Source organism: Symphalangus syndactylus, chromosome 18 (assembly GCF_028878055.3).
Source record: "Symphalangus syndactylus isolate Jambi chromosome 18, NHGRI_mSymSyn1-v2.1_pri, whole genome shotgun sequence".
Taxonomy (NCBI): Eukaryota; Metazoa; Chordata; class Mammalia; order Primates; family Hylobatidae; genus Symphalangus; species Symphalangus syndactylus.
In genome coordinates, this window is record NC_072440.2 from 76,123,981 (window position 1) to 76,196,069 (window position 72,089).

Consider the following 72,089-nt stretch of genomic DNA (forward strand, 5'->3'; position numbering starts at 1 on the left):
CCACCAGCTCTCTGGCTCTCTGCTGTTGATGGCAGTATAAACTGTTACATTAGGCATTGCTTCCTCCAGGGAGCCTCCCCTGACTCCCAAGACTTAGATAATCCCCTCTCTGTTCTCAGTGAACTCTGATCATGGTATGTCCATGTTGCTTTGAAAGCATCAGTATGTTCCCCATAGTACTGAGGGCGGGACCATTAACTGTTTCATCTTGGGTAGCCCTGGCACCTAGCATAAGATTCTGGTGCAGAGGAGGTGATCAGTGAGGTTGTGCCAGATGCCACCGGATCACAGAGCTTATCCACTCTTGCATACTCAGACAGAGAACGTCAGCTCTTTTCCCTCATGTTCCTGTAGCTTTGGTGTGGGGTCTGGGCTGCCGGCTTTGGCAGACATACCCAGACAGTGACTTAACCAGTTGTGTGAGGCGTCTGTTCCCTGTGCCTCCGCCACCCGCAACTTGGTTTCTCAAAATGGAAGGGTGGACTGGTTGTAGGCTGCTGTATTATTCAGCATCACTTTCAGGAAGGCAAACAAGAATAAAAGGGGCCTGAGGAAAATGGCTTTTGCAGTTTTTCTTTCTCTTTTTCATCATCCTATTTTCTTCACTTAAAACAATCTGTACAAACAATCCTGTTTGTCTCCTTGTTCTCTCCCCTGATGAGAAAGTAACTCTAGGAAAGCAGAGATCTTGTCTGACTTAGTCTGTACCATATTGTTAGGGTCTAATACAATACCTAGCACAAAGTTGGTTCTTGGTTAATATTTGTTGAATGAATAGGCTTTAGGTTCCTCAACGTTATCTCTAAAGCTTCTTCTAGCTCTAACGTTGTGTAACCCTGGGACTATTCTGGTAACCTAACCCAAAGCATCTTATCAAGCTGCCCTACATATTAGGGAGAAAATGATGAGGAGCAAATAAAAGTTGATTTAGTATCATTTGCTTGACATTACTACTATGATTGTAACTGCTTATATTTTTAAATTATGTATAATTTATACATATTTTCAGAATATTTTCTAATTTATTTAAATTTAAATAAATAAGCTCCAATTAAAAATTATCTTTAAATGAGCAAAATGTAGGAAGAAATAAAAGAAACACGAGGTTATAAGTTATGAGGAATATGGAAAGCTAGGATTGGAATCCCAGATCAAAAAAGATTGGAAATATTCTTTTATAAATCAGAAAACAGACAAGGGTGTTTACTGTCATCCCATCTACCCAACATTGTATTGGAAGTTCTACAGTGTAATAAGACAAGAAAAAGAAATTAAAGGCATAGGAATGGGAAGGGAAGAAATAAAACGGTCATAACTTTCAGGTAACAGGATAATCATACAGAAAAACCAAAAGAAGCCACAGTTAAGGCATTATAAATGAGATTTAACTAGGCTCCTTGTGACATTAAAGTGAAAAATTCCATTGCATTTACTACACCAACAGCAGAGCAGAAGATATAATTAAAGAGAATAATTTTCAATGGTACTAGAGAATATAAAATATTTTAGAATAAATCTAATAAAAGATATCTGTAATCCCTACATGGAAAATTATAAAACTTTATCAAGAGATAGTAAAGAAGGTTAAATAAATGGAGAGAAATATGTTCATGGATAAATATTGGGAATAGGTCAATGCTCCCTAGATTGAGCTTTAAAGATAATTGCAGTTAAAATCCCAACAGAGATTTTATGGAGCTTGATAAGATAATTCTAAAATTTATTTGGAACAGTAAAGGGCCAAGAATTAGTAGGACGCTTCTGAAGAGAAAGAGTAGAGACAGGTCTGGCTCTACCATATATCAGAATTATTATTATTATTATTATTATTTTGAGACGGAGTCTCACTCTTTTGCCCAGGCCGGACTGCAGTGGCACTATCTCAGCTCACTGCAAACCCCACCTCCCGGGTTCACGCCATTCTCCTGCCTCAGCCTCCTGAGTAGCTGGGACTACAGGCGCCCGCCACCATGCCCGGCTAATTTTTTGTGTGTGTTTTTTTTTAAATAGAGATGGGGTTTCACCGTGTTAGCCACGAAGGTCTCGATCTCCTGACCTCATGATCCTCCAGTCTCGGCCTCCCAAAGTTCTGGGATTACAGGCGTGAGCCACTGCGCCTGGCCATCAGAATTATTAATAAAGCTGTAGTAAGTGTATTGGTGCAGAGAGAAATACATTCATCAATAGAAGAGATATAAGCCCATGACCAGACTGTATATAAAGTGGAAATTTGGTATACGATAGACATGGAAAAAGATAAAATTTTAGATATTCCATTACATCATAAATAAATAAAATCAACTTTAAAAACACTTAGTATAAGATACAGTTAAATATTTTAGATATTATAGTAGAAAGGACTTATTAAACAATTTATCAAACAATATCTTAAACAAAAAAGATTAATTATAAAAGAGTGATACATTTTGCTATATTAAGAACTTTTGTTCATCAAAAGATACCTTAAAGAAAGTGAAAAGAAATAAACAAAGGATTAGCATTGAGAACATATTCAGTACTCCTTTTAATAAGAAAAGCACATCAGTTCTAGGAGCTGAGAAATAAAAGAAAAAAAAGAAAAGCACAAATAGCTGTAGAAAAATGGGCAAAAACCATAAACAGATACATCTCAGAAAAAGAAAGGAGACATGTGGCCAATCCAGTAAAAGAGATGCTTGGCACTGAAGGTGAAAACGCAAATCAGGACCATAATGAGGTACTATATTATGCACAATTGATCAGCAAAAATTAAAAAGTCTGGTAATATCAAGTGTTGGAGACAATGTGGATCCATCAGTTCTCATAGACATTATTGACCTGAGCGTAAGGGCAAGCACTTCAGAAAACAGTTTGGCCCTCTACCCTGCAGTTGAACATACATAAACCATCCAACCCAGTAATTTCCTTTCTAGGTACATACTTAAAAGAAATGTTTGCACACACTTGTATAAGTCATAAGACTAGGCACAAGAATGTTGATAAAAATACTGTTTAGAGCAATACCAAAAACTTGTGGAGGAGAGGAGGCAGAGGAAGATGGCCAAACAGAAGCCTCCACCAATTGTCCTGACCATAGGAACACCAAATTGAACAACTATGCACACAAAACAGCATCTTCATAAGAACCAAAAATCAGCTGAGCAATCACAGTACTTGGTTTTAACATTGCATTAAGGAAAGAAGCACTGAAGAGGGTAGGAAAGACAGTCTTCAATTGCCAATGCCACCCTTCCTCCTTCCCCCAGCAGTGGCTGTGTGGCACAGAGAATCTGTGCACTTGGGGGTGGGCCAGCACAGTGATTGTAGGACCTCACATCAGAACCCAGTGCTGCCCTGTCACAGTGGAAAGCAACATGGGGGAGAAATCAGCCAGAGCCAATGGAGGGAGAATTTAGGCCAGCCCTAGCCAGAGGGGCGTCATCCATCCCAGCAGTCAGAACCTGAATTCCAGCCAGCCTTGTCACCATGGGCTAAAGTGCTCTGGGGTCCTAAATAAACTTAAAAGACAGTCTAGGCCACAAGGACTGCAATTTCTGCACAAGTCCTGGTGCTGTGCTGGGCTTGGAACCAGTGGACTTGAAGGGCACACAACTTAGTGAGACACCAGGTAGGGCAGCTAAGGGAGTGCTTGCACCAACCCTCCCCCAACCCCAGGCAGTGCAGCTTGCAGCTCTGGGAGAGACGCCTTCCTTTCACTTGAGGAGAGGAGAGAGAAGAATAAAGAATAGGCTTTGTCTTGCAACTTGGATATCAGCTTAGCTACAGTAGGCCCCCATTCCAGGTCCTAGTTCCTGAATAACATTTCTAAACACACCGTAGGCCAGAGGGGAACCCAGTGCTATGAAGGGAGGGACCCAGTCCTGGCAGGATTTATCACTTCTAGACTAAGGAGCCCTTGGGTTCTCAATAACCAGCAGTGGTAGCCAGGCAGTACTCACTGCAGGCCTTGGGTAAGACTCAGAGACAGGTTGGCTTCAGATGTGACCCAGCACATTCCCAGCTGTTGTGGCTATGCGGAGAGACTCCTCCTGCTACAGAAAAGGAAAGGGAAGCATAAAGGGGACTTTGTCTTGCAGCTTAGGTACCAGCTTGGCCACAGTGTGGTGGAGCAGCAGGTGGGCTCTTGGGGTCCCTGATTCCAGGCGTTGGCTCTTGGACGGCACTTCTGGACCTGCCCTGGGCCAGAGGGAAGCCCACTGCCCTGAAGGGTGAGTCCCAGGCCTGGCAATATTCACCACAAGCTGACTGGAGAGCCCTTGGACCTTGAGTGAACAGTGGTGGTAGCCAGGCAGGACCCATCATGGGCCTGGGGTGGTGGCAGCCATGGGGAGAGACTCCTCTGCTTGAGGAAAGTAAGGAAAGAGTGGGAGGGACTTTGTCTCGTGGCTTGGGTGCCAGCTCAGCCAAAGTAATAGAACACCAGGTAGATTCCTAAGGTTTCTGACTCTAGTCCTTGGCTCCTGTTATCTCTGGAGCTGTGTGGGGCTGCAGGGGAGCTCATTGCCCTGAAGGGAAGAACATCAGCCTGGCTGGCTTTGTCACCTGCTAATTGTAGAACCCTAGGGCCTTGAGTGAACATAGGTGGTAGCCAGGCAGTGGTTACCATGGGCCTTGGGTGAAACTGAGCAGTGAGCTGACTTCAGGTCTGATTCAGTACAGTCCCAGTGGCAGTGGACACAGAGGTGCTTGTGTCACTCCTCTCCCAGCTTCAGGTAGCTCAACAGAAAGAGAGAGAGAGAGAGAGATTCCATTTGTTTGGAGAAAGTAAGGGAAAAGAATAAGAATCCATGCGTGGTAATCCAGAGAATTCTGGATCTTATCCACGACCACCAAGGTGGTACCTCTATGAGTCCATATGAGCCACATTGTTAGTGGGCTTGGAGTGCCCCCTAATGAAAATATGTCTACAGCGAACAAAAACTTAGCTTACAACACCCAAGCCCCTTTGAATACCTGGAAAGCCTTCCTGAGAAGGATGGGTACAAACAAGCCCAGACTACAAAGGCTATAATAAATAACTAACTCTTTAATGTCCAGACACCAACAGACGTCTACAAGCATGAAGACCATCCAGGAAAACATAATCTCACCAAACAAACTAAATAAGGCACCAGGGACCAATCCCGAAGAGATGGAGATACGTGACCTTTCAGACAGAGAATTCAAAATAGCTATTTTGAGGAAACTCAGTGAAATTCAAGACAACACAGAGAAGTAATTCAGAATTCTATCAGATAAATTTAACAGAGATTTAAATAGTTTAAAAGAATCCAGCAGAAATTCTGGAATTGAAGAATGCAATTAACATATTGAAGAATGCATTGGAGTGTCTTAACATCAGAATTGATTGAGCAGAAGAAAGAATTAGTGAGCTTGAAGATAGGCTATTTGAAAATACACGGTCAGAGGAGAAAAAATAAATAAGAATAAAAAACAATGAAGTACACCTACAGGATCTAGAAAACAGCTTCAAAAGGGCAAATCTGTTATTGGCCTTAAAGAAGAAGTAGAGAAAGATAATGGTAGAAAGTTTATCCAAAGGGATAATAACGAAGAGCTTCCCAAACCTGAAAGACCTGAATATTCAATTACAAGAAGATTATAGGACAGCAAGATTTAACCCTAATAAGACTACCTCAAGACATTTAATAATCAAACCTCCAAAGGTCAAGGATAAAGACAGGATCCTAGAAGCAGCAAGAGAAAAATGTCTGGCAGCAGACTTTTCAATGGAAATCTTACAGGCCAGGAGAGAATGGCATGACATATTTAAAGTGCTGGAGGAAAATAACTTTTATCCCAGGATAGAAAAATATCCTTCAAACGTGAAAAAGAAATGCAGACTTTCCCAGTCAAACAAAATCTGAGGGATTTCATCAACACCAGACCTGTCCTACAAGAAATGCTAAAGGGAGTTCTTCAATCTGAAAGAAAAGAACGTTAATGAGTAATAAGAAATCATCTGAAGATACAAAACTCACTGCTAAGTACAAAGAAAACACAGGATATTATAACACTGTAATCATGGTGTATAAACTATTCATATCTTGAGTAGAAAGGCTAAAAGAGGAGCCAATAAAAAATAATAACTTTTCCAGACATAGACCGTATAATAAGATATAAATAGAAACAACAAAAAGTTTAAAAATGGGGGAATGAAGTTAAAGTGTAGACTTTTTTATTAGTTTTCTCTTTGCTTCTTAGTTTGTTCATGCAATCAGTGTTGTCATCAGTTTAAAATAATGAGTTATAAGACAAAGAATATACAACTAATACACAAAAAATAAAAATGAAGAAATTTAAACATACCACCAGAGAAAAACATTTTCACTAAAAGGAAGACAGGAAGGAAGGAAAGAAGGAAGGAAGAGAAGACCACCAGACAATCAGAAAACAAATAACAAAATGGCAGGATAAATCCTTAATAATAATATTTAATGTAAATGAACTAAAGTCTCCAACGAAAAGACATAGAATGGCTGAATGAATTTTTTAAAAAGACTCAAAGATCTGTTGCCTCCAAGAAACCCACTTCATCTATAAAGACACACATAGACTGAAAATAAAAAGATGGGACAAGATGTTCCTTGACAATGGAAACCCAAAAAGAGCAGGAGTAACTATACCTATATCAGACAAAATTGGTTTCAAGAGAAAAAAAATAAAAAGAGACAAAGACGGTCACTATATAATGATAAAAGGGTCAATTCAGCCAGAGGATATAACAATTTTAAATATATATGCACTCAGCAGTGGAGCACCCAGATATATAAAACAAATATTATTAGAGCTAAAGAGAGAGATAAGCCCCAGTACAATAATAACTGGAGACTTCAACAACCCACTTTCAGCATTGGACAGATCATCCCAGCAGAAAATTGACAAAGAAACATCAGACTTATCTGTACAATTGGCCAAATGGACCTGACAGATATATACAGAACATTTCATCCAAGAGCTGCAGAATATACATTCTTCTCGTCAGCACATGGATCATTCTCAAGGACAGGCCATACGTTAGGCCATAAAACAAGTCTTAAAAAATTGTAAAAAGTTGAAATTATATCAGGTGTCTGTGACCACGATGGAATAAAACTAGAAATCAATAACAAGAATTTTGGAAACTATACCAATTCATGGAAATTAAAACAATATGCTCCTGAATGACCAGTGGGTCAATGAAGAAATTAAGAAGGAAATTAAAAATTTTCTTGAGACAAATGATAATGGAAACATACCGAAACCTATGGGCTACTGTGAAAGCAGTACTAAGGGGAAAGTTTATAGCTCTAAGCACCTGCATCCAAAAAGGAGAAAAACTTCAAATAACGTAACAATGCGTCTTAAAGAACTATAAAAGTAAGAGCAAACCAAACTAAAAATTGGTGGATGAGAAGAAATAATAAAGATCAGAGCAGAAACAAATAAAATTGAAATGAAGAAAACATTGCAGAAGCTCAATGAAATGAATAGTTCGTTTTTTGAGAAGATAAACAAAATCAACACACTCTTAGCCAGACTAAGAAAAAAAGAAGAAAAAAAAGAGAGAAAAAAAGAGAGAAGACCCAAATAAATAAAATTAGAAATGAAAAAGGAGATATTATAACCAAGACTGCAGAAAATCAAAGAATCATTAGAGGCTACTATGAGCAACTCTATGCCAATAAATTGGAAAACCTAGAAGAAATGGATACATTTCTAGATACATACAACCCACCAAGATTGAACCATGAATAAATCCAAAACCTGAACAGACCAATAACAACTAACGCAATCAAAGCCATAATAAAAAGCCTCTCAGTGAAGAAAAGCCCAGGACGCAGTGGCTTCCCTGCTGAATTTTACGAAATATTTAAAGAACTATAACAATCCTACTAATCCTACTCAAACTCTTCTGAAAAATAGAGGAGGAGGGAGTACTTCCAAACTCATTCTATGAGGCCAGTATTACCCTGATACCAAAACCAGACAAAGATACATCAGAAAATGAAATCTATATGCCAAAACCCCTGATGAACATTGATGCAAAAATCCTCAACAAAATACTAACAAAATGAATTCAACAATACATTAAAAAGATCATTCATCGTGACCAAGTGGGATTTATCCCAGCCTGCAAGAATGGTTCAACATACGGAAATCAATCAATGTGATACATCTTATTAACAGGATGAAGGACAAAAACCATCCAATCATTTCAATTAATGCTGAAAAAGAATTTAATAAAATTCAACATCCCTTCATGATAAAAACCCTCAAAAAACTGGGTATAGGAGGAACATACTTCAACACAACAAAAGCCATATATGACAGACCCACAGCTAGTATCATACTGAATGGGGAAAAGCTGAAAGCCTTTCCTCTAAGATCTGGAACATGACAGGGATGCCTACTTTCACCACTGTTATTCAACATAGTACCTGGAAGTCCTAGCTAGAGCAATCAGACAAGAGAAAGAAATAAAGAGTATCCAGTCTATCATTGTTGGACATTTGGGTTGGTTTCAAGTCTTTGCTATTGTGAATAGTGCTGCTATAAACATACGTGTGCATGTGTCTTTATAGCAGCATGATTTATATTCCTTTGGGTATATACCCAGTAATGGGATGGCTGGGCCAAATGGTATTTCTAGTTCTAGATCCCTGAGGAATCGCCACACTGACTTCCATGAAACTGGAAACCATCATTCTCAGCAAACTATCGCAAGGACAAAAAACCAAACACTGCATGTTCTCACTCATAGGAGGGAATTGAACAATGAGAACACATGGACACAGGAAGGGGAACATCACACACTGGGGACTGTTGTGCTGTGGGGAGAGCGGGGAGGGACAGCATTAGGAGATATACCTAATGCTAAATGACGAGTTAATGGGTGCAGCACACCAACATGGCACATGTATACATATGTAACAAACCTGCACGTTGTGCACATGTACCATAAAACTTACAGTATAATAATAATAAAATTTAAAAAAAAAGAAATAAAGAGTATCCAAACTGGTTAGGAAGAAGTCAAATTATCCTTGTTTGCAGATGATATGACCTTATATTTGGAAAAACTTGAAGACTCTGCCCAAAAACTATTAGAACTGACGAACAAATTGAGTAAAGTTGCAGGATACAAAATCAACATACAGAAATCGGTAGCATTTCCATATGTCAGCAGTGAACAATCTGAAAAAGAAATCCAAGAAAGTAATCCCATTTATAATAGCTACAAATAAAATAAAATATCCAGGAGTTAACCAGAGAAGTGAAAGAGCTCTACAATAGAAATTGTAATATGCTTATGAAAGAAATTGAATAGCATGCCAAAAATGGAAAGATATTCCATGTTCATGAATTAGAAGAATCAATATTGTTAAAATGTCTATACTACCTAAAGCAATCTACAGATTTAATGTAATCTCTGTTGAAATACCAATGACATTCTTCACAAAAACAGAAAAAAAAACTCCTGAAATTTATATGGAACCACAAAAGACCCAGAATAGACAATGCTATCCTGAGCAAAAAGAACAAAACCGGAGGAATCACATTACTTGACTTCAAATTATACTACAGAGCTTTGGTAACCAAAACAGCATGTACTGGCATAAAAATATAGACACATAAACTAATGGAACAGAATAGAGAGCCCAGAAGGGAATTCATATATCTACAGTCAACTCATTTTCAACACAGGGGCCAAGAACATACACTGGGAAAGGACAACCTCTTCAATAAATGGTGCCGGGAAAACTGGATATCCCTGTGTAGAAGAATGAAACTAGACCCCTATCTCTCATTATATACAAAAATCAAATCAAAATGGATTAAAGATGTAAATCTAAGACCTCAAACTATGAAAATACTACAAGAAAACACTGAGGAAACTCTCCAGGACATCAGACTGGGCAAAGATTTCTTGAGTAATACCCCACAAGCACAGACAACCAAAGCAAAAATGTACAAATGGAATCACATCAAGTTAGAAAGCTTCTGCACAGCAAAGGATACAATCAACAAAATGAAGAAACAACTTACAGAATGGGAAAAAAATATTTGCAAACTACCCATCTGACAAGGGATTAATAACCAGAATATTTAAGGAGTTCAAACAACTTCACAGGAAAAAAAATCTAATAACCCAATAAAAAAATAGGCAAAATACCTGAATAGACATTTCTCAAAAGAAGACACACAAGTGGCAAACAGGCATATGAACAAGTGCTCAACAGCACTGATTATCAGAGAAATACAAATCAAAACTATGATGGAATATCACCTCACACTACTTAAAATGGCTTTTTTTTTTTCTTTTTTTTCCAGATAGAATTTCACTCTTGTTGCCCAGGCTGGAGTGCAATGGCATGATCTTGGCTCACTGCAACCTCCACCTCCTGGGTTCAAGCGATTCTCCTGCCTCAACCTCCCAAGTAGCCGGAAATACAGGTGCCTGCCACCCCTCCTGGCTAATTTTTTGTATTTTTAGTAGAGATGGGGTTTCACTATGTTGGCCAGGCTGGTCTCGAACTCCTGACCTCGTGATCCTCCTGTCTCGGCCTCCCAAAGTGCTGGGATTACAGGCATGAGCCACTGTGCCTGGCCTAAAATGGCTTTTATCCAAAAGACAGGTAACAAATGCTGGCGTGGATGTGGAGAAAAGAAAACCCTTGTACACTGATGGTGGGAATGTAGATTAGTACAACCACTGTGGAGAATACTTTGCAGGTTCCTCAAAAAACTAAAAATATAGCTACCATATAATCCAGCAATTGCCCTGCTAAGTGTATACCCAAAAGAAAGGAAATCAGTTTACCAAAGAGACATCTGCATTCCCATGTTTATTGCAGCACTATTCACAATAGCCAACGTTTGGAAGCAACCTAAGTGTCTAGCAACAGGCAAAAGGATAAAGAAAATGTGGTACTTATACACAATGGAGTACTATTCAGCCATAAAAAAGAATGAGATCCCATCATTTGCAACAACATGGATGAAACTGGAGGTCATAATGTGAAGTGAAATAAGCCAGGCACAGAAATACAAACTTCCCGTGTTCTCACTTATTTGCGGGAGTTAAACATTAAAACAATTGAACTCATGGAAATAGAGAGTAGAACGATGATTATGAGAGGATGAAGAGGGTAGTGGGGAATGGGAGTGGGACTGGGGAATTGGTACAAAAATATTGTTATATAGAATGAATGAGGGCTGGGCGCAGTGGCTCATGCCTGTAATCCCAGCACTTTGGGAGGCCGAGGCGGGCAGATCACGAGGTCAGGAGTTCGAGACCAACCTGGCCAACATAGTGAAACCCCGTCTCTATTAAAAACACAAATTTAGCCGAGTGTGGTGGTGGGAGCCTGTAATCCTGGCTACTCAGGAGGCTGAGGTAGAAGAATTGCTTGAACCCGGGAGGTGGAGGTTGCAGTGAGCTGAGATTGCACTATTGCACTCCAGCCTGGGCGACAGAGTGAGATTCTGTCTCAAAAAAATAAAATAAAATAAAATAAATAAAAATAAATAAAAAATAAATAAAAATGACAAACTAAATGAATGAGAGCAGGTCATGCATGGGTCCGTGATGTGTTTGATAAACTAATAATTATGATTATTCTGATTCTAGGCACTAGTGGCCCAATTAAAAACAAAAACACCTATCTTAAACAAACAGTAAAAGAAACAAGGTGATAAACTAGAGGAAATGCAGGAAGCTCAATCTGGACTACAGATGGAAGACTCAGTTTGAAGGGATACATCAAAGGTTTGGGGCCCCAGCAAAAAGCCACATCACAAAAGCTTCTCCAGGACAGCTCTAAGGAACACATTACAAAGATCTGCCTGGAACACGTCTTTCCTTTTATAAACCTTTTCTCCCATTTCAAAACTGCCCTCTGACACCACTCCTCGAAACCGGCGAACTGCCTGAAGATCCGAACAGCTGAGGACATGGGTTCTTTGCTTTTCAAGATGACTGAACTTTCTCATCTGTTCAACTTGGGCTATCTCTTTCCTACAAGGCATTAAATGTGAAATAAGCCCTTGCTTGGCAGTCTGCCATGGAGAAGTATACTTTTACAACTTCTGTAACCTATGCTCTTAGCACCCAGAACTCTGTAATACAGATCACAGTGCTGTGACGCTATGGTCATTTCCAGGCAATGAGTGTTATTTTCAAAAAAATATATCTAAGGAGTAATTTACTGTAATTCCATCGTTACAGATACAAAAGCTGGCTTTGCTTTTTGCACTCTTTAAGACTTGGAGAAAACTACAACTTGTAACTCCAAACTATGGGCTGGGCTTTGCTGTTCTGGCACACAGAAGATGCTTCATGAATGTTTGTGGAATAAACTGACATTGTTTTCCAAACAATAATTTTTAAGACCCCGAATGTCAAGAGAAAATACTTGTTGAATGAAACATTCTTCTGATAGATCATATTTACATAGCAGAAAATGACCCACAAAGTATGAATGTATATTTATGGAGGTATGTCAAAGGAATTGTTAAAATTTGGGACTGTCTTTGGAAGTTAAGGACACGGACAGACATATGTGAGATCAGCCACTGTGGCAAGGACACACCTTCAAAATAGGTAAAGAATCCAGAGGGTCAAAAATACACACACACACACACACACACACACTACACATACAGATTTAGTGACAGTGATTGAGAGGTTAGGAGATTCAGAAAAAGACTGCCTATATTAATGACCATCTTGTTTGTTTGGAGACTGAGTCTCGCTCTGTTGCCCAGGCTGGAGTGCAGTGGCGTGATCTCAGCTCACTGCAACCTCCGCCTCCCGGGTTCAAGCAATTCTTGTGCCTTAGCCTCCAGAGTAGCTGGGATTACAGGTGGCTGCCACCATGCCCAGCTAATTTTTGCATTTTTAGTAGAGACCAGGTTTCACCATGTTGGCCAGGCTGGTCTCAAACTCCTGACCTCAACTGATCCGCCTGCCTCAGCCTCCCAGAGTGCTGGGATTACAGGTGTGAGCCACGGGGCCCAGCTGACCCTCCTGTTAAGATGGCAAATTCTCCAAATCACTTGTGTATGTTGAATTTGTTTGCCAAAAGATGGCAGCAGGAAAATGCTGGCCTCACCAGAGACTGAAGGGAAAATGAAAGAAATAATTAATTCCTTTTGGATGAAGTCAGCAGTCAAAATGAAAGACCTTTCCCATAAGGTTAGCAGTCAGAAGTAGATATTCCAGAATATCTAGAGCAAGAGGAAGGAAAAGCCTCCTTTCCCATCATTAAGGACATTTATCTGAAATAGAGAGAGATCATGTACTTTTCAGAAGATCATAAGCAAGTCCATGCACGGATACCTGTTCATATTTTCCCAGTTGAAGTTATTTACATTAAAAAAAAATTCTAGGCCACTCCACCCTCATGGCTGCCTGGTCTTTGATGAACCTGGCTTGCTCAAAGACTTTGTTCTTCCTTTTGTGCCATCTAAGCACACACGTGTTCATTTCTCCCTAAATTAATTTGCTCCCTGGTGTGCTGGTTTCCAAGCGTTAAGTCATTTCGCGTGTGCGTGTTTTGTGGCCGCAGCCCAACGGCACAGCTCTTGCATGCTGTCATGCTGTTGGCTTGACTCAGCTTGCATTTGCTGAAACCTGAAGGCAAAAACAGCCTTCTCCTGTCCTGTGGCCGCCTGGGGTGGGGTACCTTGAAGGTGCTTCTTTTTCCTTTGCTACTAGGTTGGTGTAAAAGTAATTGCGGGCTGGGCACGGTGGCTCATGCCTGTAATCCCAGTGCTTTGAGAGGCTGAAGTGGGTGGATCACCTGAGGTCAGGAGTTCGAGACCAGACTGACCAACATGGCAAAACCCCGTCTCTACTAGAAATACAAAATTAGTCAGGTGTGGTGGTACATGCCTGTAATCCCAGCTACTCACGAGGCTGAGGCAGGGGAATCACTTGAACCTGGAAGACGGAGGTTGCAGTGAGCCAAGGTCATGCCATTGCACTCCAGTCTGGGCAGGCAACAAGAGGGAAACTCTATCTCAAAAAAAAAAAAAAAAAAAAAGAGTAACTGAGGTTTTTGCCATTGAAAATAATGGCAATAACGGCAATTACTTTTAAAAACATGTTTTATTTATTTTTTTATTTTCATTTTTTTTGAGACAAGTCTTGCTCTGTTACCCAGGCTGGAGTGCAGTGGTGTGATCTCGGATCACTGCAACCTCCTCCTCCCGGGTTCAAGTGATTTTCCTGCCTCAGCCTCCCAGGTAGCTGGGATTACAGGCACTGGCCACCATGACCGGCTACTTTTTGTATTTTCAGTAGAGATGGGTTTCACCGTGTTGGCCAGGCTGGTCTCAAACTCCTGACCTCAAGTGATCCACCCGCCTCGCCTCCCGAAGTGCTGGGATTACAGACATGAGCCACCGCTCCTGGTATAATAACCACAATTACTTTTGCACCAACCTAATACCCAACAGCTCCCCCGCCCTCCTCCAGATTTGTGACAACCTGGGTTTCACCTATCCCGACTGCCTTCATTCCCTTTTACCTAGTGAAATACGGAGTTGAGTAAAAATTAATTTTACCTACTAACACACACTCTGGGAGTTTGAGATCAGCATTGGATGCTGTGACCTCATGATCCCTTCAGGCAGGTACTCTGTGTGTGTTTGCACCCAAATACAAGCAATAGATTGGTATGGATGGGGAAGGGAGGAGGTAATGCTGAGCTTCATGATAAATCATCATAATAATTAACCACCACACAGGATGACCAGCGCTGTCTTCATTGTTGCCTTGAAGGCTACCTGCGCTGATACTGCTCAGCTCCTGATGTTGTAGGTCACTCCCTTGAAATTCCCTCCTGTTTTCATTCTGGCTGCTGGATGACTCAGTTTCTTCTTCTAATTTTCTGTGTCTATCTTCCCATCTCCTAAGTGTAGGCATTTTTAGTGTTCTGTTAGTCGTTTCAGGTTTCTTTACCTTAACCGCTTATTTATTCAATCAGTGTCTTCAGTTCTCATTTCAATGCAGGTGCTTACTACATCTTTTTTTTTTCCTGCTAAACTATGTTTCTTCTAAAAAATATTTGAAGTATAATTTATATACAGTACACTGCACATATTAAGAGTGTATGCTTTTATGATTTTGACATCTATGCATTGCAAAACCATCACCGCTAAAATTACAAACATTTCTATCAATTCCAAATGAGTTTTTTTGTGAGCACAGCCAGTTTTTATCCTTACTCTGGAAGCTCTATTGATTTTGAAGGGATGTGACCTCACGCAGAAGCCCAGGGCTTAACATGGGCTCACTGATAGTATTCAAGAAATCAGCAGAACTCTACTCAAAAATCCACCTCTTTCTCAGGGGGAAAATTTCCAGCAAGACTTGGGATTTCAAGTCTGACTCATGCTCTGTCCTGGGGCGCAGACTCTGATAAGAGGAAGTCAATCTGTCCTCTATTTGTTTATAATGAGTCATGCTCGAAGTCAGGCATCTACTTTTTGTCTCTTCTCTGTCATGGTTAGGCAAGAATCGGAGGCAGATACACCCCAATTCGGAGTGTAGTCGTCCTTAAAGTGTCTGGGGACTCCAGTGTAGTTCAGGACATGGGACTTAATGGGGACCCCAACCAATGGAGTCCGGGAGCACCAAGTCTTGGAGTTGAGGTCTACCTTCCTCCCACATCTCAAGGGCAGATCTTAGTGAGTTACAGATTTATTTGCAAGAGGAATGGGAAAAGTCAGCTGAGTTTTCAGTACGTCCTTGGGTCCTGTCCACTCTACCCACTACCCCCATCTACTAGTGACAGTGGGCGGCATGAGTCACAACTCTCAGCCCAAGCCCACACTGGAGCAATTAACCACATAATTGCTTCAGTGACGAACCTTCCCCCAGCTGCAAGCCACCCCCGGGGCAGCGCTCTAGGCTGTGAGCCAACAGCCTTCAGTTGAATGAATTGTGAAGGCCTGGGTTTAAAAAGCCGAAGTTGCAATTCTTTTAGCCAATGCCTTCTTGGCCCCAGTTTAAAATTCCTATACATGAGTTCTGATGGGAGCATGGAGGATGTTTCAACTAGAATTAATGTCACGATCAAGTCAACATAAAGTAGATTTATCTGCCGTTTCAATGCATTGAAGCAAAGTGCTCTGTTTTGAGAACAAATTACCGTAGCAACTCAGCCGCCCCAGTTACAGTAAGCTCAGTACGACCAAAATAAAAATCCTTACCAAGTTGTAGGATTGGCGAGTGAGAGTTGCTGAACATCGACTTTCAGTTTCCAGATGACATTAGCCAGCATATATTTTGGTTTAAAAAAATCGCTGAAAGGGAGGCTTTAAATAATAACAAAATTACAAAGCCAGGTTACAAACAGAGAGGGGTTCTAGGCTGTTCCACCGCGAGCTTAAACACAAGCAAACTTCAACGCCAAACAGCAGCGTTTTTTTGTTAAAACAGAAGGCTGCCGAAAAGGCTCATTACTACTTATTGTGGCGTGCCGGTTCCATTTCGCATGGGGGGAGCATGATCAGGTAAATGCTGGTCTTTAAGAAGAGGCAATTCAATACAAAAACAGGTTTTCTGTAGGTGTGAAAGGAAGAAAAGCAAAACCACGTTTGTTTTTTTCCCTCCACCCCCATCCCCCACAATACTAAATTTTGGTTCTACCCAATTCTCTGTTCTCTCTCTAGTATCCTCCTTCTCCCACTTTGCTCTGCTCCCTCATCCTGATCACCAACAAGCAAAATCGCCCCTCTGTTCAGCCTGCCCATCCTCGTTCTTCACCTTCACCATCCCCCATGGCTTCCTCAGATCCCCAGGCAGGTGTGTACCCCTAGGTCTCCTGGACGCACCACACAGGACGACCAGCGCTGTCTTCATTGTTGCCGTGAAGGCTACCAGTGCTCATACTGCCCAACTCCTGATGTTGTGGGTCACTCCCTTGAAATTCCCTCCTGTTTTCATTCTGGTTGCTGGATGACTCAGTTTCTTCTTCTAATATTCTGTCTCTAGCTTGCCACCTCCTAAGTGTAGGCATTTTTAGCGTTCTGTTAGTCGTTTCAGGTTTCATTACCTTAACCACTTATTTATTCAGCCAAAGTTTTCAGTTCTCACTTCAATGCAGATGCCTACTACATCTTCTTTTCCCCCCTTTTTTGAGACAGTCTCTCTCTCTCTCACTCAGGCTGGAGTGCAGTGGTGCAATCTCGGCTCACTGCAACCTCAGCCTCCCAGGCTCAAGAGATTCTCACACCTCATCCTCCCGAGTAGCTGGGACTACAGGTGTGGCTAATTTTTGTATTTTTGGTAGAGATGGGGGTTTCACTATGTTGACCAGACTGTTCTTGAACTCCTGGCCTCAAGTGATCTGCCCACCTCGGCCTCCCAAAGTGCTGGGATTACAGGCGTGAGCCACCATGCCCAACCCCTACTACATCTTGTATTGAGACTGTCCCCTGACTCTGCTATCTCAAAATCAACCTGATCAAAACTGTACTTCTCCTTTTCCATCAAAACTGTACTTCTTTTCTAAATCAAGTCCTTCTCCAGACTTTAACTTTTCTCTTCAATAGTGTCATCATCTCCTGAGCCCAGGCTTAAAAAGTAGGCATTATTTAGACTCTTCCCAGGCATACATTTCATTTGCCACCTTCCAAAGATTGTCCTTCCTTTCATTTCCAAAGCTGTCATCCTTCTGGCCTTCGTTACCTGTTGCTTAGATTGTTACAACAGCTTCTGAGGTGGTCTTTTCACCTCCAATCCTTCTAGACAGCAAGGTCTGGCAGAAAGATGACAAGTTTTGGAGTCTGAATCTACAATGTCCTTCCACTGTGGCTTTAATTGCTTAACGTCTCAGTGTGTCTGTCTGTAAAGGTAGCATACATAACCCACATGACACACGGTAAATTAATACTAGTTCCTTTCCATTTCAAAATCTCTACTGCCAGACCAAAATTTTAAAAGGCTTCTGGTTCATTTTTTCCTTAATCGAACATTCACTTTTCTACTGAAATATGAACAAACTCCTCATCCTAGCCCTTAAGAGACTCCTAGAATATGGCCCTCGTATTGCTCCTACTTAGCGTTCACAACTCCCTCTTTAAACATCATTATTCTATTTCCCATCTGTTTCTTCACTAACGTGGTAGACCGAGGCTGAGGTGCAGAGCCCTGCATCTGTCTGCTGAAATCCTAGCTGTTTTTTAAGACCTATCTCGAATTCTACCTCCTCTCTGAGGCTATTCCTGTTCCCTGCCGGGATATGACTGCTTCCTCTGACCTCAGGAACACTTATATATCTCTTGTGGAATTTTTATTCTTCCACCTGCTCATTTTCTGCCTCTGACTTCTCTTCACTGCAAGACTGAATGTCCCTTGATGGCGTGGACTGTTTGTTACAGCATCAAACCCAGAGAGAGCCCTCTGCCGTATGCAGTAATGCCTGACGCTGAAAATAAACCTGCCCGGTCACGCTTCTCTTGGTCTACTAAACATCTTCTCTCCTAAGCTTCTGTTGGGTGTCACCCTTCCCAGAAATAAAGTTGCACAGGCAGGCAAATCTTTTACTCAGTTAAGAGCACTCTTTAATTGACACCAAGTTCTGGAACTCATAATTATAGGAAAGGGTCCCTAAATATTTTTTTTTTTTTTTTTTTGAGACGGAGTCTTGCTCTGTCGCCCAGGCTGGAGTGCAGTGGTGCAATCTCGGCTCACTGCAAGCTCCGCCTCCCGGGTTCACGCCATTCTCCTGCCTCAGCCTCTCCGAGTAGCTGAGACTACAGGCGCCCGCCGCCACCAAGCCCGGCTAATTTTTTGTGTTTTTAGTAGAGACGGGGTTTCACAGTGGTCTCGATCTCCTGACCTCGTGATCTGCTCGCCTCGGCCTCCCAAAGTGCTGGGATTACAAGCGTGAGCCACCGCGCCCAGCCGGAAAGGGTCCTTAAATATTATCATCTCAAATATGCCATGCTACCATTTCATTAGACCTGGTTTATTTACTATTTTCATGAAACGAGGAAACTCTTTTATTTAAAATCTTGAGTTGCTTTTGTTTACCTTTCAGGCCTCAGAGAGCTGTGTTCTTCTCACGTAGAAATATCTTAGTCACACAAATAGATCCTTGGGAGTATAAAAAATTCCTTTTCTTTCTCATTCAGGAATCAGCCTCTTTAACACTGATAGTCAACGGCTACACAGAAAAGGAACTCAGGCTAAATATTCAGCTGAGCTTTTGTAAACGGAATGAGGATGAGTCCATTGAAAAATGTCAGCATCTTAAAATTTGTAGTTCTCTTTTTTTTTTTTGAGTCGGAGTTTTGCTCTCGTTGTCCAGGCTGGAGTGCAATGGTGCCATCTTGGCTCACCACAACCTCTGTCTCCCGGGTTCAAGCAATTCTCCTGCCTCAGCCTCCCAAGTAGCTGGTATTACAGGCATGCGCCACCACGCCCGGCTAATTTTTGTAATTTTTTTTTAGTAGAGACGGGGTTTCTCCATGTTGGTCAGGCTGGTCTCGAACTCCCGACCTCAGGTGATCTGCCCACCTCGGCCTCCCAAAGTGCTGGGATTACAGGTGTGAGCCACCACACCTGGCCAAAATCTGTAGTTCTTAAAATTAATATCTACTCAATTTATAGTTTTCAATGTTAATGTATTACTACGTTATACTCACATATTTAAGAAATATATATATTTCTTAATTTTTTATGTATACATGTGTGTATATATTACCCTCTTCTATTTTATAACTTTAGGATGCATGAGGCTGGAAACAGAGTTTTATCATTTTATGGGAGCTTCAGGAGCTCATGCTGGCAATACCATTACAAAGGACAATTTTCAAAAAGTTAAAACCACAGGCTGGGCGCAGTGGCTCACGCCTGTAATCCCAGCACTTTGGGAAGCCAAGGCGAGCAGATCACCTGAGGTCAGGAGTCCGAGAACAGCCTGGCCAACATGGTGAAACCCGGTCTCTACTAAAAATACAAAAATTAGCCAGGCGTGGTGGTGCACGCCTGTAATCCCCACTACTTGGGAGTCTCAGGTAGGAGAATCGCTTGAACCTGGGAGGCAGAGGTTGCGGTGAGCCGATATTGTGCCATTGCACTCCAGCCTGGGTGGCAGAACGAGACAACATCTCACAAAAAAAAAAAAAGTTAAAACCATGCCTCTCATACAAAGAGAACAAAACAGAAGTCAAAGATTTTATTTGACTCAATGAATGAGGAAATCATTAAGACTGGTTCAGAAGAAAGTCAAGGACCTGGAGATTTGGAGTTTGTTGGTCAAAGGAGTGCAGAAATACATTTGTGAAAAAGTGCAAAACTGGTTAATGCTACAATAGGCAATGACCTTTGCAATGTAACTGGACAAGAATCATTTGCATGGCCATTAGTTTTATTTAAATTAACCTCTATTCTTATGAAGTTGCAAAACAGCCTTCCTAATCAGTGACCAAGAGGCATATGGCCCTAGAAAATCAGAGGCAGCCTAGGCAACTGCTAAATATCTAGCTCTACACAGAGAGGAGACTCAGTATTATTGCAGCTAAGTTTTACATACTTGCTTTTGACACTTCAAGAGAGATACAAAAACATACCAATTTGCAGGCCGTGCATGGTGGCTGACGCCTGTAATCCCAGCAATTTGGGAGGCCGAGGCGGGCGGATCACGAGATCAGGAGATCAAGACCATCCTGGCCAATATGGTGAAACTCCATCTCTACTAAAAACACAAAAAATTAGCTGGGCGTGGTGGCATGCACCTGTAATCCCAGCTACTTGGGAGGCTGCGGCAGGAGAATCTCTTGAACCTGGGAGCCGGAGGTTGCAGTAAGCAGAGATCGCACCACTGTACTCCAGCCTGGGCGACAGAGTGAGACTCCATCTCAAAAAACAAAACAAAAGACCAATTTGCATTTTCTATGACATATTTGTAATCAGAGACATAAAAGTGTACAGAAATGTTTCCCACTCCCCCCCATAGCCCCCACTGTGTCATTATGGGCTGTACATTAACGTTTCAAATCATGGTTCCACCATTTACTACTGGGTGACCTTAAGCAAATTACTTAGCATCTCTGTGTCTCAGTTTCATCATTGTAAAACAAGATTAAATAATAGTACCTTCATGGCTTTGTTATGAGGATTAAATGAGATAATGCATAAGTGATTTTAAAAAAATGTGAGTTACAGTGCTGCTACTAAGAAGGGGTTAGTCTGCCAAAGTTTTATTCAGGCAGTAAAACACGTTGAGAAATAACCTGTCTCACACCTTGTTAAAAAGGGATACAGATCTACATTTTGAAGAAGCAAATGTACTTAAATCATTGAAATGAGCCAATCAGTAACCAATAATTAAACTTGTTTGAAACATTACAATAAATTCCAGAGGTGTTGAAAGGATAATTCATTTCTTCCAACCCTGACATTAAAGGAACAAAAATGTACGAGGCAGGAGTGGCAAGGAATTCACCTTTGTTGAGCTAGGATATCCCAGGCATTGTGTTTACCACACACTCATTACAAACTGACAAATGAATATTTTCAGAAGAATCGTTTTCTTGTTTTGTTTTGTTTTCCTCCTTAAGGAGACATGATACAGAATGAAAAGCAGAAAGGAAAAATAACTAATAGTTTCAAGTCTTAGAAAGTAGGTTATCAAATGAATGAAACAGCAAAAGCAGTGGTTCAAAGAGCATTTCTGCCTTAATCGTTTATTCTGCATAACAAAAACGACAAAAAATGAAACATTTTCAGGATTTTAAATTATTACTGCTGGTAATATATGCCCTTTCACTATGCATTGTTATTTTTACTTTGCCCATAAAATACTGAGGAAAATACTGAATAAATATATATTTTATTAAACACACACAAATACAACTCTGTGAAAATTCATATAAATCAGTTATGTCTCACTCCCATCCAAATTTTGGCTTATACATCTTTAAATTACAAAAACAACAGCATAGTGGTTTAGGCTACCAAAAGTCTGGTCGATAAGGATGATTAAGTGCTGAAGTTCAGAACTGAACCAGAAATAGCTATAAACCAAAATAGAAAACAAAATAATAAAGAAAAGTGATAATTCACATCAAAGCCTGGCTTAATTTTAATATACTCCATCCTGAAAAAAGAACTTTCCTAAAATGTTGGTTTTTAAGAGGACATTTCTAGGTTAAATTGAACACAAAAGAGAATTTCCCCAAATGAGTTTTCTGAGCCAAAGGAAAATCAAATTATGCTTGCAAAACAAAAGGAAAGACCCGTAATGCCTCTCTCCCCCTGCCCCACTTCTTCAGATTTGCTGTAGTGTAGGTTTTCCTACTGAAGGCCATTTATTAATTCTATATTGTGGAGTTTCAACGTGACCAAATCTAGACTTAACCCTTCACATCCGAGTGGGCTGATGAATGAGACTATTTTCAGTCCCTCATGAGCTGGGAAACTGTATCCAGGATGTACTCAAACACATGTAGACATATTGTCTACTGAGCTTCAGGCTGAATTAGTAATAACTTACTGCCAAAAGGATAATATTTATGACCACTACTAAAAATGATTTCTTCTTGCACAATTTTAAGAAAGTATCAAAAGAGGCACCATGATTTAAATGAAACTTAAAATGATTTCTCATAATATCTCTTATGTTCACATTTTTATACAAAAAACCTGTAAAATAGAATAATGCTGATCTAGCTTTTAGAAAAGGTTTTAAAAGAGCCAAACATGAGTTCATAAGTACACTGGATATTTACTATCTAGACAGAAAAAAAGTAAAGTTAATAAAATTATGCTGGAAAATAAATACATTAATTTTGCAACTGCATGCATCTCTAGTTCCTTTACCAAGGATTCTTAGATTGTAAAAAATTTGTACAAAAATCTAAGTAAACACTTGATGGATGTATTGAAAACTTTCCAAAACTGGAAATACATTGAAATATATTTATGTAGTTGGAAGACAAAGTGGTAGCGAGAGGCTTTCACTTACAATGACCATTTTCGAATTCATTAGAAATTACTGTTCATAATTCAAATACATACAAGACAGTGCACCTGTCTTCAAGCGTCCAGCAGATACAAGAGCAAAGAACAGATCTGGAGAGCCATGGGGCACTGGTATTAGTGCAATTAAGACTTTTATGTTGTAGTAGACAACAAGGACTGTTGAAAATGGTAGCTTTAAGAAGACCTTATTTTTGAAAACTCAACTTGGAATGAAACCCCTTTCATAGAATATGCTATGTGAAGATGTTCCTTTTATATAATGAGACAACAATAAAAGGCAAGTGGAATTATACAAGAAGAAAAAAATAGAAACCACATACGGCAAGCAGAAGTGCCAGAATAGGGTGAAGAGACATTATAATAATCATTATCATTTGAAGTGGTAGGTCTATTTTAATATACTCTGAACTATATTCAATAAAACAATAAATACAAAATTGAATGTTAACAATAATGTTGTAATCATTCAAATTTTTGTTTTCCATTCTAGGGGGTATATTTTGAATCCTGGGAAAAAATTAGCAGCCCAAATCTTTATTCCATCTTAAGCTAATTTTTATTTCTTCTCCTTTTCCTTACTCTCCACATCATCTTACAGGGTTCTACTGTAACCAATCTGGTTTTTGATACCCCTCAATTCATTCTGGTAATACCCTCGTGTAGAGTTCAAAATCCATATATACTGTTAAGTACCAACAAATCAAGATGCCAATGTGAGAGGTTCAGTTCAGAAAGGACAGTTAAAAATAATTCTGTTGGGTGGGTGTGGTGGCTCACGCCTGTTATCCAAGCACTTTGGGAGGCCGAGGTGGGTGGATCACCTGAGGTCAGTAGTTTGAGACCAGCCTGGCCAACATGGTGAAACCCCGTCTCTACTAAAAATACAAAAATTAGCCGGGCATGGTGGTGCACGCCTATAATCCCAGCTACTTGCGAGGCTGAGGTGGGAGAACTGCTTGAACCCAGGAGGTGGAGGTTGCAGTGAGCCGAGATCACGACCCTGTACTCCAGCCTGGGCAATAGAGGGAGACTCTGTCTCAAAAAAAAGTAATAATAATGATAATTTTGTTAAAGTTGAAGACAATTTTGTATTACATGATCCACTGTCTATTAGTTCAATAGTGCAGCAAACAAAAAAACAGCTGATGTTGATGAAACATTAAAATATGTGATATGGCTAGCAGAACTGATGTCTGTATCAGCTCCTGAGGTAGAAAATTTACTACTCATTACTCAACATGTGAATAAAAGCCAAGTTAATGTTTAAATATAAAAGTTTAAAAACTGCACAAAGATGCTCTCAATATCCTATTTGTACACTTACATAAAAAGCCAACTTAATCAGGAGGTTTAGAATGAGATTTTTTTCTTTATGGATTTTTAAATGTATATATTTCTTCTGAATTTTTATATATTCCATACATTGATCTTTCATTTACCTACAATCCTTTTTATCTCAAGGCAGGAAAACCAAATCTTAAAAGCTTAGCGGGCCACTTACTGGCTTGTATTGGAGTCCTCACACAAAGAAGAAAGTAGACCCTGGCACAGGATTGTGAGAAATGAGGAGTCACAGGAAGGTGAGCTTAGGCTGTATTTCTTTTTCTTTTTTTTTTTTTTCAATAGAGACGAAGTCTCGCTCTGTCGCCCAGGCAGGGGTGCAGTGGCGCGATCTCGGCTCACTGCCAATCAGGTTGTATTTCTAGAGGATATGATGCTGGTGCCTTAGGATATAAGAGCTGGGAAACGAGGAAGTCTGAAAAAACTCTAACTAGCCAGCTGGACTTAGGGATCTCTGATATTAGGAGACTGAGTATGTGCAAAAATTGAGAATTCTAAGAGCTCCTTCACCATTAACTTTTGCAAATAGGTAATTCATTTTGCTTTAAAAATACTAATTTGGAACAATGAAATTATAGTATATGCTACATATGTTCGGGTCATTAGAAGACTAGTCAACCAGTTTTAGAGGAGACTGTCTTGAATTAGTAGTCGGAAGGCCCCATGAAATTTCCTTAGAGCAGACAGGCAGAAGAAGAATGGAGCTGAAGAAAATGTGGTAGAAGGAACTGGTCAGGAATGGCAAAGAGATGTTTCTTCTCAGTGTTCCAGAAGGCTCCTTTGTAGACAAAGGGTCAGAACATGATTTCCTACACAAACATCAGTTCAAGTGTCCAGCAGACACAACGGCAAAGAACAGATTTGGAGAGCCACGGGGCATTGGTATTAAGTGCAATTAAGACTGTTATTTATGTTGCACTAGATAACAAGGACTGTTAAAAATGGCAGCTTTCTTGTGCCTGCTCTCTTCCCTCCCTGCACCGTCCATGCCAGGCTTAGCATGTTCCTTTCTAAATGACATATGTTAGGATCAGGTGAAGTTTCTACCTTCTGTAATCACTTGGAGGAACTTTACCTGATCCTGACAGATCTCATTTAAAAAGGAACACGCTAAGCCTGGCATAGACAGTGCAGGGAGGAAAAAGAGCAGGCATAGGCAAGTTCAGGTGATGCCTAACTGCAGAGTTCAGAGAGGAATCCTGGCTTCTGGTCCACCATACAATCATTAAGAGCATTGGAAAAGAATGAAATATCAAACCAATAATTAATAATGACCTATGATGTCTGGCAAGGAGCCACTGAAAAGTACAGGCATCGGGTAAGAAAACAGCCACCATTGCTCACTTTTTCCCTTTTCCTTTCGATATGACTTCTGCATAAGAGGTGTGAATGAAATCATATAGCTGCTTGGCATTTGCAGCATTCCCCAGAATACTCGCGAGCTTATCTTGTGACAGGCTTGTTAATTCTGCGATGTTCTTAACGTGGTGCATCAAGGAGCGGCAGTTTTTGGCATTCACCCCTGGCATTTTTAACAAGAAGTCTTGGGGACCAGGATTATACTTTTCTGACTCGGGAAGGGCTTCGGAATCTGCCGTAATGGCCAGTGCTGTCGCCGCATCAGGCTGTGGCTTATTTTGTTTCAGCTCCTCAAACAACTCCGCCGTTGCATGAGGAGAGGGGCACCAGAGAATCCGTAGTCTGGGGAAGTGAAGTGTAAGAAGAGTGAGTTTGGAACTAATGTCATTGCTGGAGATCTCCTGAAACAAGGCACCTCGGGAAGTGAGAGAGAAAGGCTTGCTAGGGTCAAATTCGATCAGAAGCACGGGACGCTTGTAGTAGCGGGACATGGAGATGCACTGGCTGTAGAGGCGGCCGTTATTTAAAGAGCCGATTAAATCACTGATACTCTTGCGCTCCACGCACATTTCTGGAGTGAGGATGTAATCTCCAACCTCTAAAGTCACGGGTTCAATGTCAATGCCCCGACGATGGATCAGAGATGGAAGCTCACTTCGAAATTCACGCATATCCACAACTATGCTTTGCTGTGTACCATTCTGTTCCTGGCCACCTATAGAGAAAAAGTAAGTAATGTCACTGGGGAAGAACTCTCAAAGAAGGAGTATAACAAAATCTAAAAATCGATGTTTCTGTTGTTAACTCTGATGGACGGTCACATAATTCTATATGGTAATATTCCATATAATTTCTATATTTTCAAAAAGATTTGTTTATAAAGTAGAGGCAATTTCCCTTGAACGAAACCGAGCTAATAGGAAAGTTAGACTCTCTCAGTAGTTCCTTACTTGCAATGATTCATAAATCCACACATATCTGCTAAGGTCTCCCCTCTGCAGTTTCCACAAAGCCCATTATTATTGCACTGATCACATTTTGTTGGTTAATGTATTCCCAACTCCTAGGACAAAGCCTGAGGGTAGATGCTTAAAACAGCAGACACAGTAGATGGTCAAAATGCTCACTGAGCAAATCTAGTAATTTAGGGACTATTGTATTTATATCAGTGAGTCCAGAGATGGGGAAAGGGAAGGAGGTGGGAAAAACATGAACATCTTAGACCACAGCTTCTCAGATTATAACATGCACACAAGCCACCTGGGATCACATTAAAAAGCAGATTCGGGCCGGGCACGGTGGCTCACGCCTGTAATCCCAGCACTTTGGGAGGCCGAGGTGGGCGGATCACCTGAGGAAAGGAGTTTGAGACCAGCCTGGCTAACATGGTGAAACCCCGTCTCTACTAAAAATACAAAAAATTAGCCAGGTGTGGTGGCGTGCACCTGTAATCCCAGCTACTCAGGAGGCTGTGGCAGGAGAATTGCTTGAACCCAGGAGGTGGAGGTTGCAGTGAGCCGAGACTGCACCAGTGCACTCCAGCCTGGGCAACAAGGGCGAAACTCCATCTCAAAAAAAAAAAAAAAAGATTCTGTATTTAGTAGGTCTGGGATCTAAGGGGTGTAAGAATCTGCATTCATAACAAAATCCCAGGTGATGCTAATGCTGCTGGTTTAAGGATCACATTTTTAAGTATCAAGGGCTGCTGTAGGCAGAATAATGGTACCCTGCAAAGATGTCCACATCCAAATCCCTGCAACCTATCAATACGGTCATGTGCTGTACAACAACGTTTTGGTCAATGACAAAGTGCGTATAAGACAGTGATCTCATAAGATCACAATACTGTATTTTTATCATACCGTTCTATGTTTAGATGTGTTTATATACACAAATACTTACCATTGTGTTCAGTTGCCTAGAGTATTCAGTACAGTAACATGCTGTGCAGTTTTGTGGACCAGGAGCCATAGGCCATACCACATAGCCTAGCTGTGCAGCAGGCTAGACCGTCTAGCTTTGTGTAAACATGTTTTGTGATGTTCATGTAATGAAGAAATTGCCTAATGACACATTTCTCAGAATGTATCTCTGTGAAGCATTTTGAGATCGGGAGATTATCTGTGTTATCTAGGTAGGCTGAAGGGTTCTCAGAAGTGAAAGATGGAGGCAGGATGATCAGAGAAGAGATGATGCTATGCTACTGGCTTTGAAGATGGAGGAAGGGGCTACAAGCTAAGGAAATCAGGTGGCCTTTAGAGGCTGGAAAAGGCCAGGAAAGGGTTCTCCCTTAGAGCCTCCAGGAGGAACGCAGCCATGCCAATATCTTGATTTTAGCCTTGTGAAACCCATTTGGACTTTGAACCTGCAGAACTGTAACATAATAAAATGTGTGCTGTTTTGAGCCACTAAGTCTGGGGTAATTCGTTATAGCAGCCACAGACAACTAATATGAAGGCGTGGAGAACTGACCTCTAAGGACAGACTTCTATGAACAGCTCTCTGTGTGGTACCCGTACTGCCTTACATTCTGTCGTTCTTCATGAAATGTCAACAACCTGGTTGATTTTTCAAAGAATCTTCTTTGAACAAGACACAGAGGCTCTGAGGTAGTGTTTCCCAAACCACTTCCATCAGAAGCCCCCAAGCTGCTGGCTCCATTTCACATCCACTGAGTCGGAATTTCTATGAATTGAGGGCTATGAAACTACAGTTTTAACGAGCATCTGAGGTTATTCTAAAGTCTACTAAATTCTGACACCCACTGCTCTAACTGTACTTGCCCTCATCGAAGGTTAAACCAACTCAATCGTATTGCTTTTCTCATGCCACCTGGCTGAAATCAGCTGCTGGCACAGGAAAATAGGAATTTGGGGAATGGGAAAATGGTGACTTCTGTATCACAGTGCACTTGGAATTCAGCAGGTCTTGGTGGCATGCCACAGTTCGGACACTGCACAGCAATGTGTACCAGACACCGGGATCTGGGGAGCTACCAAGAAGAAATGAATACAGAAGGAGAGGAGGAGTGTATGCACCCCACCTATGTATACAACTAAGGGGAGAGGCAGAGGAGGGAAGGAGAAACTTCCTTTAACTACTCTGAGTTAAACTGGCTTTTTAGGTTGAGATAAGAACCTAATCACCGTTTACCAAAGTTTATTTGCAAAAGTACATTCTGAGTCTCAACCAACCAAATATAAAGGAAACGCTGGAACATAACCCACTCTAAGCTGGGGTGCCTAAAACTCAACCTCACATGATTTGCAGATGACACAGTGCCTTCACTCTGGGGAGGACACATGGTTAGTGAATGGCAGAGCTGAGATTCGAGTAGGGAAGTACACATCCTCTCCTTGGCCCAACACCCATTTTTAAGAGTTTGTTAATATAGACCAAGCCTTGGCAGAGTAACTCTGGAACTTCACAGCCCCCTTTGCAGGCAATGGAGGGGCCTGACAAAGTGCAGGACTCACCGGCTTTCCGAGTGTCATTGGAAACATCTGTAGACGCTGTGCCTCTTACTAGGTCTAGGTTTGTTTCATCTCTGCCTTCTCTTTCTTCAGGGACAACCATGCTCGCTTTTTCCCTGCGGGAGAAAACACTGTCAACGCTTTTGAAACGAATTTCAAAATTCCAGATTTTATTGTCTGTAAATTGTAGTATTGAAAATGATCCACATGATGATAGCAGTAAGAGAAAAAAACAAAAACAAAAACAAGGAATATATTAGAAGTAAATATGCCAAGGCAAATGATGGGTAAAGGAAGTAGAAAAAGTTAGTAAAAAGTACCTTGGTCGGGTACTACGTCTTGATTTTCCAGAGTAAAAAAAGCAGTTGTTTATTTTGACTTTATATTCAAATATTTAAGAAACAACATAAGCATGTCAAAAAACACCACATGTAAAAAATGCCACCAAGAGATTCCTGAGACTGTTTGTAAGGTTAAAGTGTTATTGATGTTAAAATGTAAATCATTTATATTCGAACATTTTCAGGGTAATCATAAATAGGGGTGGTTAAAAATCATTAAGAAACTGAAAAACATATATGATAGAATTTTGATTTTAAAAACTCCAGGTGGGAGGCCCCATTAAACACCCTGAGTTTTAAAGGAAAATCAAGATCAAGATTTTAAAATAGATATAAGAAATCAAATTTCTATCAGAGATTAAAACAAAAAATCAACAGCTCAGGTTATGCCTTGGGAGCAGCATTCATTACTCACTCACTCATGCATTTATTGAAAAACATTTATGGAGTGTTCCTGCGTGGTGCTCTAGGTACTTTGGATATAATCATGATCACACAAGAATTCTTGTCTTCAAGGTGGCTCATATCTTATACAGTAGATCTAGAGGACAGTACAATCATAACTAAGATTCGCAATTTGGAGCTACATCATGACAAGATCCTCAATAATCACAGAAAGAGTAAGCCAGGTTTGCAGTAGCCTTATTTTTCAAAATTGATAAAGTATGTTATAATTAATTCTGCCAGGTATGACAGAAAAGATGTATAAGCTGAGTCTCTTCCCTCCTTGGGTTCACAACTGATGTCGAGGGAACAAAGCAAACATGAGAAGAAAAAAAAAACAACTGGAACTGAGGAACTGCGATAAAAGAGACTAAGGTGAGGGGAATAGAAGAGGAACCATCAATGTTAATTAATTTCAACAAGGGTTAAAACAACCAAGATTTTCCCATTGATATGGTCCGGCTGGGTCCCCACCCAAATCTCATCTTGAATTAATAGTTCCGATAATCCCCATGTGTCCTGGAAGGGACCTGGTGGGAAGTGATTGAATCATGGGGGTGGTTTCCCCCGTGTTATTCTCGTGATAGCGAGTGAGTTCTCACGAGATCTGATGGTTTTATAAGTGTCTGGCATTTCTCCTGCTGGCACTCATTCTCTCTCCTGCTGCCATGAGAAGGACAAGTTTGCTTCCTCTTCTGCCATGATTGTAAGTTTCCCAAGGCCTCCCCAGCCATGTGAAACTTGTGAATCAACTAAACCTCTTTTCTTTATAAATTACCAAGTCTGGGGTATTTCTTCATAGCAGTATGAAAATGGACTAATACACCCACTAGAGGAAATGAAATCAGAGGGTCCAATTCTTCAACCACTCTGGATAAATATTTTAGAGCAGGGTATCACTAGAAGACACTACTAAAGAACAGAAATTGTAATTTAAAATTTTATACTATTTGAAACAACCTATAAATGCAAATGTATTATTAGTACAAATCTTATAACTAGATCACAAAGGGGCAGACAATGGTTCCAGTTCCATGTTTTTTTCTCATTATTCTCAATACCAGACTCAAGCGCTACCTGCTGAAAAGCCCTTTGCAATGGCAATGGCTCTGGCTGCCACTCATTACCACTCCATTCTGTCTATTGCACTCTGGTTAGGACAAAGGGCAAACCATTCAAAAAATTATTGCTCTTCTATTTTTCCTTAACATTCATTTGGTATTATTATGTTGGGTCCCCCACTTTGTTTCTACTTGTTATACTGGCTAAGCTGTATATCACACACGGGATCATCCCAATTTCCTGATTAATTTGTAGTCTGTACAATCTTAGGGGGTTAGAGTACAGATTCTAGTTCCAAAGTGTGTGGATCTGAAACCATTTACTGGCCACATGACCTTAGGGAAGTCATTTCATGGCTCTGTACTTCAATTTCTTTATTGGTAAAATGAGGATAATAATTTAAAAACTTACCTCAAAAGACTGTTATGAGGATTACATAACGTATGCAAGGTGCTCAGAACAGTGCCTGGCACCTAGTAAGCACATATAAATGTTAGGTGTTATTATTACTGTACTTTTCTTATAACGTGGTAATCTCTTCGTCTAATTATCCATGATTATACTAAAAAACTGAAGATTTGCTTTCAAATAATTCCACAATTGTTTCCATTAATAGCTATAGAAAACAGCTAGTTTACCACTAAATGTTGTAACTTAACTACAAGTCGAATATGAGAAAAAATATATTCCAGAGATGAAACCTGGACTATGAAGAAAATAAGCCTTCCTAACCAGTAATTCAGTTTAACAGAAATGTATCATAATTATAAACAGCCAGTCTCTTGCTTTCAACATGTGGCATAATTATCCAAGTTCCCCTATGTGACAGACACAAAACAATAATTAAAAAATTCAGATTCCTATTTCTGCTTAAAGCACCAAGCTTTCCTATGTTTGCTTTAGTATCTTCAATGGTATTTTTATTAAAATTTATTTTAATTTTTAAACAAATTGAGATGAGTTCTCACATGTTGCCCAGGCTGGTCTTGAGCTCCTGGGCTCAAGTGATTCTCTCGCCTTGGCCTTCCAAGGTGCTGGGATTACAGGCGTGAGCCACCGCATCCAGTCTTCAATGTTATTTGAATAACGTGTACAACGTAATCCTATGCCAACATAGGAAAGTGGCACTGAACTAGAAGTCTCTTCCAATGGGCATTTACTTAAGCCCTCATGCTAGCCCATTTTGTGATCATATTTTCAAAAAGTAAAATTTCAAATAATCTTACCCTTTCCTTTGAAAAGCAGTGACCTCCTCAAAGCTATGTATACTGAGGATGTTATTACTAAGTTTTCTACCCAGGGTAGAAACTGAATTACTGGTTAGGAAGGCTTATTTTCTTCATAGTCCAGGTTTCATCTCTGGAATATATTTTTTCTCATATTCGACTTGTAGTTAAGTTACAACATGTAGTGGTAAACTAGCTGTTTTCTACAGCTAAAATGCTCCCTGGGTAGAAATAAAATTATTATATTTAGCAGTATAATCTTTTCCTCTTTACCTGTTATCTGTAATCTACAGATCTTTGATCCAGCTAAATAATCCTTTCACTGTCAGTTCACCTGATTTGTTCCTTTCTGGTTATTTTAAAGAGCCACAACTGCTTTTGTTCTTACATCACCCATGGAGGTCTTGGTAAAAGCACATTGTCTTATCTTCACATTAAATGTTTTTCTAAGTATAGGCACAGTGCAAATGTTTTTTGAACAATGCACCTCAAATATGTTTTTACTTTGCAAAAGCAGCACCTCTCAAATTTCCCAGGTTTCCTGGGAAAGTAAGTATCGTAAGATTCTAAATAGTGCAACCATCTGATTGACTGCTGGGTAAAATGGGAACATCTTATTTATGACAAGTAGACAATCATCATTGAAAGCATAAAAAAATTATGCCAGATAACAGATAAAATTACGTTAAAAGCTGAGCAGAAATTTTTCTATGGATTGAAATGTGGGAGAGAGTCCATGTTCCAGGTTCTGCTGAGTGAGGTTTTCCAGTACGCATAAGGCTAATCCACATCTTGTCACTGAGTCCTCTGATGTGTAGAAGCAGGTGCATAAATCAGGAATGGCATGGGATCTGATACCTTACTACTATCTACTGAAAGTGCCCTTTTCTATATTAGATTCCCTGATGCACTGGAGAAGAGGCAGCTGCATGAAGACAGGCGAAGTATGAAACTCACCTACTCAGGTGATGTCTTCCTCCCATTCTATCAGGCTCCTCTGGCTCTAACACTGTGCAGGAAAGGATTAACTCAGCAGGCCTGGGCTGCTCAAACTCCGCATGTTTCCAAGAAAGGCTTCTCTCCTCAACACTGGCTCTTGGTCAGCTCCTGGGAGATGAGCTCTGAGCCCATGGAGTATTCTCCCTGATAAGAAGGTTTTTATATGCCTGAGGCCTTGGGTCACAATGTGCCAGTTGGATCAGATAGTTTATGCTGACGATGTGATTTACGGTAAATGTCTGTTGTTGCTTTGGGGGCTAGAGTCTGAGGAGCTGCAGCCAGCCATGGAGGTACTCTGTGTCTATGTGACTCAGCTCAGTAAAAATGTGGGGCCTCAAGGCTCAGGTGAGTTTCCCCGTTGACAACAATTTGCATGTGTGGTCACACACTGTTGCTGGGAGGATTCAGCACATCCACGTGATTCCACTGCTAGAGGATACCTGGAAGCTTAGGCCTGGATTTTCCCTGGACTTTGCCCCATGTGCCTTTTCCCTTTGCTGATTTTAATCTGTATCCTTTTTTTTTTTTTGAGACGGGGGTCACTCTGTTGCCCAGGCTGGAGTGCAGTGGCACGATCTCAGCTCACTGCAACCTCTACCTCCTGGGGTTTGAGTGATTCTACCACCTTAGCCTCCTGGGTAGCTGGGATTACAGGCATGCGCCACGACTCCTGGCTAATTTTTGCATTTTTAGTAGAGACAGGGTTTCACCATGTTGGCCAGGCTGGTCGTGAACTCCTGACTTCAAGTGATCTGCCCACCTTGGCCTCCCGAAAGTGTGGGGATTACAGGCGTGAGCCACTGCATCCAGTCTTAATCTGTATCCTTTTGCTGAAAGAAACTGTACTGTGAGTATAACAGCTTTTCTGACTCATGTGGGTTCTTCTAGTGAATCATCGAGCCTGAGGATGATCTTGGGGAACCCTGACATGAACACTGAAAAGCCAATCTGAGTATTTTAGCTCTGTGCACTCATTTCTATCTAGGTGACAATTATTTTAATGAGCGAAAACTTGGGCAAAGGCTGTTTTAAAAAGAGTGAAGGAATGGTCAGGAGGTACTGGCCCACAACCAGTATCACCAATTCTTTGATTCTATCTCCCAAATCTCTCTCAAATCTGTCTTCTTTCCTCCATTAACCTAATCTTGGCTACCACTTTCTCTCATCAGACTGCAACAGCATTCTGACTGGTTTCCACACTCACTCACTCCTCAGCTTGATGCCACAGAGAGCCTTTACAAACATACTTAAGTCACTTTCCTACTTAGAATGCTTCAGTGCAGTCTTACTGCCCGTGAAGCCCTAAATCCTTCACAGGGCCTCTTGTACCTGGGAGCCTTCATACACGTCTTTGTTCAACATAACCCCCTTTCCACCCCATGTGCCTAGTATCAGCTTGAATATGACTTCCTCAGGGAAGCGGCTCCCCATCAGCTTGTGGTCTGGGTGGGGTCTTTGATGTACTCTCCTGTTACACCCTCTTCTTTCACCTTTGCAGCCAGCGGTGCTCTGGATACTTCCACTTATTACAATATTCACAATAATTTAATGTCTGTCTTTTCCACTGAAGGGTAAGTTCCAGGAGGGCAGAGGCTTTTGCTGCACCACTTGTAACCTCAGCACTTTAATATTAGCACAGGGCCTGGCACATACCAGATGCTTAATAAATATCTGTTTACTATTTGAGCCTTGTGGCGTGAAGGTCTAGAAGACAAAGAGTAAGACAGAGCAAAGAGCCTGGAACAAGAGGCGGCTGGTATAATGCCTGGTCTGTTATAACACGATTTCTGAACTATGTTTTTCAAAAATATATACACCCACATATACGACATAAACAATCCCATAGAGGACGTTGGTAGAAAACATATTTTCATAGGCTGAGAGGACTGAGCAATACTTGTATGACCAGTAGCTGGATGAATCCACGGCCAAGGCATGTCACCATTCGAGAGGATGTGAAGGGAAAAGAGGGGACTGCCCATGCACCATGCTGACCCCCATCATGGGACTCCATGCCACTGATTCAGCAAACACCCCCATTTCCAAGAATTCTTCTCCTGGGCTATCCAGGTTTTATGTATATTTTGCACATACCCTGAGAACCCGCAGCCACCACTGTAGAATGGTTATCCATTTTGAAATTCGGCCTAGGGTCCTGGCAGGTTGACTACTGCTAAAAATAATTTCTGCCCTCCATTGCCAATGTCTGAGGCTTGGAAGATTGGTCTGGCCCAGCCCACTCCATCCAGGCCATAGTCTCTGCTGATCTAACTTTCTCTGGCTCAGCTCTGTGATGCCCCATCCGGCCCTTGCCCTGGCTTCTGAGGCCCTTAGAGAACATCTGGCCCATCTTCCCACACCAGGCTGCAATCTCCTTGACAATATACCTGGTGGGTGGTTATCAGATTTCTCGAATGCCTTCAGGGCAAGAGGTAGCCAACCAGTTTGTGAATATCTCACCATTTGCCTTTCGTAAAATGGAAAGCCATTTTCTACTTGGATTTGGAATAGTACCAGATACTCATTCTTAAAAACATACACATGTGTATGTTCAGACAAACAACACACTTCCTAAGAAATATTTTCCCAGAGTGATTCTATTGATGGTGATCGTAACTGGCTGTGTTGTAAAAGCATTTCCCAATAAACGGTAAAGCAGCCACCCACCCACAGACAAGGGAAATTTTACAAGGAGAAAAAAAAATCATTCAAAGGAGGGGAGAAAATTGTGCATAAGGCAGGGAGGAGGGAGATTTACTAACATATTTCTTAGAAAAACAGTATTTTAGCTATATTTCTGGTGTTTTAACATACTGCTTCATAAACAGAAAAGCAGTTGTCTTTGTCACATTTCTAACATTCTTAATATTAAACAAACCACTGAAAAGCAACTGGAGATGAAGGAAAAGAGGGGGAAGTGAAAAAGGAAGCATGTGCTGAGGTCTACACTGGAGGACAATTCAGACCACAGGTTTATCTCAAGGTGATCCTCTCCAACTTCTTCCTTGCCCCATCCTTCCTGAGCAGGGCTATCCGATATTCCCCCATCCAGAGGTTTCCAATGTAGTTGGGGCTTTCATACTGATTTTCTATGTATTACCTTATGAGTTTTTCAAAAGCTTCCTTTTCTTTCCGCAAGGCAGTGAGATAGCGTTGTTCCTCAGTTGAACCTCCGTATATAAGAAAGTAAACCCTGCATGTTAAGACAGAACTTTTAGGTTGGAAAAACAGCATTTTTAATCCCTGAAAGGAACAGCAGAACATGTGAAATCAGCAACCTAGAGTGCTCAAATAATAAATATTTGACTAAGAATCAAAGGTTTCATTTATCACACTAGCTCAAATTAAGCTGCCTAAACCCCACCTGTTAAAGGTCTCATTACCACACAGGGCATTTTTTATTTTCTTTTGCCAAAACGAAGAAAAGAGTTTAGGTAAACACTGAAATATAACTAGAGGGATAGAATAATTCTTTCCTCATAACTATAAACAAACAGAAAAAAACACAAATTTTAGAGGCTTCTCCAATTCTTTCTTTGCACCTCTGCCAAACAATCATTTAAAAAGTTGGATAGTAGTTATGAAAACCAGCCTATGAACTTTTTTTTATTCATGTCTTAACAGAATACAGCGGTCACACATTTTATATAAATACACGGGCACAGAAGACATATGGATTATATCAGGCATCTCAAAGAATAATTTGATCTACTTTCTCTTAGAAAAGGCCTGCTTTTTAGGCTGGGCATGGTGGCTCACACCTGTAATCCCTGCATTTTTGGGAGGCTGAGATGGGAGGATCACTTGAGCCCAGAAGATCAGCCTGGGTAATATAGTGAGACCCCATCTCTACCAAAAAAAAAAAAAAAAAAAAATTAGTTGAGCATGGTGGCACATGCCTGTAGTCCCAGCCACTTGGGGCTGATGTGGGAGGATCACGTGAGTCAGGGAAAGGGGGAGGTGGTGAGGCTGCAGTGAGCCGTGACTGCAACACTGCACTCCAGTCTGGGCATCTGGGCAAGACTCTGTCTCAAAAAAAAAAAAGGAAAAAAGAAAAAAAAAAGGCCTGCATTTCCATCTTATTTGTTGCCAAGAGAGCTGAATCAAGCACCTCCTCCGTCCCTTTGCTTCACCTTCAGTCAAAGCTATTGTCCTTTTTGAGCCTTGGTTTTTCTTTTAGCTGTTATCTTCCTAGATGATAATTCTTTGAAGTGTAAACAGAGAAAAGATCATTGGGTAATGAGTCAAGAGACTCAGCTCTCCCATGGATGTGTCATGTGGCCAAGGCCAAGTCAGTCACCATTTCTGGGCCTCAGTTTCCCGTTGATAGAGTAAGTGGCTGAACTCCCAGGTCCCTTCTGGTTGTAACATTTTGCTCCCAAATATCACACTATTCTGTTCTCAGGCAAGAAAGAAGCTTGGTGTACATAAGCTATCTACAAAGTTGATCAACAGCAAAGTACAAAAAATTTACCAGCCTATAATTATTTTACCAGCCTCATCTAATCTCTTCATCCTGCATTATTTCTGATCCAGCTCCTCCATTCATCTCTACTCTGAAAGGCTGTGTTAGTTAAAATGCTAGGGGAAGGTTTCTTTTGGCTCCGTTTTTGGTTCAGACTGAGTTCAGGATATTAATTTTGCTGTTTATTTCCCCTCAGATAATTGGAAAGCCAGAACACTATCTTCTTTGAGAGGCATCATTTTCTCATCTGATATTTCTGTAGATGTTTCATCTGATATTTCTTGAAACTCAAGAAAACCTGGTACAGTAATTCCCCAACACTTTAGTTTTATGTGGATGTAATTTAGAGTCATTTCTTAAAATTTATAAGAAAGACATTTTAGAAGATTAAAATTACTTAGCCGAGTCAGTTATATTAACTTTTGGTAGAAATTAGAATATTACGCATTTCCTAGACTTTTTCAGACACAGTACCCCATACGCTGCAAACCAATGCCCAAAGAATAAAGGCCAGAATGCACAGCAGCACGTAATGAGAACATGAGCAGTCCCCTTGGTTTGTTGTTCTGCTGTGACACTTGACATCCTTCCTATCCAACTTCCCAGATTCATCAGGAAGCAAAATAAGGTTTCATAAACATAAGCAGTATTATAATGGATATTAAAGAAAACTAACATGCAACTGGTATAGTTTCTGGGTTAAATCCTAAAGAACTGTGCAACTGAAAGTTGTGATTCTTTATAACTTGCCTCAGAGGTTTCCCAGGCCTACTAGCCCTGTAAATTTCAAGCTGCCGAACAAAGGTTAGCTCTGCGTCATAGAGAACCACGTATCTTGGCTCCACTTCATGGAGTACCCTTGTCAGAGCATAGGGGTCGCTACAACCCAGAAGCGGATGGATGATAGTGAGGGGTTCTTTCAGGATTCCGTAAGCAGCATCCGATGACAAATTTACATCAAATTCTTCATGCTTAATTTCTTCCGGGCAGCTTTCTGGGCTACTGCTTATTTCTCGACGATATCCTTCCTCGACATCTCCTTCCTCTTCCAGTTCTTCAGGTTTTCCTACCATTTGAGTTAAGGTCAACTTCCGTTTTTTCTTTTTGAGGGTCCTTTCTTTGGTAGAAGCCTGTTCTTTGTTTTGGGGGTCTTTAGGTCTTTTGTGAGATTTCCTAATTCTCTTTGAACTGTCTTCCTTCCTAAATGTCATCCAGACTTCTTCCGCTTTGCTATCCTTCTCAAAGGTTTTCCTGTAGAGCCTCAATAAGAAGGCCTCCGCTCCAAGAGTGATATAGTCTCTCAGCTGGGAACATGTTCGGTCATCACTTGCACAAATCAGTACTTGACCTGAAAATAGAAAACAACATTATGTTACTATTACCTCACTTGTCCTCCTAGTTTCCCTGTGCCCCCTTATTCCTTCACCCGAAGGGAAGACATCTTACCCTTTGGTATTAAAGATCCACAATTTACAAACTATTTAAAAAGGGTCTTAGGTATTGATCAAATGCTTTCTCCTCTCTGGCAAGATTACTTAAATATTTTCAGTAAAGTTGAAGCCAGACTATTTAATCTTATGAAAGTACAACTGTGGTGTAATGGTGGCTTTAAAGAAGTTCTTTTTAATTAATATTTTTTTGCAGAGGATCTTATACATGCCTAAATTCATTCCAAATGGATTTTTCCTCTTTTGTGAATTGTCTTAGTCTCCTCTGCCAATTTAGACAATGTCTTCAGTTTGTACCGGCTCATTACATATTAAAGTAATAGAAGAGTTGAGGCTTCTTTGGAAAGATACTTGGCTGAGGATATAAAACAGGAGACCCATTAGTTTATTCCTTGGGGATTCCAGATTTAAAGCTTGGTGAATATGTGTAGAGATTAGCTCAATCTTTAAATAGAAGTCCTAAGAACCCAACTAGTGAAAAAACCTGCTTTCATGAATATACAATGATTCAACATGGAGAAAATTATATCAAACGAGCAGAAACGAGGTTGCCACTAGGATCTCAGTGTTCATTTGCCATTTATTTGTCTACATTTTATAGATAAAATAGCAGGGTTTTAAAATAGAGACACGGTTTCACCACGTTGGTCAGGCTAGTCTTGAACTACTTCTAAAGAGCTAATTAAATCAGGACTCATTTGATAGATTTTGAAAGCAAATGTTTTCATCTCCTTTTTTCCTACCTGGACCACCAAGAGCTTCACTCTCCTTATTTTCTGCCTCAATTTCTTTTAATACTTCAGTCAGTGCCTCCCACTTTGGGTTGCTTTCTAGGACCAGTTCCTTTTTTGTTTCTGTAGAGAAATAAAAATATCTCATTCTGTGTGATAATATTTACCCATGAAGTCTTCCAAAGGCTTTTAAAACAACAGATAACACGAGCATCAGTACATATGCCCATTAAGCTTTCTTTATAATGTCAGATGGAATCTGCTTTCCTGAAAAAGATCTACTTGAGGTGTAAACGAAAGATACTTCAAACCATTAATATGGCTTTCAAAATGCCTTGGTAGAAAGTTACATGCATGGTCACTAATGAGAGACCATTCTGTGTTAGTTGTTTCTGTGATACTATATATAAGCAGCTATACAAAACAAAGGCATCGGTACAGAATGATAGTATTTATTATTTCTAAAATCCCCATGACTTTCATAATCCTCAACATGGATAAAAGTAGACAAAAATTAAATTTTTTGTTTCTATAAGCATTCAAACACAAACACATCAATAATATATTCAATTAAGTTTTCTTTAAAAAGATTTTTTTTTTAAGATGAAGTTTCACTCTTACTGCCCAGGCTGGAGGCAATGGCATGATCTCGGCTCATTGCAACCTCTGCCTCCTGGGTTCAAGCAAGTCTCCTGCCTCAGCCTCCCAAGTAGCTGGGACTACAGGCATGTGCCACCACTCCCGGCTAATTTTGTATTTTTAGTAGAGACAGGATTTCACCATGTTGGTCAGGCTAGTCTCGAACTCCTGACCTCAGGTGATCCGCCTGCCTTGGCTTCCCAAAGTACTGGGATTACAGGTATAAGCCACCGTGCCCGGCCTCAATTAAGTTTTGAAACAGACCTTTAAACTAGGCAGAAAGCAGGCATTAACCCTATCCCATGCTTTAAAAAACTAGTGATATTTACAGTATCACTAGATAGATGCTGGAATAAAACCCTTATTTGCCTCATTCTAGTATATTTATGTTGCTTAAAAATTAAAAAGGATATTCAAATATTCCATCCTGACTTTATTTATTAGTTTTGAGACACAGTTGTACTCTGTCACCCAGGCTGGAGTACAGTGGTGTGATCATATCTTGGTGTAACCTTGAACTCCTGGGCTCACCTTAGCCTCTCAAGTAGCTGAGATGATAAGTGCACATCACCTCACCAGGCTACTTTAAAAGTTTTTTTTTTTTTTTTTTTTTTTTTTGAGACGGAGTCTCACTCTGTTGCCCAGGCTGGAGTGCAGTAGTGTGATCTCAGCTCACTGCAATCTCCGCCTCCTGGGTTCAAGTGATTCTCCTGCCTCAGCCTCCTGAGTAGCTGGGATTACAGGTGCCCACCACCACGCTTGGCTAATTTCTGGTATTTTTAATAGAGATGGGGTTTCTGGCCAGGCTGGTCTCAAACTCCTGACCTCAGGTGATTGGCCTGCCTCAGCCTCCCAAAGTGCTGGAATTACAGACGTGAGCCACTGAGCCCGGCCTTAACATTTTTTTTGTAGAGATGGAGTCTTGCTTTGTTGCCCAGGATGGTCTTGAAGTCCTGGGCTCAGGCAATCCTCCTGCCTCAGCCTCCCAAAGGGCTGGGATTATAGGTGTGTGCCACCATGCCCCAACCTCACTCTGACTCAAAAATAATAATTACTTTGAAGTTTTAAAAAAGTCAATATATAGTTCCTTATGTAGCATACTTTTGATCGATATTTGGCATCTGTTATTTGGAACCCCCGGGCAATAGATTGCAAGACTTGCCATGCTGTATACTTTGACATACATTACATATATACTTTTCATATATACTTTCGACATACATTACACGTTAAATATAACAAACATACATACATTTATCTTCAAGGAACACACTTTTCATATGGCCAAAGAAGACTTTAAATTGCACTTTAAATTTCCATACCAAATACTGAAATAAAAAACACATTTAAAGACTTAACGCTACAAGATACCTTGCCCTTCTTTAATATCCATTTTTTCAGACATTTTTTCTTTTTTACTCATTTTGGCATCTGGAAGATGATAAACCCTTGCTCGAGCATTTATAAACATCGAGGTGCTGGAGTCAAGAAACAGCCAACCTAATATGAAAAGTTAAAAGAAAAAGTGCCATCAATTTATGGTTAATTTAAAATAGTCTCTCATGGTCACATGACCCTACATATGTAACTGGCTGTCATCCTGCCTTCCTACCAATCACACCTCCTCTCACTATTGTGATCAGTCACTGTTCAGCTAAACCAGTGGTTTTCTCGGTGTGGTCCATGAACTCCAAGGGGTCCCCAAGATGTTTTCAGGGCTATGTGATGTCAAAACTTTTCTCATAACAATACTATGACATTATTTGACTTTTTACACTGTGTTGACATTTCCAGTGATGGTGTAAAAGCAAGTTATTTTAATATTTGCAACGTTGTTAATAGGAATTTGCTGTTATTTAAGAATAAAATTGGAGGTCATTTAAAACATAGCTTCTTTGGTTTACTGGAAAGTAATAATTTATAGTAAAATATGTGGATTGGCATATAAGCATTGCTCTGACTTTTGCAGTTATATAGTAAGTATTTATCTCTTATTTTAACTATAATCAAGAAGAAAATAAATAACATTTTTTACTTTGAAATGACAACATTTGGATATCTACAGGTAGAAGAGTTTTACATAAGAACGCTCCATAATTGTACATGCTGGTGCCGTAGCACGAACCAAGGCAGTGCCATGTAAGTGTACTGGCATTCAATGCATTCTTTGCTGTCATGCTTCTGCAGTTCATCACTTAAGAATGTCCCTAAAGAATCATCAGAATTATTAACAGTATTAAATCTTGACCCCAGGGGTTCATGGACCACACTTTGAAAACCGCTGGTCTGGTCAAACAGTGACAGAGGCCAAAACAGTGGTAGCCAAACAAGATGGTGGCCAGCTGTATATGTATATTTCCCTACAAATCTCTTCTGCTCTTCAGTCTTTGGCACTCTAGCTGATAGAAACCCCATACTCCCTTGCTTTTGCTTTGAGGAAAATGAATTTTAAGTTCTTAACAACTAAACTTCCAGAACACAACCTATTTCTAAGTTGAGGACTGCCTGTACTACACAGAGTCTTTTCTAGAAATAAAATTGCCCGGAACGGATATGAATATTTATTATTATACAGAACAGACGTTAAGTAGGCGGAAACATTAGCTATCAATAAAACCTACATCTTTGTGCTATGAACATAAAACATAATTTGAAATCTCAGTATAACATATAGTTGAATATAGCACTTTTCACACCTGATTCCCCCTAAAACCTAACACTTTATTCAAATCAGCTCTTAGAATATTATTAGTATTTTAATCTCCCACCTGAATTCTGACCAAAAGCTTTTTCCGTTGCTCTCAGAGATTCCAGAAGATTAAGAAATGTGACACAATCATACTGAGAGAGATACTGCAGCAAAGTTCGTAATATCTTCAAATCCTGAACTAAGGATTTAGTCTTGGCTCCAAGCTGGTGCCACAAAGGATCCAGATAATGGCGGATTGTCTAAAACAAGAATAAAATTTGGTATTGCTAAAATATGTTAAGTATAGTTATTCTTAATACAAATCATACTTTCAAAAGGATTATTTCTTGTATATCTAAAAATGGTTAAAATGGTAAATATTATGTCATATATATTTTACTATAATAGAAAACCGCAAACATTATTCAAGGAAGTGGCTAGAACATTTCAGTTAATAAAATTCTAATAATAATGTTTAAATTTTCAAATATAGAAGAATGTCTTACTGCTAGAATCTTTATGATCAGATAGAGTCAATCTATCATCCAAATATATATTACTGTCAGGAGAGAAAAGACCTGATAAACATCAGATAATCAATGATTTGTTTTTATGAACAGAATCTAAGCATGCAGCTCAGATATGTTCAATTCCTGCCAAGTTTGACTCTGACTATCCTGGATGGATAAAGACATGGGATCCAAATGGACCAAGCAGAGGGCATAAACCAAGCACGATGGCTTACTAACAAATTAAGGTACATTGTTATTTAATTTGTACACGAGTATCACGTTTTTTGACCTTTAAAATAAGGTATAACCAAGAAATGAAAAATTTAGTTTGATACCCATGTACAAATTAAATAACAATTACCAAATTAAATAACAACGTACCTTAATTTGTTGGTGTAAAAATTTCTTTAGTGTTTTTTCTAAAGTGGATTCACGATAGGAAAATATTTGTTAAATTAACAATGGACTAAGTTTGATTATTATTATTATTATTTTGAGATGGAGTCTCGCTCTGTCGCCAGGCTGGAGTGCAGTGGCACAGTCTTGGCTCACTGCAACCTCCGCCTCCCAGGTTCAAGCGATTCTCCTGCCTCAGCCTCCCAAGTAGTTGGGACTAAAGGCGTTGCCACCACGCCCAGCTCATTTTTTGTATTTTTAGTAGAGAGGAGGTTTCACCGTGTTAGCCAGGATGGTCCCGATCTCCTGACCTCATGATCTGCCCGCCTCGGCCTCCCAAAGTGCTGGGATTACAGGAGTGAGCCACCGCACCCGGCCGATTATTTTTTAAGATTCCAAAATGCTGTCTAAAAGAACAGCTTTATGTATACACTATGTAGGTACCTACATATCCACAGCTATGTATATGTATATTTCCTTCACAGACTGATTCTGTAACTTTATAGGTACAGAATTATCTGATTTTTTATCAGAAATTTGTAGCCTGATATAAAAGCAGTACCATGGCATGGAATCTTATCTAACAAATTTAATAATGAGCAGGAGAAGTATCTGGATGACTGTACAGTTTATTGTCTAAACCAGAACACCTGTGGAAAAAGAAAAGGTACACTATTTATAATCACTGCAGGACAACAGGTAGATACTGGGACTGTCCTGAACAAACTGGGATATATAACTACATGCCTTTTTTGTAAAATCGTCTACAAAATATTAAACATTTTAACAAAACACATGGGATATCTCTATTTAGATATGGTTACTAAAAGAATATCGAAAACAATGAAGTGACTTACTAACCAGGGGGATAATCAACAGAAATTTAGTGTGAAACATGTTAGGCTACAATTTTATTTTTCTAGGGATATAACATTCTATTAAAAGATTGTGTGGGATTTAAAAAAAATCACCACGGACTAAATCAGAAAACCTTTAAGCATAGAGGAACAGAATATATAAAATTAGTTTTATGTATCAATATTTCATAGTCAATTGACTTTTTTGAAGAATTAGAGAAATAAGAAGTTAATTTTTTCCTTTTTTATAATTGCCATGCATTATTGCCAGTGATATAGACTCAGAGTTTAAAAGACAGAAACTTATTCTACCAGAATATGACAAAAAGGCTGCCAAGAATTTCTAAAAAGTCAGCATTTTCTGGATCTCCAATTCAATACTAGACATTTATGTATCTGTAATAATATTAATCTATAATGAAGAAGTAGACATTTATATATCTGCAATATTAATCTATAATAAAAAAATTAGTTAGAATAAAAATTCCTGGAACTGATGTCTTACCATTTCCTCAATTCAGAATGTAATTTTAAGACAGAGCAAGTTTCACACTCCTCAGTAATGAAAACTCATCCAAATTATTTTTTATTCCATAAAAGAGATCATAAATTCATGTACAATTATGGAGCATTCTTATGTAAAACTCTTCTACCTGTAGACATCCAAATGCTGTCATTTCAAATTAAAAAAAGTTATTTATTTTCTTCTTGATTATACTTAAAATAAGAGATAATCACTTACTATATAACTGCAAAAGTGAGAGTGATGCTTATATGCCAATCCACATATTTTACTATAAATTATTACTTTCCAGTAAACCAAAGAAGCTATGTTTTTAAATGACCTCTGATTTTATTCTTAAATAACAGCAAATTCCTATCAACAACATTGCAAATATTAAAATAACTTGCATTCTTTAAAATTACAACATAATAAACTGTGTTGAAAAGGAAAAAGAGTACCTTGTCAAAAGGTTTTCCAATAGCGTTTTCTAAAGATAAATCTTCCACTTCAAGCGATGGGTTATGGCATTTTAGTTCCTTTAGACATGCATTTAAAATGTCCAGTATAGCAGTCTGTATAGCAAGCATGGCAGGTGTCATAGAAACGTGGATTTCTACAACTTCAGGTTTGTGCTGTTCTAAAAATGAGTTTACTGCTACATGGAACCTAAAGAGACAAATATTTTTCAACAATTTTCTAGATTTCAGCAGCTATATATTTCTAGTCTTGGTTTAACACCCCATTTTTATAAATGCTACAAACAACACGAAAAGCAAAACAACAAACAAGTGAAAAGCAAAACAACGTTTTCAAAAACACTTTGAACCTCAATGAATAGAAGCATTGTATTATTCAGATAAGGTAAGGGTCAGCAAACTACCGTCTGGGCCAAATCCTGTACCTGTTCCTACAGTCTCTTCGGAATGCAGTCACACCCATTACTTATGTAAGCAGTCTACTTGCTTTTGGGCAATAACAGAGTTGAGTAATTGTCACAGTCTATATAGCCTGCAAAGCCCAAAATATTTACTACCTGGCCATTTACATGAAGAGTTTGTTGACTCCTAAAACAAGGTATAATCAAGAAAGTTAAAAATACTATAACTACTCTTTTTTTTTTTTGAGATGGAGTTTCGTTCGTTGCCCAGGCTGGAGTGCAATGGTGTGATCTCGGCTCACTGCAACCTCTGCCTCCTGGGTTCAAGTGATTCTCCTGCCTCAGACTCCCAAGTAGCTGGGACTACAGGCATGTGCCAACATGCCCAGCTAATTTTTGTATTTTTAGTAGAGACGGGGTTTCACCATGTTGACCAAGCTAGTCTCGAACTCCTGACCCCAGGTGATCCGCCTGCCTTGGCTTCCTAAAGTGCTGGGATTACAGGCGTGAGCCACTGCACCTGGTGTACAACTACTCTTAAAATAACATATATCATAACCAAAATACATGGTAGCATAGGTTGCAAAAATGTTTGAAAACTGAAACCTAAATGTTATTCCTAGAAATTAACAAAACTTCTTCAAAACCTTTGTGCTTCATTTCCCTGTTGAGTAATTTTCAAAGCAGAAGTGGTAATCTTAGCCAATAAATCTGCAGTACACCTAAAGCTGTTGTATATGTGGGTCTATAGATCCCTGGGAGTTTCACTAAATGTATAAGAAAGAATAAAGTGGCTGTCTTGGATGGACCAGCAGAAAAGTAACCATCAAATTGCTCTCGACTTAAATAAAATCACAAACTTGGTGAATACAAATTTATAGCTGGATGTGTTTGTTATAAACCTGACTAGGTTCTATCAAACAAAATTACAATGAATTTTACATTATATTATATCAAAGTGCAACTAAGTTACAGTAGATCTCGCAAAAAAAGATGACAAATAATGTCACCATTATTTGTCACATAGTGTTCTTTACCTTGGCCACAGATACAGTTTCCTCACAAAAAGATTTCTCATCACTCTTTCCACATGACAAAAACCAGTATCAAAGGCAACAGCATTGTCTGTGAAAGCTTTAATAAAACCACGTTTGTTTTTCTGGCGAAAGAGGCGCAAGATGAATGCTTCTTGACACGACTCAATTATTCTGTGGGCTCTATACACCAAGATGCCTGAGGGGGAGAAACGTAATTTAAACTACAGAACAGGTAGGTAATTTTTATGCTCATTTCCATTCATTCATCACATTTTTCTCAAGTACCTACATGAGAATGAACAAGCACCATTCTAGACTGGGCATATAGCCACGCACAGAATAGACATAAATCCCTGTCCTCAAGGAATTGACTATAAACAATATAAATACGTAAAATATTTAGGATATTACAAGTGCTGAGAAGAAAAAATGAATCAGAGAAGGAAGAGAGGGAGTATGTATGAGGGGTGGTCTCACCAAGGTGATATCTGAATAAAGGCTGGATGGAGCCTTGTGACCATCTGCGCCAAGAGAGTTCCAGGCTGCCAGGCTGAGGGGACAGTGAGGGCACAGGTCCTGGGGTGGGGTGTTTCTGGCATGTTAGAGGAAGAATTTCTAAAAGCAAAGTACGGTCATGAATTTTTTTTTTTTTAATATATGAATCAGATGTGGACTACACAAAATAGCCACGTTTTAGAAGTCTTGGCAACATCTACATCACCTATTAGATGAATTCAATTTTCAGAATCAGAAGATAGTCAATTCAGAGGTAAATTAGTCCATTTAAAACAAAAACCTTCAATCGACATACTTAATACGTGTCTTTGGGGGTGTGCATGATTATAACACCTCAGAATGTCAAAAATAAGAACAATTATACATGCTTTGTTATTTATGAAATGAGACTACCGACCCAGCTCTTCATATATATTGTGTCATCTGATGCCGTGTGATTAGTGCTAAGTTAGGGAGAAACATGAGATGACATAAAGGCATACAGACATCCTTTCCAGACCAAAACCTCAATTACTCCATGACGAGTCTGCCTTTCAGACCTAAATCAAGCTGGTTACCTTACATATATTTGGGATAATGCTACTTGCATGCTTTTGATCCAGTTCTCATATCTGGAAGGGTATGGACAATGATACTAACAGTGATTTATGACCCTTCTAATAGTTCAATAAACTAAACTCAGATTTTCCTATTTTAATGTTTAAGTTTTGGATAGAGGTGGATGGAGATAAATTTACTCTAGCTCAGCAAATTATCTTCCAAATATAGTAAAAATTAATAGTGTTATTTAGGAATTTATAGACAAAGGATTTTCAATAATCCCCCAATACATGTACATAATTAATTTACCACTCAGAAAATATTCTGTATCTACTTGGTGGGTTTTCCCAAAGACTCTAAGAGGCCACATTTTGTTAGCCTGGATTGAAATATTACATAGAGTCAAGAATAATAAAAATGAACTTCCAAAGAAAAGGAGAAACTCAATTTAAGAAAATGTTGTGCTCCAAAAAGTTGTCTTTATTTTGGTTGGAACCCAGGAGGAAGAAGAGAACTAATACCACATCCCAGGTAACTGGATTAGGTGTTCCTATAGATTTTTATTTCATTTAATTGTCATGATAATTCCATGCAGTAGGTATCATGATGAGACCAAGAAAGCAACGTAACCAAGGTCATCCAGCAAGCAAGTGCGAGGCCGAAGGTTCCACATCATGTGTAAAATCATGTTATTCCTATTTAGTCACACCAACTCAAGACATCCCTTTTTCAAAAAATAAAAATAAAAATAATAGAAGCACGTTAGGTTTTTGGGAGGAGTTTTCGCTCCACAAAAGCCTACTTTAGTTTTTTTTGTTCCTATGACATTTTGTACCTCATACTGTACTATAACTACTTCTTTACTTGTCTCCTCCACTAAACTGCCCGAGAACAGGAACATCCTAACACCAACAGGCAGAGATCACAGAGATCACAGAATGCTGACTATGTGTCATGATACCAAGTATTTCACATATAAGCATTTACTTTCACCCTGACAATCCTAGGAGGAAGGTACTATCTTTATCACCAACGTACAGGTGAGTAAGCTGAGGGATAGAGAAATTAAGAAACTTGCCTAAAAATACACAGCTGGTGCAAGATGAAGAGAACTCAAACCCAGAAGCAGTCTAACTCACGAGTTCACCATACTGTCCCAATCATCTGTCTATCTTCAGCACCCTTCCTGCCAAACAAGGGACCCTTAGTGAGTTAAATATTTGTTGAATGAATATAAAGTGGGGGAACAGCACTGCGTACACAAATCTGAAGTGTAACTGAAAAATATATATCTATTTCCCAGAAAGTGTGTTCTTAGTTCTGTCTGGAGATGTCAGTGTCAGGTTTGGCTATGAAAGCATCCTCCTGTCCTGTTCTTTTCAAAGTACAACCTCACCAGATATTTATATAGTTCTCCCACGTGTGAGGAGTTCTGGTTAGCAGGGACTCCCAGGGTGGGGTGTGGTGGTAATAATGGGTGGGGACAGGTGAAGAAGTTGGGGCTGGGGGATTCAGCCTTTCCAGAGGGTTACCTGCACTTCACCCACTGCCCTTTGGTCAGTCCTGGGGGACGATCCCAGGGGATGAAAGAATTCAAAAGAATTCATTTTTGGCATTCATTTACATTCCACTCAGCCAAGCATCAGTAACAGCTCCAGCTTCATTATTGGCTGGGCTTTGATCAGAAAGGAGGAGGGAATTTGGCATTTTTCACTAGGAGCTACAGATAAGCCAGACTTCAACGTTGCATAGATTCACATTGCTCTCTGCCTGATTAGGTTGCACTGTAACTGAAAGTCACAGGATATTACTGACACCTAGTGGTAGTTTCAAACACAACAAAAAAATTTTTTTAAATCAATTTAAAAAATAAAGTAAAACCAAGCTTATAAGAAAGCAGCGAACAGTAAAAGACTGGTGTCTCAAGATTTCTGGTTATAAAAGGCCAATTTTATTTGGTATCAATTACTAAGGGTTTGTTGTTATGTTACCAGGCACTATACTAAGCAATTATTTTATTAACTTAATCCTTATAATAACTTTAGGAGGCACTGTTTTCTTAATGAGAACACTGGGGTTAATGAAAATTAAGAAGCTTGGTTTGTAAGCAGGGTGTTAGCATTCAAAATCAGGTGAGCCTACGATACTGTTTATAACAATTATAAAAGTTATAAAAGAGTAACCAAACCTCTTCAATCGGTTTACCATTGAAGCATTCACTCACACATTTATTTATCAAATTTTTCTTGAGGGTCATCCAGGTTCAGGGCAATATGATAGATACGGCGGGAAGTAAGATTATGAATTTCAGAGTCTCTCTGCCTCCAGAAGTTCACTAATGATCACAGTACTATATCCATCCATCATTCACCCACAGATATGTCTTTAGTGCCTACCATGTACCAGTTATTTAGCCTGGGATGAACAACTTGTTCCTTGTGCTTAAGCTTATCTTGTGAGTGAGACAGAAAAACACATAAATATAATGTAGTGTTGTGAGCACCAAGACTGGGGAGAAATAGAGTGTAATATGTGAGGGCACAGAGGCACAGCCCCTACATTAGCTCTGGGGACATCAGAAAAGGTTTTTGAAAGGATAACGAAAATGAATTTCTTTTCTATTTAATTCTAGCTAAAATAATTTTTCCTCAAAATAAGCAAGCAACTACTTGATTTAATTTCAAATAATGCCATAAAAAATCTTAAAGAGGAAAACTAAATATTTTAGGAAACGTACAAAGATTATTTATAAAATTTCAAATCTGATTAAGTTGTAAAAGCAAATGCTAACGAATTGCAAGTATTTAGTGAATAAGAGCTTAGAAAAAAAGGAAAAGTTCATTTAACATTTAGTCACTTATTCAGGCCACAGATATTTATTGAGCATCTACAATGTGTCAGGTATCGTGCTGAACGTTGGAAGCATAACGTTGAGCAAAAGGACCCAGCAGTGCCCACTAGAAGGTTCTAGTAGAGTGTTTAGCAGAGGAGACAGACAAAAATAAAAATGTAAAAAATACCCTCTCCGGTCCGTGCCTCCAAGATGACAAAGAAAACGAAGGACAACGGTCGCGCCAAAAAGGGCTGCGGCCATGTGCAGCCCATTTGCTGCACGAACTCTGCCTGATGTGTGCCCAACGACAAAGCCATTAAGAAATTCGTCATTCAAAACATAGTGGAGGCCACAGCAGTCAGGGACACTTCTGAAGCGAGCGTCTTTGACGCCTATGTGCTTCCCAAGATGTATGTGAAGCTACATTACTGTGTGAGTCGTGCAATTCACAACAAAGTAGTCAGGAATCGATCCTGTGAAGGCTGCAAGGACCGAACACCCCACCCCGATTTAGACCTGTGGGTGCTGCCCCACGACCCCTGCCAAAGGTGATCTAGGGAGCTGAGTTCTTCAAGACTGAAGACAGACTATTCTCTGGAGAAAAATACAATGGAAATTGTACTAAAAAAAAAAAAGTACAAATTTACATACAAATAATAAGATTTCAAATTCTTACCAGTAATTAAATCTGAAGGTATCCTATCAGTCAAGAAGTCAACCACAAGTATCCTACTTGTTGCAAATATAACACCACCTTGTGTGTAAACTTCATAGCGACTGTTGTTTGTGATTTCATTTGTTACACGGCGAGGGAGGTGTTCAACTCCTTCTATCTTCAGCTGATTGATAAAATACTCCTAAATCAAATCAAACTTGATTAGTAGGCTATTTAATACAGGGCAGTTTTTAATAGGTTACAGATATTTAAAATAATGTGCTATCTTTCTCTGAGATAATGAACTTAATAATGAATATACACACTAAGTTACTTCTTTATAGTAACTTCAACCAACCAGTCTACATTTAATGATGTTTTCTTGTTTTGGGGTTTACACTAAGGAATAATTGCACTTCAGTCATTATCAGCACTCAACTACAATAACATATGCACACACACACAAAACCTCCAACTTTTAAAAGCTTGGATTAAAAGATTTCTGCTACCTAGAAAATACTTCCCACCAAAGCCAGGTTTGTAGCCAAGCACATTCTATGAGACGATAACAAGGGAATCCTTTCCCCAGACAATGTTTTAGACTGTCAGGTCTGTGCTGATCCATCCTAGAGGGACTTCACGTCACTGGGTCCCTTGGCTTGGTTTATTTATATCCCCAGTTTAAAACCATCTTTACTAGGCCCTGTGTGTTGCCTTAGGCCCTATGCCAAGTACTGAGGATACCTAGATGAGTCAAACAGGGTGCCTGCCCTCAGAGAGACTGTGGTCACTCTTCTCAGCTGACATTTTTCTCCTGGCCACCTGATCTATCTAGGGGATCATCAGACTTGTCAGACCAAGCTGTGTCCCCTCTCAACACCCCCTAGCCCCAGGTGTAGCCCCATTCCATCTTTCTCAGTGTTCTCCATTCTCCTTAACTGTAGTTAACCTTTGCCAACATCTTCAGCGTTCAGCTCCAATCCCTTTCTGACCCTATGGCCCTCTTAACACAGCCTTGGTGAATGCCCCATTTCCTGGTCCCTCCTTTTCCCTATTGGGTTTTTCCAGTCTCAGCATCTCCTTTCATGTCTCCCCATCACCCTCAGAGACCCTTCCATCCTCATCACTGTTCCCTTTCAGGGACCTTCCTTCTGCCCCCAGAAACTCCCTTAATGGCAAACTTCAGGACTCTCCCCTTATTCCTATCCAGATCCTCCATCCAACATCTCCCCTTCCCCTGCAGGGACCTCTGATCCTCTCCTACCACTCAGAGCCCCTTCACCTTTCAGTGCCCTTGCACCCATGTCAGGGACCTGCATCCTTCTGGGGACCCCTCCCGTCCCTCTTAGTGTTGTCAGGGAATTGCATCCTTCTCGGGACCCCTTCCATCATTCTCACTGTGCCTGCACAGTGTCAGGGACCCGCATCCCCTGGGGACCCCTCCCAGTTCTCCTTGAACTCTGGTCAAAGACTTGCATCCTTCTTAGGACTCCTCTCTTCCCTCTCAGAGTCCCCGCACAGTGTCAGGGACTGGTATTCCTCTTAGTATTCTTCAACTCCTGCCAGGGACCTGCAGCCTTCTCGTTGCCCCTCCAATTCTTCTCAATGTCCCCGCACAGTGTGAGCGACCGGTATCCTCCTCGCGACCCGTTACATACGTCTGTGTTCCCGCAGTGTGAGGGACCTGCATCCCCCTGGGGACCCCTGCCATCCTTCTCTGTGTCATCGCGTAGTGTCAGGGGCCTGAATCCCCGTCAGAGCCCCTCCATCCCTGTCAGAGGCCTCGCATCCGCTCAGGAGGCCCTCAAGACTCTCGGACTCCCCTCACTCCCGCGCCAGCGCGGCCGCACCTCCTCGGCCGGCTGCGTGTTGAGCACAAGCACCAGGCAGGCTGGGTGGCAGTGCAGCTGGAGAAAGTGGTAGAGGAGCCGATCCGCGCCGAGCCCGCGGGCGCACACCACTAGCCCGTCAGTGTCGAGCAGTTCCAGCACCAGCTGCCGCTCGTACTCCAGCAGCGGTGCCATGGCAGTCCGTCGAGCCGGCAGCCCTGGCTCCATGGAAGCTCTTCCGGGTCGCAGCCGAACGCAGCCGAAGGAAGCCGACTCCGAGACGAGAGCAGGCCGAACTCAACCGAAGAGAGCCGAGTCCAAGAGGACGACAGCCAGCCGAACGTAGCCGAGGATAGCCGAGACTGAGACGATCGTGGGCCGAACGCAGCCGAAGGGGAGCCGAGGCCAGGACAGGAACACTTTCAGAAAGCCGAAGAGAGCCGAGCCTGAGAAGGCAAGCGTCGGCCGAACTCAGCCGAGGAGCCGAGTGGAGCCGAAGATTCAGAGTCACCTCGAGGAGCTGGCGCTCCCTAGCGGTGCAGCTTGCACATGTCAGGCTCCATCCAGGTCGCTTTTGAAGTTCCACATCCCCTGGCACCCTAGCCTCAAGCTGCCAAAAAGCAAGGGAAGGAGAAGTAAGCCTAAGGAGCTTAATCCCCCGATATCGGCAGTTGAAAAAGTTAGTGGTCAATATTCCAAATGCGCCTAGAGTTAGTAGCACCTGTTTCCTAGGGTGGTTTTTGGCCCTTCCTTTTGTGATTAGTCCCCATCCCTCTTTTAATTTTTTTTTCTTTCCCGAGACAGGGTGTTGATATGTTGCCCAGGCTGGAGTGCAGTGGCTGTGGAATAAGCAGAATCATTTACTAACTTCAGACCTCTGTTTGCCTCCCAAAGACTTCAATACAAGAAACTATTTTTAAAAATCCCTCCTTCCACTAGAGGGACACCTCTCGCAGTGTTTGTTCTATACCTAGAGATGCCTGATAATTGAACCAGTAGAGGAATTGTTTTGTATAGAAACCCTCCGCCTTTGTCATTAGAAAATAGAAAATACAAGTAGGCAAAAATGAAAATACTTGTTTCCATTACGTGGAAATAACCACTGTTAGGATCATGAAATCTATTTTATTTAGTCCTTTTTTTTTCTATCTATATGCACATTCTCTCATCACACGGAGTTCTTTTACCGATATGAGATAATTAATATCTCCGATTTAAATCCCCAGCTTTGTCATTAACATTTGGCAAACCTCTGAACATGATGTTTCATATTCTTTTACAAAGTCCTTTTATATGGCTGATGAGATTTCCATAATGTGAGTGTACTTATCTAATTGCTTATTAGAGTACATTTAGTCTGTTTCTGCTTTTTCCCTTCCAGTAATATAAATAATATTTCACAAACATCTTTGTATGTAAATCCAACCATGGTCTTCAGATACACGTCTAGAAATGAATCATCACTGGGATAAAGAGAAAAAAATTGCAAGGCTTTTCATTACATTCACATTGCCACATTGCCCTCTAGAAAGCCTGTACCAATTCACATTCACACCAGCCGTTTCCAAGAGCATCTGTTCCTCTACCTCTTTACTGCTGAATCCGGTATTTTGCTTACATTTTGTCAAGATGAAAATAGCATATAATTCCTGAATGCTGTTTAAGTGGAAAGGGTTGCCTGCAGACACTTTACATAAAGCTTCTCCCGTGAGGCACATATTAATCTCGTCAGTTCTGCCAGCGAGAAAAATGGAGGTGCAGGGAGGTTATGTAACTTGGGCAAGGCCATGGGAGCTAGTTAGTGTAGTTCTTAGATCTATTTCAGGACGTGATATGGGGGTACTCAACACATATTTAGGAAATGAAGCTTGCAATGACAAAGCTGAAATTCAAAGCTGATTCCCAAGCGGTGGTAGGCAGAATATCGGCTTCCCAAAGATGTTCACATCCTAATCCCTGGAGCCTGTGTGTTATCTTATGTGGCAAAGGGGGGTTTGCAGATGTGATTATGTTAAGGTTCTTGAGATGGGGGGATTATATGGATTATCCATGTGGGCTCAATGTATCACAAACGTGCTTATAAGAGAAAGAGAGAGGTAGGAGGGTCAGATTCAGAGATATGACAGGAGGCCGAGTTCAGAGTGATGTGGAACGGGCACTGAACCAAGGAATGCCGCCCTTACAAGCTGAAAAAGTCAAGGAAATGGATTCTCCCCTAGGGCTCCCGGGGGGAGTGCAGCTGTACCCACCCATTTTGGATTTCTGACCCCAGAACTGGAAGATAATGAATTTGTGTTGTGTTAAGCCCGTTTGATCAGATGACGTCCCCAGGTGATCAAAACAAAATAAAATTTAGAAACTACAGATAGGGCCGGGCGTGGTGGCTCACGCCTGTAATCCCAGCACTTTGTGAAGCTGAGGCAGGCAGATCACCTGAGTTCAGGAGTTCGAGACCAGCCTGACCAACATGGTGGAACCCTGTCTCTACTAAAAATACAAAAATTAGCCAGGCGTGGTGGCGCATGCTTGTAATTCCAGCTAAGGCTGAGGCAGGAGAATCGCTTGAACTTGGGAGGCAGAGGTTGCGGTGAGCTGAGATGGCGCCATTGCACTCCAGCCTGGGCAACAAAAGCAAAACTCCCGTCTCAAAAAAACCAAACAAACAAACAAATAAAAAAAACTATACATAGGAGTATACAGTGAAACAATCTTTTTGGAAGGCGATTGGTCAATCTACATAGAAATTTTAAATACATGTATAGATACATATACATGTAGGGACCAGCCCCACAGGGTCGATGGGTCTCTCCCCGTATGCGGTGACGAGAGAGTGTAGCAATAAAGACACAAGACAAAGAGATAAAAGAAAAGGCAGCTGGGCCCGGGGGACCACTACCACCAATGCGCGGAGACCGGTAGTGGCCTCGAATGTCTGGCTGCGCTGTTATTTATTGTATACAAAGCAAAAGGGGCAGGGTAAAGAATGTGAGTCTTCTCCAATGATAGGTAAGGTCACGTGGGTCACGTGTCCACTGGACAGGGGGCCCTTCCCTGCCTGGCAGCCAAGGCAGAGAGAGAGAGAAGACAAAGACAGCTTACGCCATTATTTCTACATATCAGAGACTTTTAGTACGTTCACTAATTTACTACTGCTATCTAGAAAGCAGAGCCAGGTGTATAGGATGAAACATGAAGCTGGACTAGCAGTGTGACCACTGAAGCACAGCATCACAGGGAGATGGTTAGGCCTCCGGATAACTGCGGGCAAGCCTGACTAATGTCAGGCCCTCCACAAGAGGTGGAGGAGCAGAGTCTTCTCTAAAGTCCCCCCGGGGCAAAGGAGACTTCCTTTCCCCCTCTGCTACGTACCGGGTGTTGTTGCTTGACACCTTTTGTTACCGCTAGAACACGGTCCGCCTGGCAACGGGCATCTTCCCAGATGCTAGCGTCACCGCTAGACCAAGGAGCCCTCTAGTGGCCCTGTCTGGGCATAACAGAAGGCTCGCACTCCCGTCTTCTGGTCACACCTCACTATGTCCCCTCAGCTCCTATCTCTGTATGGCCTGGTTTTTCCTACGTTATGATTATAGAGCAGGGATTATTATAATATTGGGATAGTAATTACTACCAACTAATGATTAATGATATTCATATATAATCATATCTAAGATCTATATCTGGTATGACTATTCTTGTTTTATATTTTATTATACTGGAACAGCTCCTGTCCTCGGTCTCTTGCCTCGGTGCCTGGGTGGCTTGCCGCCCACATGTACACATACAGTCATCTGGTAAATGTTTATGGGGCACCCAATGTGTCAGGCACTGCTCTAAGCCCTGGGAGCCTACTAGTGGGCAAAGCAGGCATACAGCTTATATTCTAGTGGGGAGCTTGTATATGAAGATGTGTATTCATGATATCATTGTGTGGACTATTGTTATTTCTTGCATATTTCTCCTAAATGTCCAAGAATAGGAGAGTAGTTAAAATTTCTTCATGCATCTCTGATAGGTACAATATTAGCCATGAAAACCTGTATGTGGAAAGATACTCAATATGTATTATTGTATACTGAAAAAAGCAGTTGCAAAACAGTAATGTATAGTATGGTCCCATTTGTATAAAAACAAAACGGTAAATGGTACGTGCATAGAAAAACCCTAGAATAAACAGATCTTAACCACAGCAATTACTTCTGGGGAGCTGACATTAAGTAGTGGGTTTCAGGATTAGACCTTTGTACTTCAGTATATGCCTTTCTGCTCTGTTTGACCTTCTTATCATGAACTTATATTGCTTTTATAATAAAAATGAAAGAAGAAAATTTCCCAGCTACTGTATAAATACTTCATCAGCACTAAAAAATATCACCTTGTGAATTCTAGATTTAAATGTGTGTGGTGGGCAACATTTAATGTCAAATGTTGGTATCTGGGGAAGTAGACTTTTATAAATTGCGACAGGTTGTGGCTACACATTTTACTTTTGTCCCTGGGTAAAAGCTTTCAATTTGAGCTGATGATTTTTTTTTTTTTTTTTTGAGACGGGGTCTCACCCTGTCGCCCAGGCTGGAGTGTAGTGGCATTAACTCGGTTCACTGCAACCTCAGCCTCCTGGGTCCAAACAGTTCTCATCCTCAGCCTCCTGAGTAGCTGGGATTACAGGCACACCACTATGCCCAGCTAATTTTGTATTATTAGTAGAGATGGGGCTTCGCCATGTTGGCCAGCCTGGTCTTGAACTCCTGACTTCAAGTAATCTGCCTGCCTCGGCCTCCCAAAGTGCTGGGATTACAGGCATGAGCCACTACTCCCAGCCTGAAGTTTGCTCTTTATATGACGTATGGTTTCTGATGTCCTTTCTGCTTTAAATTATCTCCAATGTGGATTTTAATTATTCTATTAGAATTTAAATTTCCTTGTTATTCTTTTCTTGTTTAATTTGGCTTTTTGTTCTGCATTTCTGTCTTTACCTTTATAGCTCCCTACTTTTGTTTCATAGAAGCTTCTTGATATTATGTTTATTGATCTGTCTCTACATAGATTTAAATATATGCAGATTTTCTATGTATCTACCAAGATATATTTAGATATAAATACACATTATCTTTACCTAAACTATAGATATAGATAGATAGAAACTTACAGTTGGCCCTCTGTGGGTTCTGCATCTGTGGATCCAACCAACTGTGGTTTGAAAATATCGAAAAGAAAAACCAATAAAAAATAACAATACAACAATAAAATAATTTATAAAATTAGAAAAGTTAAAGTTTATTTGAGGTTTTCCCAATATTCTACTTAAAATTTGATATTTTTGTCCTAATCCATAACATTTAGGGATTTAAGAACATAAAGCAATTTGGATATCTACACATTTGTTTAGTGAAGGGCTCTCAAGCAAAGCAATGCTTGGTCACACTTGTCCTGCCTCTCCCTGGTTTTCTCTGGAACAGAGAATTTTAAGGGCATCAGCACCAGAACTTAATAGACATACAAGTATCTATGCTCATACATCAAACTTATAGCAAGACTCTTGTAAAAGTGGAATGACTTCATGTAAGATGTATGTAGCTTCCCAAATGTTGTTTGTGTCTAAGTGTTCCTATATAGAAATATGAGAGGTGCCTATTTTTACAGTCTTAGAAGGCACACACATTTCAGGCGCCAAGAGTGAGCAACGCCTGCTGGTGTAGGAAGAGCCAGAGATACTCTATTTAGATATCAGACCAGCTATCAATATTCCACAAGAGCGCCTGTGCTGAGAATTAGTGAGTTTCTGCCCTCAGACTCCCTGCTGCATGATTCTCAGCAATGGTAACTCCCTCTTGTTGCTGGCATGCAGGCTGAGCATGCTGAATTTAATGAATTTAAGTACTAAATATAATATTTACACATCTGGAGGAATTCTGCCAATATGCACTAAATGACTGTGAACCAGAAGTCCCTCTGAATCCACTGTTTTGACACGGCTCGGTGTCTGCAGTGGCCGCGTGCTCTAGGGGACAGAACACGGCCTTTAGTCACGTAGACCTGGACTGAGGTCCAGCATTGCCCGAATAACCACTTGGCCTTGGTAAGTCACAAAGCCCATCATTTATTAAACAATGTGTCTTAGGTGGCCGGGTGCTCGTGCCCATAATCCCAGCACTTTGGGAGGCCAAGGCATATGGATCACTTGAAGTCAGGAGTTCAAGACCAGCCTGGCCAACATAGTGAAACCCTGTCTCTACCAAAAAATACAAGAATTAGCCCAGCATGGTGGCGTGCACCTGTAGTCCCAGCTACTCGGGAGGATGAGGTAGGTGAATTGTTTGAACCCTGGGGGGGCACAGGTTGCAGTGAGCTGAGATTGCACCACTGCACTTCAGCCTGGGTGACAGAGTGAGACCCTGTCTCAAACAAACAAAAAAACAAAAACCCAATTGTCTTAGGTCATATTCCCCAGAAGCAGAGCCTGAGGATTCCTGTGTGTATCAGGCAGGGTTCAATCCGAGAAACAGATCTACAAGGAGTAATACGGAATAAGGGATTGATTACAGGGTTGTGGCCGAACACAATGACAGGAGATAGTTGAACTGTTTATGGTCATTGCTTCGGTGTTTGGTGCTGGGCTTGAAGCCAGCAGGGCAGGCAGATAGGAAGGAAAGATGGGTGTAGAATAGAGGAGGGGAGGAAGAACGGAATCCTATGGGGATGAGCTGGAACTCATGTTGGTTTCTTAACCACTTGCATGCCTCCAACTTCCATGATGTGGAGTCTCTTGCAGGGGAATGTGGTGCCCGTCATCATGGGTTTAGACACTCACCTTGGCCAGGAAGCAGAGATGAGGAAGGAGGAGAAACTAAAAGGGGAGAGGCTGAAGGCGGAGGGCCGTCAGGAGATGGAGTAGCTGTGGACCTGCTCATCACCCCTCACCAACCAGGTAAGCCTGGGAACCAATGACAATATAGATGAGTTGCAACACTGCGTACTCCTCACCTGCTTTTGGATGCTGCTTCACTCTTGCCCTCCCCATTGGATGCTAAATTCTCCTGTGGCCAAACCTAATCCAGAACTGTACAGGGAAGGGAATTCTAGGTTATGTGGTTCCAGCTTAGTTAAGTGGACATGGTGACGTAAGAGGCGAGACTCAACTCAGGAGGTGGGACTCAACTCTGTAGGTGGGGCTCAGACCCGGACCAAATTGAGGACTAGCTAAAACAGGGATGGGGTGGAAGCAGCTTTCCATAAGATATGCCCACCGGTGTGCCACGTCAGCTTACCATCGCCATGGTAAGTCACTGCCCTCTTCCATGGCAACAACCTGGTAACCTGGAATTACCACCCTTGTCTGGAAATTTCTGCATAAACTGCCCCTTAATTTTCATATAATGAAAAGTGGGTACAAATATGATGCAGAACTAGGTATTCTGGGCACACTGCCTACAGGACAGCCCTGCTCAGCGAGGAGCAGTCCCTCTGCTGCTGCTGTGAACTGCTGCTTCAATAAAAGCTGCTGTCTAGTATCACCAGTTTGCCCTTGAACTCTTTCCTGGGTGAAGCCAAGAACCCTCCTGGGATAAGCCCCAATTGTGGGGCTTGCCTGTCTTGCATCAATAGTGCAAATCACTGTGCTATGCAAGTGATTTAGGAAGGGAGGGATCCCAGGAGAAACTGGTAAGAAAGTGGGGGAAGCAGAACAGGAAAGGGAAAGAAGCCAAGCAAGGTGTGATTTTGGGCAAAGCCTAGGCTTATCCCACAGGGGTACAAGGGGTCGAAGCTACCCCTCATAGTTATCCTGCCCTGAGGCGAGGGAGCTGGGCTTTCATAAACTTGCACTGTCAGTTATTTTCTACTGGCCCAGGGGTGGGTGAGTAAACTCCCAGGCACATTTTGTTCTCTGCAAATACAGGCACAGCAGCTCCTCTGCAGGAATGGCAGGGGCAGCTTTTAGGAAGCAAAAGCAAGCTGCAGCCAAGCTAGCTAAGTGTCATGGACACCTGGGTTGGTTTCATACCTTGGCTATTGTGCATAGTGCTACAGTGAATATGGGAATGCAGATGTCTCTTTGACAAAATAATTTCAGGCCTTTTGGGTAAATATCCAGAAGTGGGATTGCTGAATCGTATGGCACTTTTATTTTCAGTTGTTTGAGGAACCTCCTTACAGCTTTCCATATGGCTATACTAATTTACATTCCTACTAATAGTGTACAAGGATTCTCTTTTCCCCACATCCTTGCTAACACTTGTTACCTTTTGTCTTTTTCATAATAGCTATTCTGACAGGTGTGAGATGAACTCACCGTGGTTTTAATTTGCATTTCCCTAGTGACTAGTGACGTTGGGCATTTTTTTTTCATTTCATCCTCCTGTCCTGTTCTTTTCAAAGTACAACCTCACCAGATATTTATATAGTTCTCCCACGTGTGAGGAGTTCTGGTTAGCAGGGACTCCCAGGGTGGGGTGTGGTGATAATAATGGGTGGGGACAGGTGAAGAAGTTGGGGCTGGGGGATTCAGCCTTTCCAGAGGGTTACTTGCACTTCACCCACTGCCCTTTGGTCAGTCCTGGGGGACGATCCCAGGGGATGAAAGAATTCAAAAGAATTCATTTTTGGCATTCATTTACATTCCACTCAGCCAAGCATCAGTAACAGCTCCAGCTTCATTATTGGCTGGGCTTTGATCAGAAAGGAGGAGGGAATTTGGCATTTTTCACTAGGAGCTACAGATAAGCCAGACTTCAACGTTGCATAGATTCACATTGCTCTCTGCCTGATTAGGTTGCACTGTAACTGAAAGTCACAGGATATTACTGACACCTAGTGGTAGTTTCAAACACAACAAAAAAAATTTCTTTAAATCAATTTAAAAAATAAAGTAAAACCAAGTTTATAAGAAAGCAGCGAACAGTAAAAGACTGGTGTCTCAAGATTTCTGGTTATAAAAGGCCAATTTTATTTGGTTTCAATTACTAAGAGTTTGTTGTTATGTTACCAGGCACTATACTAAGCAATTATTTTATTAACTTAATTCTTATAATAACTTTAGGAGGCACTGTTTTCTTAATGAGAACACTGGGGTTAATGAAAATTAAGAAGCTTGGTTTGTAAGCAGGGTGTTAGCATTCAAAATCAGGTGAGCCTACGATACTGTTTATAGCAATTATAAAAGTTATAAAAGAGTAACCAAACTTCTTCAATCGGTTTACCATTGAAGCATTCACTCACACATTTATTTATCAAATTTTTCTTGAGGGTCATCTAGGTTCAGGGCAATATGACAGATATGGCGGGAAGTAAGATTATGAATTTCAGAGTCTCTCTGCCTCCAGAAGTTCACTAATGATCACAGTACTATATCCATCCATCATTCACCCACAAATACGTCTTTAGTGCCTACCATGTACCAGTTATTTAGCCTGGGATGAACAACTTGTTCCTTGTGCTTAAGCTTATCTTGTGAGTGAGACAGAAAAACACATAAATATAATGTAGTGTTGTGAGCACCAAGACTGGGGAGAAATAGAGTGTAATATGTGAGGGCACAGAGGCACAGCCCCTACATTAGCTCTGGGGACATCAGAAAAGGTTTTTGAAAGGATAACGAAAATGAATTTCTTTTCTATTTAATTCTAGCTAAAATAATTTTTCCTCAAAATAAGCAAGCAACTACTTGATTTAATTTCAAATAATGCCACAAAAAATCTTAAAAAGGAAAACTAAATATTTTAGGAAATGTACAAAGATTATTTATAAACATTTCAAATCTGATTAAGTTCTAAAAGCAAATGCTAACGAATTGCAAGTATTTAGTGCATAAGAGCTTAGAAAAAAAGGAAAAGTTCATTTAACATTTAGTCACTTATTCAGGCCACAGATATTTATTGAGCATCTACAATGTGTCAGGTATCGTGCTGAAAGTTGGAAGCATAACGTTGAGCAAAAGGATCCACTAGTGCCCACTAGAAGGTTCTAGTAGAGTGTTTAGCAGAGGAGACAGACAAAAATAAAAATGTACAAAATACCCTCTCCGGTCCGTGCCTCCAAGATGACAAAGAAAACGAAGGACAACGGCGGCGCCAAAAAGGGCTGCGGCCATGTGCAGCCCATTTGCTGCACGAACTCTGCCTGATGTGTGCCCAAGGACAAAGCCATTAAGAAATTCATCATTCAAAACATAGTGGAGGCCACAGCAGTCAGGGACACTTCTGAAGCGAGCGTCTTTGACGCCTACGTGCTTCCCAAGATGTATGTGAAGCTACATTACTGTGTGAGTCGTGCAATTCACAACAAAGTAGTCAGGAATCGATCCTGTGAAGGCTGCAAGGACCGAACACCCCACCCCGATTTAGACCTGTGGGTGCTGCCCCACGACCCCTGCCAAAGGTGATGTAGGGAGCTGAGTCCTTCAAGACTGATGACAGACTATTCTCTGGAGAAAAATACAATGGAAATTGTACTAAAAAAAAAAAGTACAAATTTACATACAAATAATAAGATTTCAAATTCTTACCAGGAAATTAAATCTGAAGGTATTCTATCAGTCAAGAAGTCAACCACAAGTATCCTACTTGTTGCAAATATAACACCACCTTGTGTGTAAACTTCATAGCAACTGTTGTTTGTGATTTCATTTGTTACACGGCGAGGGAGGTGTTCAACTCCTTCTATCTTCAGCTGATTGATAAAATACTCCTAAATCAAATCAAACTTGATTAGTAGGCTATTTAATACAGGGCAGTTTTTAATAGGTTACAGATATTTAAAATAATGTGCTATCCTTCTCTGAGATAATGAACTTCATAATGAATATACAGACTAAGTTACTTTTTTATAGTAACTTCAACCAACCAGTCTACATTTAATGATGTTTTCTTGTTTTGGGGTTTACACTAAGGAATAATTGCACTTCAGTCATTATCAGCACTCAACTACAATAACATATGCACACACACACAAAACCTCCAACTTTTAAAAGCTTGGATTAAAAGATTTCTGCTACCTAGAAAATACTTCCCACCAAAGCCAGGTTTGTAGCCAAGCACATTCTATGAGACGATAACAAGGGAATCCTTTCCCCAGACAATGTTTTAGACTGTCAGGTCTGTGCTGATCCATCCTAGAGGGACTTCACGTCACTGGGTCCCTTGGCTTGGTTTATTTATATCCCCAGTTTAAAACCATCTTTACTAGGCCCTGTGTGTTGCCTTAGGCCCTATGCCAAGTACTGAGGATACCTAGATGAGTCAAACAGGGTGCCTGCCCTCAGAGAGACTGTGGTCACTCTTCTCAGCTGACATTTTTCTCCTGGCCACCTGATCTATCTAGGGGATCATCAGACTTGTCAGACCAAGCTGTGTCCCCTCTCAACATCCCCTAGCCCCAGGTGTAGCCCCATTCCATCTTTCTCAGTGTTCTCCATTCTCCTTAACTGTGGTTAACCTTTGCCAACATCCTCAGCGTTCAGCTCTAATCCCTTTCTGACCCTATGGCCCTCTTAACACAGCCTTGGTGAATGCCCCATTTCCTGGTCCCTCCTTTTCCCTATTGGGTTTTTCCAGTCTCAGCATCTCCTTTCATGTCTCCCCATCACCCTCAGAGACCCTTCCATCCTCATCACTGTTCCCTTTCAGGGACCTTCCTTCTGCCCCCAGAAACTCCCTTAATGGCAAACTTCAGGACTCTCCCGTTATTCCTATCCAGATCCTCCTCCTGACATCTCCCCTTCCCATGCAGGGACCTCCGATCCTCTCCTACCACTCAGAGCCCCTTCACCTTTCAGTGCCCTTGCACCCATGTCAGGGACCTGCATCCTTCTGGGGACCCCTCCCATCCCTCTTAGTGTTGTCAGGGAATTGCATCCTTCTCGGGACCCCTTCCATCATTCTCACTGTGCCTGCATAGTGTCAGGGACCCGCATCCCCTGGGGACCCCTCCCATTTCTCCTTGAACTCTGGTCAAAGACTTGCATCCTTCTTAGGACCCCTCCCTTCCCTCTCAGAGTCCCCGCACAGTGTCAGGGACTGGTATTCCTCTTAGTATTCTTCAACTCCTGCCAGGGACCTACAGCCTTCTCGTTGCCCCTCCAATTCTTCTCAATGTCCCCACATAGTGGGAGCGACCGGTATCCTCCTCGCGACCCGTTACATACGTCTGTGTTCCCGCAGTGTGAGGGACCTGCATCCCCCTGGGGACCCCTGCCATCCTTCTTTGCGTCATCGCGTAGTATCAGGGGCCTGAATCCCCGTCAGAGCCCCTCCATCCCTGTCAGAGGCCTCGCATCCGCTCAGGAGGCCCTCAAGACTCTCGGACTCCCCTCACTCCAGCGCCAGCGCGGCCGCACCTCCTCGGCCGGCTGCGTGTTGAGCACAAGCACCAGGCAGGCTGGGTGGCAGTGCAGCTGGAGAAAGTGGTAGAGGAGCCGATCCGCGCCGAGCCCGCGGGCGCACACCACTAGCCCGTCAGTGTCGAGCAGTTCCAGCACCAGCTGCCGCTCGTACTCCAGCAGCGGCGCCATGGCAGTCCGTCGAGCCGGCAGCCCTGGCTCCATGGAAGCTCTTCCGGGTCGCAGCCGAACGTAGCCGAATGAAGCCGACCCCGAGACGAGAATAGGCCGAACTCTACCGAAGAGATCCGATTCCTAGAGGGCGACAGCCAGCCGAACGTAGCCGAGGATAGCCGAGACTGAGACGATCGTGGGCCGAACGCAGCCGAAGAGTAGCCGAAGCCAGGACAGGCGCGCTCTCAGAAAGCCGAAGAGAGCCGAGCCTGAGAAGGCAAGCGTCGGCCGAACTCAGCCGAAGAAGAGCCGAGTGGAGCCGAAGATTCAGAGTCACCTCGAGGAGCTGGCGCTCCCTAGCGGTGTAGCTTGCACATGTCAGGCTCCATCCAGGTCTCTTCTGAGGTTCCACATCCCCTGGCACCCTAGCCTCAAGCTGCCAAAAAGCAAGGGAAGGAGAAGTAAGCCTAAGGAGCTTAATCCCCTGATATCGGCAGTTGAAAAAGTTAGTGGTCAATATTCCAAATGCGCCTAGAGTTAGTAGCACCTATTTCCTAGGGTGGTTTTTGGCTCTTCCTTTTGCGATTAGTCCCCATCCCTCTTTTAATTTTTTTTTCTTTCCCGAGACAGGGTGTTGATATGTTGCCCAGGCTGGAGTGCAGTGGCTGTGGAATAAGCAGAATCATTTACTAACTTCAGACCTCTGTTTGCCTCCCAAAGACTTCAATACAAGAAACTATTTTTAAAAATCCCTCCTTCCACTGGAGGGACACCTCCCGCAGTGTTTGTTCTATACCTAGAAATGCCTGGGCATCTCCTGGGCATTCCGTCCGTGGAAACTCTAGTTAGAAAGCTGGAGTAATATGGAGGGACACTTATTAGGGGAGACCTTTAACCTTTGAGCTGTGCAATCTCGTATTCTAAATATAGACCAAATAAGATTCTTTGTCAACCTTGCCAAATGTCAGAAGTTCTAATTCTAGATTTTACATATCAGTTTATCAATCGGGGATGTGTTTGGCTGCATGTAATAGAGGTTTAGACACTGTAACTTTTCTTCATGTGACAAGAAGTCCAGAGCTAAGAAGTCCAAACAGGTACAGTGAGTTCTGCTATAACAGGACATAGGCCCTCAAAATGACAGCATTATGCAAAATTGCACAATAAAAACCTCAAGCTTGGCTGGGCACAGTGGCTCATGCCTGTAATCCTGGCACTTTGGGAGGCCAAGTTGGGTGGATCACCTGAGATCAGGAGTTGGAGACCAGCCTGGCCAACATGGTGAAACCCCATCTCTACCCAAAATACAAACATTAGCTGGGTGTGGTGGTGGCACCTGTACTCCCAGCTACTCGGGAGGCTGAGGCAGGAGAATCACTTGAACCTGGGAGGCGGAGCTTGCGGTGAGCTGAGATTGCGCCACTACACTCCAACCTGGGCAACAGAACGAGACTCTGTTTAAAAACAAAAACAAAAACGGAAACAAAAAACCTTCAGGCTTAAGGGAAAAATGAGATTGGGGCACAAGACTCAAAAATTTCATCAGGGACACATTAACAAAGAAGAAAGTCCAGGTCACCAGAGGCTGGGAAGGGTAGTGAGAGGGGTTGTGGTGTGGGGGGAAGTAGGAATGGTTAATGGATACAAAATAAAAATGGAAAGAATGAATGAGACCTAGTATTCGATAGCACAGCTGTTGGGCTGTGTCCTTTGTTGTGGAGATAGGAGAGATGTGGTCCCAGGAAGCATGGAGCTGAGTTTCCGGCAGGAAGATATCAGGAAGGTCAGAGAGGAGGAGAAGATTTTGCTTTGTAAATCCCTAGCTTTTTCAACTTAGATGGAAATGCCAGCATTGCCAACCCCTGAGTTTAAACTCTAAGTTCAGAAATGTCACTCTTCTCTGAACTTTGCTGGAACCTTCATGGCTGGTGGGTAGACAAATCAGGACACAGACTCTGTCCTATGCGATGCTGAAATCCTCAGCTGTGCATTGACACTTTTCCATTCTCTCTAAAGAGAACCCAGCAGGCAGAAATGGGGTGATGTCTAAAAAGAGATGGACTGGAGATCATATTTAACGTGGCCCAGTGATAAATCAAGTGTCTACTCGGGAAACAATAAATTGCGGCTTTATGGTGACATAGTCCAAACAGATGTATTCAAAGCAAAACAAAACAGTAGCAGAAAAATAAAATTAGGAAGTTATGGTTGACTTTGCCTCTGAAACAAGTCCCAAGAATGGACTCTTCAAGGTGCCTCATCGTTCTTATTCTGACGGGGAAGGAAGTGCCCCTCTGGTCTTCTTTCTCTCCCTTCCTCCTGCTGCTTTTTCACTGAGATGATGCTTTTGCTGTCACCTTTTCGTGACAAATGTGCACCCTGTGGGCACTGAATTTATTCAGCTAGTCTACCTAGGAAGGATTACAAATGAAGAACAAGGGTAAGATCTATGAAACACTTGTAAAAGGAAAAAAGTGGCTTTAGAATGATGTTGGCATGCCATCTCCTCTAGCTAGAATCCAAAAAGGAACTGGAAGGAGACAAATTCATTTCTGGTTACTACACATTTACAAAATGAAGCCAAAGGCCAGGAGGAAGAAAACACGGAAGGACACTACCTGAATAGTAATTGTGGACAAGTACATGTGAGCCAAATAAATTGGCTGTAACTACGTAATATTTGACATTAAGCTGGCATTCCTTTCATATCTGTCTCCTACATAGGAAGACCAGAAGTAGAGGATGGGTGGGCCTAGGAGATAAGACCGTGCAAAAAGTAATTCTTAAAACAAGCATAGCCAAATGAAGGGTGTTCTTTCAGCTAAGAGACTTGACATTCAAGAGGTGATGGAGGGATAAGAAACGCAAACAGCTGTTATGTATTGGGCTGTTGACAATAAATCTTGATCCAAGCCACTAAAAGTTTGCTGTATCAGTGTGGGAAGGCTTCTGCTGTTCTCTGCTTGGGAGGAGGTTTCTCAGAATGGGGAGAAGGAAGAAAGGAGCTCAGGGTGTGATACAAAGCTGCTGCACCTACTGTTTCTCTACACTGATGTATGTTGAAAGGCAATGATGGAGGTGAGGAAAGATGTCCCCAGCCCAAGGCAAACCAGTTCCATCACAGCTATTCTTCCATTTATTTTTATTTTTTAACTTTTATTTTAGGTTCAGGGGTACATGTGTAGGTTTGTTAATACAGGCAAACTCGTGTCATGGAGGCTTGGGATATAGACCATTTTTGCCACCCAGGTACTAAGCATAATACCCAGTAGTTACTTTTCCCAATCCTCTCTCTCCTGCAACCCTCATCTCTCAAGTACGCTCCAGTGTCTATTGTTCTCCTCTTTGTACCCATGGGTTTTCTTTATTTAGCTCCCACATAAATGTGAGAACATGCGGTATTTGGTTTTCTTTTCCTGAATTAGTTTGCTAAAGATAATGGCCCCAATTCCATCCATGTTCCTGCAAAGGACATGATCACATTCTTTTTTTATGGCTGCATAGTATTCCATTGTGTATATGTACCACATTTTCCTTATTCAGTGTACAACCAATGCGCATTTAGGTAGATTCCATGTCTTTGCTATTGTGAATAGAGCTGTGATGAACAAAGGTTTAATATTCAGAATATATAAGGAACTTAAATAAATTTATAAGCAAAAGACAAACAACCCTATTAAAAATGGGCAAAGCACATGAGCAGACACTTTTCAAAAGAAGACATACGTGTAGCCAAGAAACATACAAAAATGCTCAATATCACTAATCATTAGAGAAATGCAAATTAAAACCACAGTGAGATACCATTTCACACTAATCAGAATGGCTATTACTAAAAAGTCAAAAAATAACCTATGCTGTCGACGTTGTGGAGAAAACAGAATGCTTATACACTGCTGGTGGGAATGTAAATTAGTTCAGCCATTGTGGAAAGCAGTGTGGTGATTCCTTAAAGAACTAAAAACAGCTATTCTTTGTTAGGTATCCATTACATGCTAAGCACTTTACTGATGGTATTATTCCTAATCATCACAATGTCTGTAAAACTTAGGTAACATTATTCTTAGTTTTAAAATAAATTTTAGGATAGTTTTAGATTTACAAAGAAGTTGCAAAGATAGTGCAGAGAGTTCCAGTATTCCCATCATCCTGTTTTCTCCATCGCCAACATCTTCTACTGCCATGGTACATGTGTTGAAACTAAGCAATTGACATTGTTAGGTTGCTGTTGACCAAATTCTACAATTTGTTTGGATTTCACCAGTTTTTCCATTGATATCCTCCATCTGCTCCAAGGTCCCAGCCGTGGCATCACTCTGCATGCAATCATCATGCTCCCCAGTCTTGTCTGGTCTGTGACAGTCTCTCAGTCTTTCCCTTTTGTTCATATCTTTGACAGTCTTGAAAAGCACTCATTATCTTTATTTTACCAGATCTAGAGATTAAACCTTGGGGAGATAAGTGACTTGTCCAAGTTCAGGCAGATTATGGAGGCAGTGCGGGATTTCTGCTAAGTCAATTTCAAGTCTGTTTCTCAGACTTCAGTGTGAGATCATCAGACTCACCAGGTGGGCTTGTGGGGACTCAGATTGCTGGACTCACTCCCCAGAGTTCCAGATTCAGTTGCCTGATATGGTTTGGCTCTGTGTCCCCACCCAAATCTCAGGTTGAATTGTAATCCCCCAGTGTTGGAGGTGGGGCCTGGTAGGAGGTGACTGGCTCATGGAGGTGGTTTTTAATAGTTTAGTGCCATTCCCCTAATGCTGTCTCATGATAGAGTTCTCATGAGATGTGGTTGTTTAAAAGTGTGTAGCACTTCCCCCTTTGCGTGCTGTCTCTCTCTCTATCTCTCTCTCCTGTCACCATGTGAAGATGTACTTGCTTCCCCTTTGCCTTATGCCATGATTGTAAGTTTCCTGAGGCCTCCCCAGCCATACTCCTGTACAGCTTGCAGAACTGTGAGTCAACTAAACCTCTTTTCTTTATAAACTACCCAGTCTCAAGTAGGTCTGCATAACAATATGAAATGGACTACTACAGTTGCTCTGGAGTGAAGCCCAGAATTTGCATCTCTCTCTTTTTTTTTTTTTTTTTTTTTTTGAGATGGAGTCTTGTTTTGTTGCCCAGGCTGGAGTGCAGTGGCGTGATCTTGGCTCACTGCAACTTCTGCCTCCCAGGTTCAAGTGATTCTCATGCCTCAGGCTCTGGAGTAGCTGGGACTACAGCACCCGCCACCATGCCCAGCTAATTTTTGTATTTTTAGTAGAGGTGGGCTTTCACAGTCTCTACTAAAAATACAAAATCGCTGTATATTTACAACAATTTTGGCCAGACTGGTCTCAAACTCCTGACCTCGAGTGATCCACCCACCTTGGCCTCCCAATGTGTTGGGATTACAGGCATGAGCCACCCTGCCCAGTCTGGAATTTGCATTTCTAACAAGTTCTCCTAGGCGCTGGTGCTGCTGCTGCTTCTGGTCTGGGGACCACATTTTGAGAACCATTGTATTAAGCCAAGTCCCACAGTGGAGTTATTTTTAGATGAAAAAGATCCATTTGAGCTGTTTACCCAGATCAAATTAATTAGGTACTTGTCAAATCTCCCCATTTCACTTTCTGAAGTGTAAAAATGAAATTAACCTCTGATATGACTTTCCTTTTATTCCTCCCTCTCTCCCATGTTTTGAGCATTACTGAACCAGGAACAAAGGAGTGCAGTAAAAGGACATTTCTTACCCTGAGCCTGGAAAGGGCATGGCATTTGCGGCCTGGCAGAGTCTGATTTTCACCCCATTCCATCCCATCTGACTTCATGTGAGTATTTTGGTCTTAATGCCCTCATCTGAAA

General features: G+C 41.2%; 1 protein-coding gene and 2 pseudogenes across 2 annotated transcripts; 2 read left to right on the plus strand and 1 right to left on the minus strand.

The window, feature by feature from the left end:
- Positions 1 to 21,660: 21,660 nt before the first annotated feature.
- ERCC4 (ERCC excision repair 4, endonuclease catalytic subunit) lies at positions 21,661 to 54,221 on the minus strand. Of its 2 annotated transcripts, none has more exons than XM_055254352.2 (11): positions 53,780 to 54,221; positions 51,951 to 52,131; positions 47,386 to 47,581; positions 45,930 to 46,137; positions 43,281 to 43,461; positions 41,884 to 42,012; positions 39,886 to 39,996; positions 38,445 to 39,042; positions 36,330 to 36,422; positions 29,161 to 29,273; positions 21,661 to 26,399 (listed from the first exon to the last, which is right to left on the minus strand). In XM_055254352.2, exons 1-11 carry the CDS (start codon positions 53,984 to 53,986, stop codon positions 25,666 to 25,668), a joined length of 2,751 nt encoding a protein of 916 aa, XP_055110327.1. In that variant the 5' UTR covers positions 53,987 to 54,221; the 3' UTR covers positions 21,661 to 25,665. The 2 variants fall into 2 exon arrangements, with proteins under 2 accessions (XP_055110327.1, XP_055110328.1); XM_055254353.2 differs by having other exon boundaries at positions 53,588 to 53,900.
- Positions 51,485 to 51,927, plus strand: LOC129468596 (small ribosomal subunit protein eS26-like; annotated as a pseudogene).
- Positions 54,222 to 63,791: 9,570 nt separating the features above from the next.
- Positions 63,792 to 64,248, plus strand: LOC129468599 (small ribosomal subunit protein eS26-like; annotated as a pseudogene).
- The last annotated feature ends 7,841 nt before the right edge of the window (positions 64,249 to 72,089 follow it).

Excerpts from the sequence above, each read along its gene's own strand:
- ERCC4 (XM_055254352.2), bottom strand. The coding sequence starts at position 53,986 with ATGGAGCCAGGGCTGCCGGCTCGACGGACTGCCATGGCACCGCTGCTG. Across the intron at positions 46,138-47,385 it reads AAACTGTATCTGTGGCCAAG|GTTCCATGTAGCAGTAAACT; the intron begins GTAAAGAACACT and ends TTGTCTCTTTAG. Across the intron at positions 36,423-38,444 it reads AGGCCTGGGAAACCTCTGAG|GGTTTACTTTCTTATATACG; the intron begins GCAAGTTATAAA and ends CTTAACATGCAG.